General features: G+C 45.7%; 1 protein-coding gene across 4 annotated transcripts; it reads right to left on the reverse strand.

The window, feature by feature from the left end:
• Positions 1 to 20,319: 20,319 nt before the first annotated feature.
• On the reverse strand, positions 20,320 to 44,368 carry fxr2 (fragile X mental retardation, autosomal homolog 2). 4 transcript variants are annotated; one of them, XM_041884088.2, is made up of 17 exons: positions 43,725 to 44,368; positions 40,905 to 40,957; positions 39,203 to 39,296; positions 38,077 to 38,148; positions 35,921 to 36,069; positions 35,573 to 35,666; positions 35,204 to 35,320; positions 33,379 to 33,549; positions 33,184 to 33,262; positions 32,893 to 33,002; positions 32,103 to 32,189; positions 25,124 to 25,352; positions 24,056 to 24,235; positions 23,547 to 23,747; positions 23,316 to 23,420; positions 23,047 to 23,132; positions 20,320 to 22,947 (listed from the first exon to the last, which is right to left on the reverse strand). In XM_041884088.2, the coding sequence occupies exons 1-17, from the start codon at positions 43,773 to 43,775 to the stop codon at positions 22,840 to 22,842; spliced, it is 1,986 nt and encodes a 661-aa protein (XP_041740022.1). In that variant the 5' UTR covers positions 43,776 to 44,368; the 3' UTR covers positions 20,320 to 22,839. The 4 variants fall into 4 exon arrangements, with proteins under 4 accessions (XP_041740022.1, XP_041740021.1, XP_041740020.1 ...); XM_041884087.2 differs by having other exon boundaries at positions 38,062 to 38,148; XM_041884086.2 differs by having other exon boundaries at positions 32,845 to 33,002; positions 43,725 to 44,367.
• Positions 44,369 to 60,948: the final 16,580 nt, after the last annotated feature.

The raw sequence follows: 60,948 nt of genomic DNA on the forward strand, positions 1-60,948 counted from the left end.
ATCCCCACTACTAAGTGCTTGTTTAGCCTGTTCATCTACTGCCTCGTTCCCCTCCACCCCCACATGGGCTGGGACCCAAGTAAATCTTATCTGTATACCCATCTGTTTAATCCTGCCGGTTTGTAGCACCTCATAAAGCAGGTCGTCAGCTACGTGAGCTAAAGGACTGGAGACTCATTAACACTGCACATGAATCAGAGCAAATAACTACTCTGTCTGGCTTGACTTCCACCACCCACTGCAAGGCCAACAGTATGGCCATCAGCTCCGCCGTATATACAGCCAGATGATCTGTAATACATTTCCTGACTTCCACCCCACATTCCTGCACTACAAATGCTGACCCAGTACATCCTGTCCTTGGATCTTTTGAACCATCTGTGGAAATGGCCACAAAATCCATACACTGTATCCAGACATCTCTTAAACAAATCAGATGGATCAACACCCTCCCTATCTTTCTGTAGTCTGTCAAGTTGCGTCAATTCAAATCTGGTATAGGAACAAAAAGAGGTCAATACACGTCTTCTAAGATAGACTAGTATTTTAATTAATGCAAACACTTGAATGGTAAATATGATATTCGTATATACGGGCCCACTGAAACACCACGCAGGGCAGTCAGAGAACTAACTTTTTCAACCAAAGGTTCTTCTTTAATACTCTGACAGAGATAGTTCCTGCTCCAGGCTGGGCCTGTCAGAGTAGAGGCTGGGTGTGGTTTAAACTTACCCAACCTATCGTTGGCGCTCAGGCTGGTCCCAGCCCCTTGGCGCATCCCTGTTGCCGGGCATTAGTTGTTTCTGTAGCAGTACACATGTCCTTGAGCAGTTTAACAAAGAGGCAGTGTGTGTGTGTGTGAGTCACAAGTTTATCTCAGCCTACCCCCTGACGGTTCCTCACATTAATCACAGCTTGTTATGTTAAACAATCTATATCAGTACAGCACAAATCTATTATGTTTAATCATTAATGTATTCTTTCTAAGCTAGGCATCACATCTAGTTGTAAGAGAATAGATCCCCACAAGTCTCTCCAACACTTCTAGATCAACTACTGGAGGCGGGAGGAGTCTTGGTGGATTTACAGGAATAGCTACCGTTGGACTAAACTCCCTTCCATACAGTCCCATCTCCTTCGCCGGGGTATTAGCCACACATCCAATGCTTGTGTTCTGTCTTCGCTCATGTTCCCAGCATACAGTGGGGAAAAAAAGTATTTAGTCAGCCACCAATTGTGCAAGTTCTCCCACTTAAAAAGATGAGAGAGGCCTGTAATTTTCATCATAGGTACACGTCAACTATGACAGACAAATTGAAAAAAAAAATCCAGAAAATCACATTGTAGGATTTTTAATGAATTTATTTGCAAATTATGGTGGAAAATAAGTATTTGGTCACCTACAAACAAGCAAGATTTCTGGCTCTCACAGACCTGTAACTTCTTCTTTAAGAGGCTCCTCTGTCCTCCACTCGTTACCTGTATTAATGGCACCTGTTTGAACTTGTTATCAGTATAAAAGACACCTGTCCACAACCTCAAACAGTCACACTCCAAACTCCACTATGGCCAAGACCAAAGAGCTGTCAAAGGACACCAGAAACAAAATTGTAGACCTGCACCAGGCTGGGAAGACTGAATCTGCAATAGGTAAGCAGCTTGGTTTGAAGAAATCAACTGTGGGAGCAATTATTAGGAAATGGAAGACATACAAGACCACTGATAATCTCCCTCGATCTGGGGCTCCACGCAAGATCTCACCCTGTGGGGTCAAAATGATCACAAGAACGGTGAGCAAAAATCCCAGAACCACACGGGGGGACCTAGTGAATGACCTGCAGAGAGCTGGGACCAAAGTAACAAAGCCTACCATCAGTAACACATTACGCCACCAGGGACTCAAATCCTGCAGTGCCAGACGTGTCCCCCTGCTTAAGCCAGTACATGTCCAGGCCCGTCTGAAGTTTGCTAGAGTGCATTTGGATGATCCAGAAGAGGATTGGGAGAATGTCATATGGTCAGATGAAACCAAAATATAACTTTTTGGTAAAAACTCAACTCGTCGTGTTTGGATGACAAAGAATGCTGAGTTGCATCCAAAGAACACCATACCTACTGTGAAGCATGGGGGTGGAAACATCATGTTTTGGGGCTGTTTTTCTGCAAAGGGACCAGGACAACTGATCCGTGTAAAGGAAAGAATGAATGGGGCCATGTATCGTGAGATTTTGAGTGAAAACCTCCTTCCATCAGCAAGGGCATTGAAGATGAAACGTGGCTGGGTCTTTCAGCATGACAATGATCCCAAACACACCGCCCGGGCAACGAAGGAGTGGCTTCGTAAGAAGCATTTCAAGGTCCTGGAGTGGCCTAGCCAGTCTCCAGATCTCAACCCCATAGAAAATCTTTGGAGGGAGTTAAAAGTCTGTGTTGCCCAGCGACAGCCCCAAAACATCACTGCTCTAGAGGAGATCTGCATGGAGGAATGGGCCAAAATACCAGCAACAGTGTGTGAAAACCTTGTGAAGACTTACAGAAAAGTTTTGACCTGTGTCATTGCCAACAAAGGGTATATAACAAAGTATTGAGAAACTTTTGTTATTGACCAAATACTTATTTTCCACCATAATTTGCAAATAAATTCATAAAAAATCCTACAATGTGATTTTCTGGATTTTTTTCTCTCTCATTTTGTCTGTCATAGTTGACGTGTACCTATGATGAAAATTACAGGCCTCTCTCATCTTTTTAAGTGGGAGAACTTGCACAATTGGTGGCTGACTAAATACTTTTTTCCCCCACTGTACATCTAAAATCCCTTTCGCTGGATGAGACACCTCATGTCCCTGTAGGTTGACCCAATAATTAATTGCCAGTTGCTGTCTCCTAATCTGCAATGGCATATCCCCCATCTCTCCCTGTAGTGCAGCCACTGGGGACGTCCGAAACGCCCCACTACATATTCTGAGTCCTTGCCCCTGTATGACATCTAGCCTTTCCAGTGAGGTCCGGGCTGCCGAACCATATGCTATACTGCCATAGTCTATTACAGATCGGATCAATGCAACATACATGGTCCTCAATGAGGAACGACCCAGCCCACCAATCCTTCCCCGTCTGACAGCGCATCACATTTAGTACCATCTTACACTTTCCCACCACTCTCTCAATGTGTTCTGCCCAGGTCAGTCTAGTGTCAAAGTATACCCCAAGGAACCTGAAGGCCCCCACCCTCTCCAAGTTTCTCCCATATAACCTCAAGCATACCTCACCTCCCACCTGTTTAAGAACACTGTCTGAGTTCTCTACAGAGAACCTGAATCCCCACATTATTGCCCACCGCTCTACCTCATCAGTTGCTTCCTGTATCTTCCTGACTATGTATGGCACATTTCTTCCCCTCTTCCATAAGGAAGTAACGACCTCCCAAATAACGACCTCCCAATATCCAGCTGTACCTGAGAGTAAACATCAGTGATCATGATTGAGAATAACAGAGGACTAATCATGCTCCCCTGTGGTGTACCGTTATCCACCAGGTAGACTTCCCCACCCTCACCTGGATAGACCTTCCAAACAGGAATTCCGTTCTTCCTCCTACCCCCATAATATCATGCTTGATTAACAACCCCTCCTTCCACATAATATCATACGCCTTCTCCACATCAAAAAAGACAGCTACAACAGTTTCCTTGTTCACCTGAGCCTTCCTGACCTCTGCTTCTCAGCAGAGCACTGGATCCATAGTTCCCCTACCCTTCCTGAACCCACTGATGTGGCGATACTAGCCCTCTGCTCTCCAGGAAGTAAGTTAGCCTCTCCGTAATCATACGTTCCATAATCTTACATACATGTGATGTTAAAGCTATTGGCCGATAGCTTGTTGGCATCGTTAGGTCTTTCCCTGGCTTCCGGATTGGTACCACTACTGCCTCCTTCCAACTGCCTGGTAGTTTTCCCTCCTCCCACTCTCTGTTGTACAACACCAATACCTTATCCAGTGCCTCATCACTAAGATGGGCCAACATAACATAGCACACCTCATCTTTCCCAGGTGAAGTTAACCCAGCCTTACCTATTGCCCTTTTCACCTCTGCCATGGTAAATGGTGCATTCAAAGCATCATTTACATCCTCCCTCCTATCCAGCACTCCAGGATACGCCTCTCTCGTTCTCTCTCTCCCCCTCTGCCCCTCCTCTGACAAATTTACAGAGCTATGCACTTGGACAAACGCTTTGGCCATCATCTCTGCCTTCTCATCTGTTACTGACACATCCTTCCCACATGTCAACACTGGATAATCCGAACTCCCTTCTGACCCCACTCACCCCCCACACTTCTCCCACAGGTGTCGCCCTTCCAATGGTGTCACAGAACCGACGCCAACAGGACCTCTTTGCCTGATGGATAGTTCTCCTCACCAGGGCCTGGGCCTGCTTATACTGAATCAGATGTTGGAAGTTATGCATCCTTTTCAGTACTCTACATGCCCTGTTCCTACTCCTCACCATTGCCCCACACTCCTCCATGGGACTGCTTTCCTCCTCCTCCTCCCTGAACTCTTGGTATAGCCTCAGTAGCTGCCCCCACAAACGCTGTTCTCACCCAGTTATTCATACTATCCACATCCCCTCTCATATCCACCCGAGCCATCACCTGCTCACTCAGCTCCTGAAACTGATCCCACTTTGCCCTTCCAAACACCCACCTGCCTACCCCATCCACTGACACCTCCTCCTCCCTCCGGCCTACTGTGCATACTATGGGGTAATGATCACTCCCTACTGTCGACTCCTCCCATACCTTCCACTCACATATTCCTGCCATCGCACTATATACCAGAGTGAGGTCCAAGGCAGACTCTTTCCCTGTGGCTACATCAATCCTGGTCCGTCGGCCATCATTCAAGCACACCAGATCTTTCATTTCAATCAGATTTTCTATCACTTGGTCATTTCCATCCATCCGTTTCCCCCCCAGAGCATGTTATGGGCATTAAAATCCCCACACCACCTTACTTCTATCCTGGCCCGCCACCCTCTCCAGCACGTCTGACACGGATTATAGTAGTTCACTACCACTATCACCCCTCCTCTCAACCACACCTCCACACACCTTCTGTTCAATACCTTTGCCTAGCATCCTGTAGGGAAGTCCTTGGTTTAGGAAGGTGGCACCCCCCCCCCGCCCCTACATCTATGTCCCTACGAACCACTACATATCCCAGTGTGATAAACTCCACAGTCGGTTTGAGCCATGTTTACTGCACACAAATCACAGGCTTAGCTTGCATATCTACAATGAACTGCTTGAACTCCTGCCCATTAGCCAACAGGCTTCGAGCATTCCATTGAAGTACTACCACCATAACTAAGATCCAGTAATACATGACTCCACCCTCGGCTGATTGAGGTCATCTCGAACCTCTTTCCATGTCAACCCTGTCATACTTAGATGTCTCCCAGCAGCTTTCACTATTAGCTGAATCCTCTCTGTTTTAGACTCTACATTAGCAGTGCTATTGATAGCTCCTGCTATGAACATCACCAGCTTTCTCTTATCTATGTATACCATATCACCACCCACCTGCCCCGTAATCCCCAGTCTAGATGCTCCCACCCATCTCTCCCTTGAACCTGTATCTCCCTGGACCTGGATCACCCTCACTGCCTCAACATATGACACCCTTCTCTCCACTCTCACTTGTTGCACCTCCACTGCCTGCTTCATAGCCTCACACCCACTATATGCCACACTATGAGCACCCCCACAGCTGCAGCACTTTGGTTGTACACCATCCCCACACTAATGCTCCCCTCCACACCTTGCACACCTCTTTTTCTCTTTACATTTCCATATTAGTCATTTAGCAGACACTCTTATCCAGAGCGACTTACAGTTAGTGAGTGCATACATTTCCATACTTTACAGGCTGTTGCCACATGCCCAAACCTCTGGCAGTTATAACATCTTAAAGGCTTTGGTACATAAGCCCTCACATAATAACTCATATATCCTATGGTTACTTTATTTGGCAGTACCCGGTCCTTGAAGTGTAACAGAATAGACGTGTTATCTACCCTAACTCCACCCCTTGTTGCTAGCAATCTTTGAACATTCACTAGAACACCTCCTCAAATTGTGGCTTATCTCTTTAGTGCTAACACTCACAGGCACTCCTGTTATCACCCCTTTAATCCCACTGCTTCCCTGCTTGATCAGTCCAGCTGCTCGACACCACTTTACACTTCCCTATTTGCTTCACTCAGAGCTTTTTCCCTCTGCGCAATGTCCTTACAGAACACCAACAAGCTCCCATCTCTTAACACTTTAGCATTGACAACTTCCCCAATCAACTCTTATCACAGCCGTCAACCTTATCGGCCCCAACTCCCCCTTCCTCCCTAAACTTCAGAATCACTTTATGCTCCTCCTCACCTCCATGCTCCCCTCGCGTCTTATCTTGCCCTTCCTCGGCACTTTCTACCTCCGAACTGCCGCTAACGTTGGAAACTTTGTTGCTCTCCTCAAACTTCATTTTCTGCCTCCATAGACCTCTCGCTCCCCTTCAAACTCCTCCTCCCTTTCTCTCCCGCTTTCTTTTTCTCTTTTTTACTCCTTCCTTTATTTGTACCACTATGCTCCATACTTGCTTCACTTTCTTCTCCATCACTATCTCCTACCATCTCTGACAGTCACAGCACAGCCGTGCCGAACCGCCGCCACACCGAGTAAAGTTTGATTGTTTGTTTATCAACGATTGATCGCTAACCTTCGGTTTCTCCCTCACTTCTCTCCGAGCTCAGGGTCAGATCGCTCCTGCCCTTCTCACCTCAACCCTCGCAGCTGTGAACCGCGGCACATTGAAGCATATGGTTGGTCTAGTTATGTGAGGGATCAAGGGGATTGCATGTTTTAAAGAAACGCCCCTCAAGATTAGAGTGGAGCTGAATGGAGAGAAAGAACGTTCTCCGTTGATTTGATAAAACTTGTGATGTCACGAGAGGCTGTGTCCTGGAGGGACGTTACATCCCCCTGAGATGGCTGCAAACCCAGACAGCTATGGCTCCATCTGCTGGTATGGTCGGGAACTCCACCCCTCTATGGCCAATCTTCCCACGCAGCTGAAACAAATCAGGAGCTGATGAGCTGAAGGCTTTTTGAAGGGAAGAGACACACTGAGAGGGTGTGTGTGGGTGGTGAAGAAACACAGTCTCCAACCTGGGCTCTCTGGAGGACAAGAGTGCTGCACGTCCACTTCCATGAGGAATATAAGGATTTGGAGATACTTACCTTTGGGAAATACTCACCTTTGGATATATGCACCTGTGGAAATACGTGAGAGACATTTGGAAGGACTTTTTGCTGGGTTGGCCACTAGCTGCAACGTGGACTACAGTAAGGCTGGGGAAAAGTTATCTGAGCGAGTGAGAATTATGATTTTGGATGTGGAAGAGACATCCCTGAACTGTTAACCCTTAAAGAGCCACAAGAGAACAGAATTTTGTTATATTTTCGTTAATTTCCCAAGACCTATAATAAAATCCTTGTTTTGTTTGAACCTTGTCTCCTTGCACTACTTGAGCAATCCCGCTGAAAGCTGTGTAGCCTCTCGTGACGTCACAGATGGTGGAGAATACGGGCAAGCTCAAGCGTTAATAGTGCATGTCAGAGGAGGATACCGAAGGTTTGATCACCCAGTTTTCCAAGTTGGCCGTAGGCTCCCCGCCGACTGAAATGGAGGACATATTGAAAGCCCTTGTTGCTGGCCAGCAAGCCCAGATGCAAGCAAACGTGGCTCTCTTGGAGGAGCAAAAGAAAGCCAACCTTCTGAAGGCAGAGGAATTGCAGTTGCAGAGACAGAGGGTTGTCCAAAATACCCGCCCAATAAAGGCAAGTGACTTTATATCTAAGATGGGAGCTACCGATGACATTGAGGCATACCTGCATGCATTTGAGGCCACGGCCACTAGGGAAGCCTGGCCCAAGCAACAGTGGGTTGGTCTGTTAGCCCCCTTTCTAACCGGGGAATCGCTGAATGCTGTCCGGGACCTGGGCCCTGACCAGGTTACTGACTATGATGCCCTGAAGTCTGAGATCCTCAGCAGATATGGACTCACAAAGTTTGGTATGGCCCAGCGCTTTCACAGCTGGACCTTCCAACCAGACCAACCTCCTCGGGCGCAGATGCATGAACTTGTCCGAATCGCAAGGAAATGGCTGGATCCGCAGAGGAATACAGCAGCGGCGGTGGTGGAGGCCGTTGTGGTGGATCGTTACCTACGCGCCCTGCCTTATGAGGCAAAACGGTTCATCAGTCAACAGGCCTTGACCACGGCTGATCTGACCGTGGAAGCTGTGGAAAAGTACCAGGCCACAGCGGAGATGCTGAATGCTTCCGAAAAGACCCCAGGAGTGCGGCCCCACCACAAATGGGAAGAACCCGTCCAAAGGACCCCAAGGTCTCGAACCCAGCCACGTCAGGACTTATCCCGGCTCCAGGGGGAGCCAGAAACCAGGCGGGTCCAAGAAGAGTACACCAGGAGGGGGGAAACTCGACAGTGTTACCGGTGTGGGGAGATGGGACATATCTCCTGGCAGTGTGGGAAACCAGCCGATGAACCTATGCCCACTGCGGAGTCCTCCAGCTCAGCACCCACACACCGTTTTGCCTCGCTCTTGGGAGTCGTAGATGGCGGCCCAGATCGACCCCCCCACCTGCCCGGTAACTGTGAATCACCATGATGTGGAGGCCTTACTGGATTCTGGTAGCCGGGCCACCCTGGTGCGTAAGGATTTGGTGGGCCCAACGTGTCTGACCCCGGGGAAAGTCCTCCCAGTTTCCTGTGTCCATGGGGACACCAGAGAATACCCCATTACTGAACTTACAATGACCAGCACACGGGGAACCATACACACGACGGCGGGGGTGGTTGATTCCCTCCCCGTCCCTGTCCTAATTGGACGAGACTGCCCAGCCTTTTACCCACTCTGGAGAGAGTCTCAGGAGAGGATAACCCGAGTACCTCGGAAACGGAGAGGCAAGACTCATCCTGGGAAGGCTCCGGTGCAATCCTCCGAATTACTCACTCCCGCCCGGGCTCTGATAGGGATGGCAGGTGCCCAGACCGACACAGAGACTGGTCCGGATACGGAGAAGAGAACGCAGCCCAGGAAAGTGCTCCGTTCTCCAGTGAAGAAGACGTCCCAGGCACCCCAAGAGCTTCCCCCTCTCACAGGCCAGTATGGGAGGCCCAGCAGAGCAGTCACAGGAATCGTGCTAGCAGCTCCATGCTGGCGTCCTTCGCCGAGACAGAGGAGAGTGAGAGCCGAGAGACCCCGGAGACCGGCACTGTACAACACAGCACCAACTCACTGGATGGAGTGGAAACAGCCGAGGGCTGGCAAGCACCACGGCAATGCGGACGCCCTCTCCCGGCGTGATGCCTTCTTCGCTGCCTTTACCCCGACGAGGACGTCGGTCCCGAGGAGGGGGGATGTGTGATGTCACGAGAGGCTGTGTCCTGGAGGGACGTTACATCCCCCCTGAGATGGCTGCAAACCCAGACAGCTATGGCTCCATCTGCTGGTATGGTCGGGAACTCCACCCCTCTATGGCCAATCTTCCCACGCAGCTGAAACAAATCAGGAGCTGATGAGCTGAAGGCTTTTTGAAGGGAAGAGACACACTGAGAGGGTGTGTGTGGGTGGTGAAGAAACACAGTCTCCAACCTGGGCTCTCTGGAGGACAAGAGTGCTGCACGTCCACTTCCATGAGGAATATAAGGATTTGGAGATACTTACCTTTGGGAAATACTCACCTTTGGATATATGCACCTGTGGAAATACGTGAGAGACATTTGGAAGGACTTTTTGCTGGGTTGGCCACTAGCTGCAACGTGGACTACAGTAAGGCTGGGGAAAAGTTATCTGAGCGAGTGAGAATTATGATTTTGGATGTGGAAGAGACATCCCTGAACTGTTAACCCTTAAAGAGCCACAAGAGAACAGAATTTTGTTATATTTTCGTTAATTTCCCAAGACCTATAATAAAATCCTTGTTTTGTTTGAACCTTGTCTCCTTGCACTACTTGAGCAATCCCGCTGAAAGCTGTGTAGCCTCTCGTGACGTCACAAACTTTAAAAAGAGCACCATGGTAGCGCTGTTTTATGTAAAATGTCAACTAAATTTGGTAGCTGTTACTCCCTTCCATACATCTATTGCAGAATGTAGCCTTTTGACAGCATGTACTAAAGTCGATTTAATCCACACTTGCATTAGTCCCCTCGTTTGGTGATTGGCATTTAGGCTGCGACGACAAAAAGGCAGCAGACAGACCTACAGTACGTTTTAGCATGGAAGTTTGGTAGATGTAGGGTGACCTAATTTGTAACTATTAAAATAATTTTGTCAAACAGATTGTGAACCCAAAAGTTTACATTTGATTCTAGAGTGGGAAAACAAATAGGAACATAATTTGGTTAGGGTGTAGGGGCAGATCTATGTCATCTTGTCTTCAGGAGATTTCATTATCTATTTCCTTTACTTAGTCTGATCAGTGGAACAATTCTCATTCTTAATGGGCTAAAATATAGGGTAATTACTGTGCTTGTCAGCAAGAACACTACTGTTATTCCCCAAAGTATTGTATTATTCCACTTCTTCCCAGTGTTGCCAGTGTAATCACATATTATAAATCTGATATGCCTACTTGTGTATTTGAAAATGAATGATATGAGGCTATGTATTTTTGCAGCCATTTATGGACTGTTTTGAATAAATTAAATGCACCAGGAATGAAATATAATTTGACATTTTAGTATTATGCACATGCTTGGCAGAGATGGTGGACTCACAACTCATAAACATCATATTTTGTCTATATAGATTAAAATGACGGCAAGGATCTTCAACTAGTAGGCATAAACCACCTGAATATATTCATTCGATTTTTCTTGAAGGTTGGGTGATTTAGAGAAATGAATTGTTATAACAATAATATTTTCAAACACCCAGCACTTGATCAGGGGTGGCCAACCCTCCTGGAAAGCAAGCAGGATTTTCTTCCAGCCCTATTTCAAAGAGATAGTTCACACAAATTACAAAATGTTTGTGTCCTTGCCTTGAAAGCAGTCTATGGACAAAGAGATAGCAATCTATGATTTGGTTATCCTCTGCCATCAACCATTAATATAAAAACAATCCCGTGCAGAGCCTTGATATAGTGGTAACACTCCCCAGCACGTGTAGCATACACCTTTCTACCTGAGAACAGGGATCAATCCCTGCTTCCAAACTTCCGTCTGTTTCTGCCTGTCTCACTTCATTACTGTCTGAATGATGCATCAAACCACCCCCCACATTTTAAAAAAAAAAACATTTGCGGGCCTCCCTAACTACAGATCCGGGTTCGATCCCGGGCTGTCGCAACCGGCCGCGACCGGGAAGCGGCGCACAATTAGCCCAGTGTCGCCCGGGTTAGGGGAGGGTTTGGCCGGCTGGGATGTCCTTGTCCCATCGCGCTCTAGCGACTCCATGTGGCGGCCGGGCGCATGCACGCTGGCTTCTGTCGCCAGCTATACGGTGTTTCCTCCGTACGGGAGTTGCAGCGATGGGAGAAGAATGTAACTACCAATTGGATATCACGAAAAAGGGCTAAAAAATATTAGCTTACATTTCATCCCACAAAAGTAACAAAGTCGTCCATTTAATGTTCAAAGCATCCTGAATACACTTGATCTATGTATTTTTTTTTTCTTTGTTTTTTTTAACCCTGGTCAAATGCCGCGTTCAAAACAACTGGGAAACTGGAACTCGGAAATCTCCTACTTTCGACTTTAGTGCATTCATAACAACTGAGAACTGCGAAAAAAGCCAGCTCCGGCTGGAAAAATCGATTTCAACGGTCATCCAACTCGGGCCTCTTTCTAAAGCTCCGACTTTCCGACCTGAAGGTCACTGACGTCATGATTTGACCTCGTATGCCCTGTTCTGAACGCTGCATAAGCAGTGGCGACCCGTCATTCAGGGAAGGTGGGGGCAGAGCCCTGTTTAGCTATATATAATATATATATATATATATATATATATATGGTTGTTGTTGCCTTTTTTGCATGTTATTCTGGCATTAATAAGTGTTACATATCAGTTTGCAAAGAATGTAAAAAATAATAATAATTGAGTTCATAAGGCGCATACAAACTTGTTCTCTTTTTAGCTTTCTTGAGTAAGGCAGCTCCAAAATGCAGGTGTTTCAGCCTAGCTCAGTGCTTTCTGTGGTGGTGGGCCGCCAGCGGAAAATACGGAGCGTAGGGGTTGGTAATGTTCTCTAGTTGTGCCGTAATTGGCTCAGTGTTCTGTCACTCATGGGGACACTACGTCACCACAAAATCTACAAGTAGAGTGGGTGCTGCCCTAGAGTTACAATCGAAGTGCCCATCCAAGGAGGCTCAAACATTGGCCACAGATAAAATGACGTCAAATCACGTTATATCTACAGTAGCATTGTTTGGACTGATCATGTCAACATCATACTTTCAAAATCTTAGCTAGCAAGCTAGCAGTCATCATCATGAATCAAGTCAACAATCTACTGGCAAATCCTTTTCAATCCTTGTCATGGAGTGCCTTGCAAAAGTATCATCCCCCTTGGCGTTTTTCCTATTTTGTTGGTGAGTGCATATGTATTCACTCCCTTTGCTATGAAGCCCCTAAATAAGATCTGGTGCAACTAATTACCTTCAGAAGACACACAATTAGTTAAATAAAGTCCACCTGTGTGCAATCTTAAGTGTCACATGATCTCAGTATATATACACCTGTTCTGAAAGGCCCCAGAGTCTGCAACACCACTAAGCAAGCGGCACCACCAAGCAAGCGGCACCATATTATTATGAAGACCAAGGAGCTCTCCAAACAGGTCAGGGACAAAGTTGTGGAGAAATACAGATCAGGGTTGGGTTATAAAAAAATATCAGAAACTTGAACATCCCACAGAGCACCATTAAATCCATGATAAAAAAAATTGAAAGAATATGGCACCACAACAAACCTGCCAAGAGAGGGCCGCCCACCAAAACTCACGGACCAGGAAAGGAGGGCATTAATCAGAGGCAACAAAGAGACCAAAGATAACCCTGAAGGAGCTGCAAAGCTCCACAGCTGAGATTTGAGTATCTGTCCATAGGACCACTTTAAGCTGTACACTTCACAGAGCTGGGCTTTACGGAAGAGTGGCCAGAAAAAAGCCATTGCTTAAAGAAAAAAATAAGCAAACACGTTTTGTTTTCGCCAAAAGGCATGTGGGAGACTCCCCAAACATATGGAAGAAGGTACTCTAGTCAGATGAGACTAAAATTGAGCTTTTTGGCCATCAAGGAATTCACTATGTCTGGCGCAAACCCAACACCTCTCATCACCCCGAGAACACCATCCCCACAGTGAAGCATGGTGGTGGCAGCATCATGCTGTGGGGATGTTTTTCATCGGCAGGGACTGGGAAACTGGTCAGAATTGAAGGAATGATGGATGGCGCTAAATACAGGGAAATTCTTGAGGGAAACCTGTTTCAGTCTTCCAGAGATTTGAGACTGGGATGGAGGTTCACCTTCCAGCAGGACAATGACCCTAAGCATACTTCTAAAGCAACACTTGAGTGGTTTAAGGGGAAACATTTAAATGTCTTGGAATGGCCTAGTCAATGCCCAGACCTCAATCCAATTAAGAATCTGTGGTATGACTTAAAGATTGCTGTACACCAGCGGAACCCATCCAACTTGAAGGAGCTGGAGCAGTTTTGCCTTGAAGAATGGGCAAAAATCCCAGTGGCTAGATGTGCCAGGTTATTTTTTTTATTTCACATTTATTTAACCAGGTAAGCCAGTTGAGAACAAGTTCTCATTTACAACTGCGACCTGGCCAAGATAAAGCAAAGCAGTGTGATAAAAACAACAACACAGAGTTACATATGGGGTAAAACAAAACATAAAGTCAAAAAAATACAACAGAAAATATATATACAGTGTGTGCAAATGTAGCAAGTTATGGAGGTAAGGCAATAAATAGGCTATAGTGCAAAATAATTACAATTAGTATTAACACTGGAATGATAGATGTGCAAGAGATTACGTGCAAATAGAGATACTGGGGTGCAAATGAGCAAAATAAATAACAATATAGGGATGAGGTAGTTGGGGGGCTAATTTCAGATGGGCTGTGTACAGGTGCAGTGATCGGTAAGGTGCTCTGACAACTGATGCTTAAAGTTAGTGAGGGAGATAAGAGTCTCCAGCTTCAGAGATTTTTGCAATTCGTTCCAGTCATTGCAGGGAACTGGAAGGAATGGCGGCCAAAGGAGGTGTTGGCTTTGGGGATGACCAGAGAGATATACCTGCTGGAGCGCATACTACGGGTGGGTGATGCTATGGTGACCAATGAGCTAAGATGAGGCGGGGATTTGCCTAGCAGTGATTTATAGATGGCCTGGAGCCAGTGGGTTTGACGACGAACATGTAATGAGGACCAGCCAACAAGAGCGTACAGGTCACAGTGGTGGGTAGTGTATGGGGCTTTGGAGACAAAACGGATGGCACTGTGATAGACTACATCCAATTTGCTGAGTAGAGTGTTGGAGGCTATTTTGTAAATGACATCGCCGAAGTCAAGGATCGGTAGGATAGTCAGTTTTCCGAGGGCATGTTTGGCAGCATGAGTGAAAGAGGCTTTGTTGCGAAATAGGAAGCCGATTCTGGATTTAACTTTGGATTGGAGATTCTTAATGTGAGTCTGGAAGGAGAGTTTACAGTCTAACCAGACACCTAGGTATTTGTAGTTGTCCACATACTCTAGGTCAGACACGTCGAGAGTAGTGATTCTAGTCGGGTGGGCGGGTGCCAGCAGCGTTCGATTGAAGAGCATGCACTTAGTTTTACTAGTGTTTAAGAGCAGTTGGAGGCTACTGAAGGAGTGTTGTATGGCATTGAAGCTCGTTTGGAGGTTTGTTAACACAGAGTCCAATGAAGGGCCAGATGTATACAAAATGGTGTCGTCTGCGTAGAGGTGGATCTGAGAGTCACCAGCAGCAAGAGCGACATCATTGATATACACAGAGAAAAGAGTCGGCCCAAGAATTGAACCCTGTGGCACCCCCATAGAGACTGCCATAGGTCCAGACAACAGGCCCTCCGATTTGACACATTGAACTCTGAGAAATAGTTGGTGAACCAGGCGAGGCAGTCATTTGAGAAACCAAGGCTATTTAGTCTGCCAATAAGAATGCGGTGGTTGACAGAGTCGAAAGCCTTGGCCAGGTCGATGAAGACGGCTGCACAGTACTGTCTATTATCGATCGCGGTTATAATATCGTTTAGGACCTTGAGCGTGGCTGAAGTGCACCCATGACCAGCTCGGAAACTGGATTGCATAGCGGAGAAGGTACGGTGGGATTCGAAATGGTCGGTGATCTGTTTGTTAACTTGGCTTTCAAAAACCTTCGAAAGGCAGGGCAGGATGGATATAGGTCTGTAACAGTTTGGATCTAGAGTGTCACCCCCTTTGAAGAGGGGGATGACCGCGGCAGCTTTCCAATCTCTGGGGATCTCAGACGTTACGAAAGAGAGGTTGAACAGGCTAGTAATAGGGGTTGTGACAATTTCGGCGGCTAGTTTAGAAAGAAAGGGTCCAGATTGTCTAGCCCAGCTCATTTGTAGGGGTCCAGATTGTGCAGCTCTTTCAGAACATCAGCTGTCTGAATTTGTGTGAAGGAGAAGCGGGGGGCATGGGCAAGTTGCAGCGGAGGGTGCAGAGCTGGTGGCCGGGGTAGTGGTAGCCAGGTGGAACGCATGGCCAGCCGTAGCAAAATGCTTGTTGAAATTCTCGATTATTGTAGATTTATCGGTGGTGATAGTGTTTCCTAGCCTCAGTGCAGTGGGCAGCTGGGAGGAAGTGCTCTTATTCTCCATGGACTTTACAGTGTCCCAAAACTTTTTGGAGTTAGTGCTACAGGATGCAAATTTATGTTTGAAAAAATGAGCCTTTGCTTTCCTAACTGCTTGTGTATATTGGTTCCTAACTTCCCTGAAAAGTTGCATATCGCGGGGGCTATTTGATGCTAATGCAGTACGCCACAGGATGTTTTTGTGCTGGTCAAGGGTAGTCAAGTCTGAGGAGAACCAGGGGCTATATCTGTTCTTAGTTCTGTATTTTTTGAATGGGGCATGTTTATTTAAGATTGAGAGGAAATTACTTTTAAAGAACAACCAGGCATCCTCTACTGACGGAATGAGATCTATATCCATCCAGGATACCTGGGCCAGGTCAATTAGGAAGGCCTGCTCGCTAAAGTGTTTTAGGGAGACATACCCCAAGAGACTTGCAGCTATAATTGCTGCAAAAGGTGGCTGTACAAAGTATTGACTTTGGGGGGGGTTGAATAGTTATGCACGCTCAAGTTCAGGTTTTTTGTCTTATTTCTTGTTTGTTTCACAAAAAAAAAAAAATTGCATCTTCAAAGTGGTAGGCATGTTATGTAAATCAAATGATACAAACACCCCAAAAATCCATTTTAATTCCAGGTTGTAAGGCAACAAAATAGGAAACATGGGTGAATACTTTCGCAAGCCACTGTATGAACAGAAATAATGAAGAGGAATTATAAATAAAAGGTATCACTGCTCATCGGCCGTTGGACATAAACATTACACAACAAGTTGGAAATCGCAAATTCAACGATGAGTAATTTGGAAGGAATCAGTGGCTAACTGCAAGCATTGCTAAGAAATCACTAGCCTGCTATTCAGTGAAGTGGGTGTGTGGTCCAAGTCTGGGTTTAAAGGTCTCTTTTCCAAGCTTAAAAGGATAAACATTCAACATTGGCCATGCTGTCAATCCAGCATGACTTCTGCTGCTCTCAAAACAACTGAAATCTCAGACTTCAGTGAGTTCAAGACAACTGGGAACTCTGAAAAAAAAAGCTCCAACTGGGAAAATACATTTTGAACAGTCATCCAACTTGGAATTGCAAGTCGGGAACTCAGGCCTCTTTCTAGAGCCTGAAGATTACTGACGTCATCATGATTCAACCTTGTTTTTTTTTTTTCCAGAGTTCCAAGTTGTCTTGAAAGCACCATAAATCCAGAGAATGCCAGACTTTGATGACAAAATTTTCCCACGAAGGACCGCCGTGCCACCTTCCTGTTCAAGTGAGTCCAAAAATGTATTGTATGTTCCTGCATAAATGATGTAATATGCCAGGGAGATATGTATACTGTAACTAAGAAAGTAATACTAAGTGTATGTTGTGTAGTAAACTGTTAGTAGCCCATGTGCCTCACCCTAATCATTTGGTAAATTTTTCCCTAATAATTTAGCCTACTGTTCTGACTTGGTGGTGCACATGTAGCCTATAGCCTGTTTTAGAGAAATGTAATGATTGAATATTGTAAGAGCTTTCATTGTCTGCTTATATTTTCCCTTTATTTATCCTACGGTTCTTACTTGGTGTACAGGTAGAATACTGTAAGAACGGGCCATGTTCTGAATTCTGTCACTGTACATTTCAAAAGTGCTGAACAAATAGTTATAGTGACTACGTGCATCCTAGCTCGCTCATTAAATGTCTTAATCGAAATTACGGAATGCATCTCATCCGCTCGTCGTCCCCTTATGCCATAATTTGTACATCGCAATTGTCAGTAGAAACCACATTTGTTTAAGCAAGTCAGCCATATCAGCTATGGTTTTTAAAAAGGCAGTAAATAAGGCTGAATATACTGTTTCGCTGCCAGACAAGGCTCCTCTGAAATAAATTGAATTGAAATAAATTCATTAAGTCCTAATCTATGGATTTCACATGACTGGGAATACAGATATGCATCTGTTGGTCAGATACCTTTAAAAAAAGGTAGGGGCGTGGATCAGAAAACCAGTCGGTATCTGGTGTGACCACCATTTGCCTCATGCAGCGCAACATCTCCTTCGCATAGAGTTGATCAGGCTGTTGATTGTGGCCTGTGGAATGTTGTCCCAATTCTCAATGGCTGTGCAAAGTTGCTGGATATTTTGTCGGGAACTGGAACACACATCGATCCAGAGCATCCCTAACATGCTCAATGGGTGGCATGTCTAGTGAGTATGCAGGCCATGGAATAACTGGGACATTTTCAATTGACATTTCCTTAACTGTAACTCAGAAATCTTTGAAATTGTTGCACGCTGTGCTTATTTTTGTTCAGTGTGTGTGTGTGTGTGTGTGTATAAAGTTTAAGTCGGAAGTTTAGATACACTTAGGTTGGAGTTATTAAAACTCGTTTTTCAACCACTCCACAAATTTCTTGTTAACAAACTATAGTTTTGGCAAGTCGGTTAGGACATCTACTTTGTGCATGATACAAGTAATTTTTACAACAATTGTTTACAGATTATTTCACTAATAATTCACTGTATCACAATTCCAGTGGGTCAGAAGTTTACATACACTAAGTTGACTGTGCCTTAAAAACAGCTTGAAAAATTCCAGAAAAATGATGTCATGGCTTTAGAAGCTTCTATTAGCTTAATTGACATAATTTGAGTCAATTGGAGGTGTACCTGTGGATGTATTTCAAAGCCTACCTTCAAACGCAGTGCCTCTTTGCTTGACATCATGGGAAAATCAAAAGAAATCAGCCAAGACCTCATAAAAAAATTGTAGACCTCCACAAGTCTGGTTCATCCTTGGGAGCAATTTCCAAACGCCTGAAGGTACCACGTTCATCTGTACAAACAATAGTACGCAGGTATAAACATCATGGGACCAAGCAGCCGTCATACCGCTCAAGAAGGAGACGTGTTCTGTCTCCTAGAGATGAACGTACTTTGGTGAGAAAAGTGCAAATCAATCCCAGGACAACAGCAAAGGACCTTGTGAAGATGCTGGAGGAAACAGGTACAAAAGTATCTATATCCACAGTAAAACAAGTCCTATATCGACATAACCTGAAAGGCCGCTCAGCAAGGAAGAAGCCACTGCTCCAAAACCGCCATAAAAAAACCCAGACTGGGTGGGGACAAAGATCGTACTTTTTGGAGAAATGTCCACTGGTCTGATGAAACAAAAATATAACTGTTTGGCCATAATGACCATCGTTATGTTTGGATGAAAAAGGGGGATGCTTGCAAGCCGAAGAACACCATCCCAACCGTGAAGCATGGGGGTGGCAGCATCATGCTGTGCGGGTGCTTTGCTGCAGGAGGGACTGGTGCACTTCACAAAATAGATGGCATCATGAGGAAGGAAAATTATGTGGATATATTGAAGCAACATCTCAAGACATCAGTCAGGAAGTTAAAGCTTGGTCGCAAATGGGTCTTCCAAATGGACAATGACCCCAAGCATACTTCGAAAGTTGTGCCAAAATGGCCTACAAACCTAACTCAAACCAGCTCTGTCAGGTGGAATGGGCCAAAATTCACACAACTTATTGTGGGAAGCTTGTGGAAGGCTACCCAAAACATTTGACCCAAGTTAAACAATTTAAAGGCAATGCTACCAAATACTAATTGAGTGCATGTAAACTTCTGACCCACTGGGAATGTGATGAAATAAATAAAAGCTGAAATAAATCACTCTCTACTATGATTGACATTTCACATTCTAAAAATAAAGTGGTGATCCTAACTGACCTAATACAGGGAATTTTTACTAGGATTAAATGTCAGGAATTGTGAAAAACTGAGTTTAAATGTATTTGGCTAAGGTGTATGTAAACTTCCGACTTCAACTGTATATATATATATATATATATATATATATATATATAGTGCCATGAGACTAACAAGATCCAGGGTGCCGTGCTGCCTCAGCCATAATGGGTCAGATCTAAATGCTCAGCGACTGCTTTCTTTCTTATTAACAGAGCTCTTTTCTGTATGTAGACATCAATGTAAAGCTGCTGTAGAACAGGGTTTCCCAAACTCGGTCCTGAGGCCCCCCCTGGGTGCACGTTTTGGTTTTTGCCCTAGCACTACACAGCTGTCTCAAATAACCAACTCATCAAACTTTGATTATTTGAATCAGCTGTGTAGTGCTAGGGCAAAAACCAAAACGTGCACCGAGGGGGGGCCTCAGGACAGTTTAGGGAAATCCTGCCGTAGAAGACTATAATAATAATATAATATGCCATTTAGCAGACGCTTTTATCCAAAGCGACTTACAGTGTAAAGGTTGGCATTAGACTAAACTATTCAATGTTCCTGTCATCAGGTGAGTGATAAGTGATTTCAGTTATCAGTCCAAGGTTTGTGTGTCAAATGTTCTTGATTTAGCCAAATGTACAAATGCTTATCAAAAAATGAAGTTTCTTTATTGCCATCAGAACATGAGTGAGAAGACCAGCCTACCTGACACTGAGGAGTTGACAGTCCCGAAACAGTACTACTAGCATACACACACTGAAAGGTCAACATTCTCTCCACCCAGAAAGACATGGGGATAGTGAGCCACAAGCGGCAGATAGTATTAAACAAACACAACTGAGTGGTATACATTTCACAGTAAAACAAGACTAAGTGCTCCATCTTTCTCAAATCTTACATGCAGGCATGCACAAATGAACCAAAGGTAGAAATACTCAGTGCGCTGCTCATACTGACGCATTAAAACACCCACAGTTGAACCCAAAGGGGTCAATTAATCTGTGTGATTTTAATTCAGTAAACACCATCCCATCCCTAATTAGCCTCAATACTTGTGTGATCACCTATCATGCTCAATGTTTCCCTCGTTAAATACTTATCGTAATACTCAGTGTAGGAAACAATTACACTAAGGAGATGGCTTTTATTTTATTCTTAGTCATCCTTGTAAAAAGGCGGCCATATTGTGGGTGAATTTGAGTGGTGGAAAGGTATTCAGAAGCCACAACAGTACTTAAGTGTCTAAGGTGTGGATTCTAAAAGACATTCAAAGGTGGACATTAGCAGCAGTTCTAGTAGTGGATGAAATAATGGTGAAACAGAAACTTAAACCCTCTCCCTCGTGCAAAGCTAGTGCTGAATGATCATGCAGTTGGTTTGTTGATTGATTTAGAAAAATAGTGCGAACTCAGAAGAAATCAATCAGTTCATCTCAAAAGACAGTTGTTGATTTCATTTCCATTTTATTTCATATTTTCTATGTGGAAAGAACAAAACGTAGTTGAGAGCGGTAACCAAGACAGTAACATGAGCCACCGAGGGTTTCTGAGTCACTCCCCCCTCCCTCCCGCCCCTTGCCTGTCGACCACCACCTTTAGGAACAGGACAACCACCTCGCTTATAGTTTCTCAAAACACTCATTTCTCCTTCGACCGCAACGCGCAGGCATCCACACTGACTGAACCCCACCACCCGTGACTGAATTGCAACAGTGTCGTGGTGCGGTCCTGCACGGTTTGTGCATCTGTGTAAGCCTGCGTGTGTATGGCTCTACTCATCCCTTATGAAGCTGTGCGCATCACAGTCAGTCTGCCTGTCTCCTACCCCACCCGCGCTACACGGACCATTCTAGAAGGGTGAAACAACGTGGCTCGATTTCAACAGTCTACCTCCCTCCCCTCGTGGTCATCGTGGCGTGTACGTTCAGACCGCCATGCTGCAGTTCACCCAGGCATTAGTTAGTGTGGCTGGAAGCTAGAGCGCCGTGCTACCCTACCTCCCTATTCCACACTGCTTGTGGGCCAGGAGAAAGAGGCACTAAAGTTATCTTGTTTAAAATCTAAATCAATCCATAGATCATCAAGTCCTTAATCACTCATTGTCGGTCAGTCTGTCTGTAAGGCTGTGTAGGGACAGCCCTGGACACTAGTGTCAAACATTGGAGACGGGAAGTGACGCAACACTTCTTCCTACCCGCCCAGCAAATAGAGCGGCCTCGCCTGCCTTTTTGACCTCACCACTGACCCAGGGCTATGTTCCAAGAATTCTGCGTTCTCATCCCTCCCGATTTTAATCATGTGGTTGCCAGCTCTCTCAACTGTGCACACGTACGTACAAACACACAATCACACACACACAGCCCAAACGCTGTCCAGTCCACTCTCACTGAGGACAAGCGCCTTGAATTTTTTGTTTGGCACCAGACTCTCTGGCCAGTTACTCGTTCCCTTGTTTTCTGTCCTACCACAGTTAACACCTCTGCACTCGTTTAACTCCCATTCCTTCGCTACTGGTCTGTTCTCTCTGAGCAAAAAATAAAATAAAAACCCCTTTCCTGTGAAACAAAACTCAACAATGAACTTTTTTTCAAATTCAAGGCACAATGTCTATCAATAATCCCATCTGTCTGTCCATCATCACCAACCGACGTTTAGGCCAGGGTACGTAGCACTCCTGTCACTTGTTCTTCACCTCTTGGACTCATCCGCCTATCCCTCCCTTTCTCCAGTTGGCATCTATCCTCCTCTCCTCTGGACTTTTAGAGATGCATCTGTTTGAATGGGAGAGCGACCACAAGTCCAAACCAGTGATAACATCAAAATAAAACAAAAATAACAACAACAAAAAAAGTCTCGTCCTGTTTTCTGTGATTCAGTTCTCTTTTATAATCAAGTCACATCCACCAGCCCTTTTGGCAAGCTAGTTGTTTTTTAAAATAAGCACTAAGTACTGATAGATAGGATAACATACACCGTTACGTGTGTTTAAGATGCGTTTGTCGTTTTTTTGTACTTTTTCTCTCCCCCTCTCTCGCTCATAGTATGAATCAGGTATTTTGTTGTTTTTCACTCATCTGTTTTAAGGTTTAAGTAAATGCAAGCAGGGACAGAGTTTGCCATGAAGTCTTGCTCTAGACGTGGGTTTTTAGGGGGCGGGACCTAGTCCTCTACGAGACGCCGTTGACCAGGGTCTCGCTGGGCGTGGCCATGCCGTTGCTAGGGGACCGCATTGTGGGCGCCGTGAGCTCATCCCTCTTGGCGCAGCTCCCGTTCTCCTGGGGAAACAGCAGAGGAAGGGAAACTGTCAGTTTAACAAGTTGCTATAAGCTGATATCTTCTACTGTGTGTGTGTGTGTGTGTGTGTGTGTGTGTACCTTGGGCTCGGGAGCAGCGAGTGTCTCCTGGGGAAGGTTCTGTCGGCTCTGCGACTCGGCGCGGGAGATGTAGTCTGCCACGGTCACTACAGACAAGAACCCAGAGAACAGTGATTTCAACAGGATATACAGTTTAATGACAAAACCAGCGCAACACAGTGAGGAATGAGACTAAGGAAGGATACGGTAGAATAGATCAGAATACCATTTTCCTTTAAGGTCCAGACTGACAACCGGGAGAGAGGTTTGGGAAGTCTGACACTACTCACCCTCGGCTGGCTGTCTGTCACGGCTGGAGGATCCTCCCTCGGGGTGGTTTCCACGGTTACGGCGGCGGCGGCTCCTGTTGCGGCGCTGGGGTCGGCCCTCCTCGTCTGATTTTTAAAAAAGGAGAGGGAGGAAGTATGAGAAACTAAACTTTAACACTTCAACTTCAAACTAGTCACACAGCATAACCAACTGGCACTCTACAAAATGTCCGCCCTCTCCAGACTTCCTACCCAGTCCGTTCTCGTTGGGTCCGGCCTGGCTGTCTGACTCTGTGGCGGCGGCGTCCATCACGCTCGGCTCCTGGTCGTTACGGCGACGGCGGGAGCGTCTCCTGCGGTCTACTCCTCCCACTCCCTCACTGGTGTCCGTATCGCCCTGCTCACCCTCACCCTCCAGCAGGGAGAACGGGTTGCTGTCCGGGTCCCTCAGCACTGACCAGGAGAGAGGAGCGAAAGAAAAAGTGAGGCCTAGCATATTAAACTGCACCACCTTCCAGTCATAATGAAGGAAAACTTGACCATGAGGTTTGACCTGAAAGATCCCAGTATAACCAAGGACCGATTGATTAATTACAGCACACCGGAACAAAACATTGGTTACAGAATACGCAAAATGACGTTTCTCATTGAACAAGGTCAGGAAGTCCCTCCCCATTTCAGTTTGTTTTCTTCTATTTGGTGCCCAATGAATACGACCCAGTACCCCAGCTTGGACTATTAATTAGCCTGCTGTATTGCACCTGCGCTGATAGAGTTGGTAGTCCTTGAGGTGGGTCCTCCGCGGCCCCGTCCGGTGTTGGATCCACGGCCCCTGCCACCCCGACGGGAACCCCTCTCATCTCCGCCCACGCCTCGGGGCCGCTGGTCACGCTCGTTGAGGTCCTCGGACTCAGAAGCGTTGGACTGCTCAGAGTTGGTGCCTGGAAAACACACAGAGTAAGGGGCAGCTAGAGACTAAACTTCAACAGACAATAGTATAGATTAGTAAATTAGCAGCTCTAAAATGTTTTGTTCTGACAGAGATGGAGTGAAATAAACAGATGCCGAGAGGGGGATAAAGGTGTGAGTGAAGCAGGAATGGGATGTGGGGTGTTTTGTACAAAAGTGTAGTTTTTAGTCCCAAGTGTGTGTCGTGTACCAGTTGTCTCAGCAGAAAACCCATGAGAGAACACCAAATAGTGTCAGACTGGTTGATGTTCACTGCAGCAAAGCTCAACATTTAACCAGATATTCATGTCAACTACTGACAGTGTAGCCTGCAAACACCAAGTTCACACAGAACCAAACTATCCACTTGTACTCAAAATTATGATTTGCTGTTTTAGATGGAAGCATGCGCAGATTGTTGGGTTGATAGATTGTAAATTACTGTTTTATAGCTTTACATTCTATAGATTGTTTTTATATCCTTAGAGATTGAAACTAGTGTTCGGGACAAGCTCTGTGTATGAGAAGAGTAGTTATTTAGTGGACTGTAGGTATGTGTAATCCCAATAGCTCAAGGCCTCTCCTGACTGATGAGAAGTCCTTTGATATGTACGGAGGAGCATGGAGAAATCCTGGGTGATGGAAAAGTAAATCTTTGTGGAAGGGAGGGGGTGAGAGCTCAGGGTACAAGTGGACACTAGTCTGCTAAATGACTAAAATTTAAATGTATTCAGCTGTACACCTTCGCTGAGTAAACATTTGAAACGTCACTCAGTTTGGCCTCTTGTATGATAAATGTTTGTATATTGAGATATTGGTCTTATCAGATTATAGAATGCAGTTAGCAGTGAGGCATCATGGGAGTTGTAGTCTAGTCTCACCATATCCAGAGTACTGGCTGTTGGAGGGCCTGCGTCCTCGGCCACGGCCTCCATAGGTGCGGGAGGTGTGGAGGTTGGTGGAGTTGCTGCTCTCGTCTGTCAGGTAGCCCTTCTCCCTGTCCCCGGGGCCGGTGCCCCCGACCCGACTAGGGGGGGCACGGTACCCCACCCCGATCTGACGGAGCTGCTCGTCAATCTGCAGCCGCTCCAGACGCAGTTGCTCCACTTCCTGTTAGACAAAGACGGACGTTAGAACATATAACTAGGTAGATTCCTATAGGGCAGAGAGACAGAGGTACATGTTAGGACATACAGTGCCTATAGAAAGTCTACACCCCCTTAAACTTTTCATATTTTGTTGCGTTATAAACTGGGATTGAAATACATTTAATCCATTCAATTTACGACAGATTTTCATGCGGATATTCTCAAATCTGCCTAAAACAATGTGCATTTTCCCACCAGAGATGTTTCCATCAAACAGAGTTTTTGCGGATAAAAGGCTGTGCATGATGACGTAGTGCACACAAAAATAACTTCTGCCATTAAATTCCCATGTACCGAATCATAAGTACAAGTTAAATGGGTTTCCATCGCATTTAACGGACAGTTGCGTTGTATTGCCAATGTGTTCACTCTGGTCTTGGCACAAGCGCTCTAGCTAACAGCTTGCACATACAGTGCGGGTAGTTGACCTACATTGAGATTATTATGGAGAAGAGCGATATTATTTGCATTTGTCAAACAGACCCTCAATATTTATTGGAATGGAGTATCAACCTCATCACCTAGCACAGTCACCACACTGTGAAGTTCACGTAACTTACTTCATATGTAGCCCAATAAACTGTGGTTTCCCGAGACGTAGTGGGAGGACCACACAACATATGGCGTGACTCCAAGTTTACTTCGATATGATGGTTATTCTATCAATATTTGCGCGTAAAGGCATTTCCGCCATTTCTCGCATAATTAATTTTACAGACACAAAAAGAGCCCATGTCGAACAAAGAAATTGTCTGTCGGAATTTATAAAATTGTACTAGCATTTCATGTTACCATCAGCCTGGTCGTGACTTTTTTCACGCGTCAGGTAATTCATCTGCATGAAATGGTTGGAAACGTGGTTATTGATCTACACAAAATACAAAAATAATTATTGTAATAACTAAAATAGTCATAGCATAAGTATTCACCCCTTTGTTTAGGCAAGCCAGAATTAGTTCAGAAGTCAAATTTGGCTGTTATATAGACTCACTGTGCGAAATAGGGGTTGACATGACTTTTTATGTCCCCCATACATACATAATGTCCCGCAGTCAAGTATTGAATTTCAAGCACAAATTCAACTACAAAGACCAGGGAGCTTTTTGAAAGCCTCATAAAGAAGGGCAGTGATTGGTAGATGGGTAACAATAACAAATCTGACATTGAATAGATCTTTAAGCATGGTCAAGTTAATAATTATGATTTATTAAACCACCCAGACACATTAAAGATGCAGTCATCCAGCTGAACTGAGCTGCAGGACAGGAAGGAAACTGCTTAGGGATGTCACCATGAGGCCATTGGTGATTTTAAAGCAGCTACAGCGTTCAATGGCTGTGATTGGACAAAACAGAGGATGGATTAACATTGTAGTGAATCCACAATAATGAGCGTGAAAATAATAAAAATATACAGAATATTCCAAAACATCAAACCAAATGTTATTTGTCAAATGCGCCGAATAGAACAACCTTACCGTGAAATGCGTACTTACGAGCCCTTAACCAACAATGCCATATGTACGAAATTTGCTAAATAAACTAAAAGGAAAAATAGTAACAAAATAACGAGGCTATATACAGGGGGTACCGGTACAAAGACAATGTGCAGGGCACGGGTTAGTCGAGGTAAATGTAGGTTAAGTGACTATGCATAGATAAAAGAGCAGCAGTGTATGTGAAGAATGTGAAGGAATGTGAATGTACAGTATGTGTGTGGCGTCAATACGCGTGTGTGTGTGTGTGTTTAGAGTCCAGTGAATGTACGTCGAGCCAGAGCAAGAGAGTCAGTGCAAAAAATAAGAATAAATAAGAAAATAAGGTGGTCAATGCAAAGAGTCCGGGTAGCCATTTGATTAACTGTTCAGCAGTCTTAAGCTTTGGGGGTAGAGGCTGTAAAGGAGTCTTTTGGTCCCAGACTTGGCGCTCCGGTACCGCTTGCCTGTGCGGCAGCAGAGAGAACAGTCTATGACTAGGGTGGAGTCTGACAAGTTTTAGGGCCTTCCTCTGACACCGCCTGGTATAAAGGTCCTGAATGGCAGGAAGCTCGGCACAAGTGATGTACTGGGCCGTACATACTACTCTCTGTAGTGCCTTGCAGTCGGATGCAGAGCAGTTGCCATACCAAGCGGTGATGCAACCAGTCAGGATGCTCTCGATGGTGCAGCTGTAGAACTTTGAAAATATTTGGCATGGGACCTCAGATCCTCAGCCTCCTGAGTGGAAACAGGCATTGTTGTGCCCTCTTCACGACTGTGTTGGTGTGTTTGGACCATGATAGATCCTTAGTGATGTGGACGCCAAGGAACGTTAAGCTCTCGACCCACTCCACTACAGCCTCGATGTGAATGGGGGCGTTCTTGGCCCTCCGTTTCCTGTAGTCCACGATCAGCTCCTTTGTCTTGCTCACGTTGAGGGAAAGGTTGTCCTGGCACCACACTGCCAGGTCTTGGACCTTGTCCCTACAGGCTGTCTCAGTCGTCGGTGATCAGGCCTACCACCGTCATGTTGTCTGCAAACTTGGTGTTGGAGTCATGCGTGGCCACAGTCGTGGGAGTACAGGAGGGGACTAAGCATGCACCCGAGGAGGCCCCCGTGTTGAGGGTTAGCGGGGTGGCCTGTCAGGAAGTCCAGGATCAAGATGCAGAGGGAGGTGTTCAGTCCCAGGATCATTAGCTTAGTGATAAGCTTGGAGGGCACTATGGTGTTGAACGCCGAGCTGTAGTCAAGGTGTGAAAGGGCAGTGTGAAGTGCAATAGAGAATGCGTCATGTTTCAGAGCGATTTACAGTAGTGAGTGCATACATTTTTGTAATTTTACATACTGGTCCCCGTGGGAATCGAACCCACAACCCAGGCCGTTGCAAACACAATGCTCTTCCAACTAAGCCACATGGGAGACATGCATATGTATGCAACAAGGCACTATAGTAATACTGCAAAAACAACACGGCAAAGGCCTACACTTTTTGCAAAGCCTTATGTTTGGGGCAAATCCAACATAACACATCACTGAGTAGCTGGCTCCTTATTTTCAAGCATGCTGGTGGCTGCATCATGGTATGGGTATGCCTGACATTGGCAAAGACGGGGGAGTTTTTCAGGATGAAAATAAACGGGATGAGCTAAGAACAGGCAAAATCCTAGAGGAAAACCTGCTGCAGTCTGCTTTATACCATACACTGGGAGAGGAATTCACCTTTCAGCAGGACAATAACCTACAAAGCCAAATCTACACTGCAATTGCTTACCAAGACAGTGAATGTTCCTGAGTGGCCAATGGCAAGACTTGAAAATTGCTGTTCCCCAACAACTTGACAGAGCGTGAAGAATTTAAAAAAAAAAATGGGCAAATATTGCACAATATAGGTGTGCAAAGCGCTGATGAGACTTACGCAAGAAAACTCACATCTAATCGCTGCAAACAGTGTTTCTAACATGTCTTGACTCAGGGATGAATATTTATCTAATAAAAGGTATATTAGCGTTTTATTTCTCATGAATCTTTTTTTTGTAGAAAAATTGTATTCCACTTTGACATTACACAGTATTGTGTAGATCGTTGACAAAATTACAATGAAATGCATTTTAATCCCACTAAATCCGTATGGGTGTAGACTATGTGGACTGGCAAACATCTACAGTGAGGGAAAAAAGTATTTGATCCCCTGCTGATTTTGTACGTTTGCCCACTGACAAAGAAATGATCAGTCTATAATTTTAATGGTAGGTTCATTTGAACAGTGAGAGACAGAATAACAACAACAAAATCCAGAAAAAAGCATGTCAAAAATGTTATAAATTGATTTGCATTTTAATGAGGGAAATAAGTATTTGACCCCTCTGCAAAACATGACTTAGTACTTTGTGGCAAAACCTTTGTTGGCAATCACAGAGGTCAGACGTTTCTTGTAGTTGGCCACCAGGTTTGCACACATCTCAGGAGGGATTTTGTCCCACTCCTCTTTGCAGATCTTCTCCAAGTCATTAAGGTTTCGAGGCTGACGTTTGGCAACTCGAACCTTCAGCTCCCTCCACAGATTTTCTATGGGATTAAGGTCTGGAGACTGGCTAGGCCACTCCAGGACCTTAATGTGCTTCTTCTTGAGCCACTCCTTTGATGCCTTGGCCGTGTGTTTTGGGTCATTGTCATGCTGGAATACCCATCCACGACCCATTTTCAATGCCCTGGCTGAGGGAAGGAGGTTCTCACCCAAGATTTGACGGTACATGGCCCCGTCCATCGTCCCTTTGATGCGGTGAAGTTGTCCTGTCCCCTTAGCAGCAAAACATCCCCAAAGCATAATGTTTCCACCTCCTGTTGGAGATTTTGTAGTGGACTATGAGATAAAACTGAGTTAATCATGAACATATAGTTAACATTTTCTGTGGCTAGGCAAGAACTTAATCCTGTGGCCTTTTGTCTCTCTCCTCAAACAAAGTGATAAGAGTGGTGCCCGGGTTGAACAGTTTAAACTAAACATGAGTGTTTTTGCAAGATAAGGGATTGATTGAGTGTATTACTATTGATTCTGAACTGAATGAAAGTCAAATTTAGCCGCCACCATAAACAAAGGGAGTGGGCGGAGCAATAAAAGAGCAGGAAACTGAAGAGGGAGGGATTTTAAAGCTAGGGTGTCTGGAGGGTACTATATAAGATGGAGAGAGGGAGGGAGAGGCTACTCTGCAGACCAGCTTCCTTTTATTGAAATTCAATAAAGTAAATCTTGATTCAACAAAAACTCTGTAAGATATTTGATTGTTAATAAAGTATAGTGGTGAATTTCCACAGCACTCCATGTTTGACGGTGGGGATGGTGTTCTTGGGGTCATAGGCAGCATTCCTCCTCCTCCAAACACGGCGAGTTGAGTTGATGCCAAAGAGCTCCATTTTGGTCTCATCTGACCACAACACTTTCACCCAGTTCTCCTCTGAATCATTCTGATGTTCATTGGCAAACTTCAGACGGGCATGTATATGTGCTTTCTTGAGCAGGGGGACTTGCGGGCGCTGCAGGATTTCAGTCCTTCACGGCGTAGTGTGTTACCAATTGTTTTCTTGGTGATCATTGACAAGATCCTCCCGTGTAGTTCTGGGCTGATTCCTCACCATTCTCATGATCATTGCAACTCCACGAGGTGAGATCTTGCATGGAGCCCCAGGCCGAGGGAGATTGACAGTTATTTTGTGTTTCTTCCATTTGCGAATAATCGCACCAACTGTTGTCACCTTCTCACCAAGCTGCTTGGCGATGGTCTTGTAGCCCATTCCAGCATTGTGTAGGTCTACAATCTTGTCCCTGACATCCTTGGAGAGCTCTTTGGTTGGCCATGGTGGAGAGTTTGGAATCTGATTGATTGCTTCTGTGGACAGGTGTCTTTTATACAGGTAACAAACTGAGATTAGGAGCACTCCCTTTAAGAGTGTGCTCCTAATCTCAGCTCGTTACCTGTATAAAAGACACCTGGGAGCCAGAAATCTTTCTGATTGAGAGGGGGTCAAATACTTATTTCCCTCATTAAAATGCAAATCAATTTATAACATTTCTGACATGCGTTTTTCTGGATTTTTTTGTTGTTATTCTGTCTCTCACTGTTCAAATAAACCTACCATTAAAATTATAGACTGATCATTTCTTTGTCAGTGGGCAAACGTACAACATCAGCAGGGGATCAAATACTTTTTTCCCTCACTGTATATGATTTGATAATTCATTTATTTTGCCTACATACAGGGACCCACCCATACTTATGCGCCCTGCTCAAAAGTAGTGCACTACAAAAGGGAATAGGGCGCAATAGGGCGCCATTTGGGATGCAACCTTAGACGGCTTCTGCAGTGTGGACAAGGGGGTGGTCAGTTTAGGAGTCTTAGGGATGGGGCTAAAGTGCACTGACAGCAGTTTACTGGGGCCTTTTGGTTAGGTGGTTGAGGGTGGGGGTGGGGGGTTGGAGGGTGTCACTTCAGAATGCGACAGCTGCCACCGCTGAGCCTTGTGGGAGGTGGCTGACTATGGGTGAGCGGGTGCAAGGATGAGTAGAGGGGGTGTTATTTTTGGAGGCTAGGGTCCAGATATCCTGTAATCTACACTCCTACCCCCTCCTCTCCCCCTTGTCCCAACCCTGAGTAGGGGACTATTTTTAAAAGCACAGGGTAAGGGCAAAATGGAGTCGCTCTCAGCAGCTTTCACATGAGGTAGGTGGAGGAGGGTGGGTGGAGGGGGGACAGGTAACCAATCTGGAATGATCTGACACCTCCACCCACTCCAGACTGCCTCTACTCCCCTCTCCCCATACAGAGGTGATGGTGTGTAGAGTACACAGAAGAATACCAACCAGTGTAAGACACAGTCTTCCATGAGTGTCCACACAAAAGTAGGTAGACTAGAACTTGCCCCTGATTCAGGGTCAGATATTTTTTCATTCCTTTAATGGTTAAGGTTAGCATTGGGGGGTTGGGTAATCTGATCCTAGATCTGTGGGTAAGGGGAACTCCTACCATGCGTGTATATTTCAGGCCATTTGCCCACAGTCATTCAGTGCCTTAGGCTTACTCTTTATATATTCAAAGGCATATAGGGTCAATATATAGCAGAAAGTGTCGTAACAGAGACGGGTCCGATGTTTAATTGACATGAGCAGAGGTCAGGCCTGAGTGCTGCCCCCTATTGGTCTGGCGGTGATCGCTCCCCTCTCAGTGTGTGCGCGTCTCACCTGTAGGTAGGCCACATGGTACTCCAGTAGGGCCTGGGCGTTGCTGATGTTCTCTTTAGTTCCCACAAAGACGAAGGGGACCATGCCCTGGAGAGAAGGAGGAGAGGGTGTGAGAGAGTGGACTGGTAGACTGTTACGCTTCATTATACATTTGGAGGTGGGCGAGTCCTGATGTTTAGTCATGGACATTTGGACACATTTGTGCATTTTCGTAAAGGCCAAAGAAATGGTGTCTTTACGTTGATGTAGAAATACATAGAATGAAAGAGGGTTCTCTTTGAACTGACATTTTCTGAAAAGAAAGTGGACTTGCGTGTACGCTCACAATCACAGGGGAAGCACACTGAACAGTGACATACACCAACCGATGGAGCGACCACAGCCAACCCCCCCCTAGAACGGGTAACGTACAGTACAGACATGCTGTGGAAACTGAAATGGGACAACTGTGACAGCATCGACAGACAGAGCCTATGGATTGCAAAATTCTGGTTACTTCTCCAAAATTCCATAAATCCCGGTTGAAGCATTCCTGCATTTCCTGCTTATTCTCTTGTGATTCCGTGAATCTTCCTACAGGGATTTCTGGAAAACCTCTGCATTTTAGGAATGTTACCGGTATTGTGCAACCTTACAACAGAGTCTAACAGTCAAAAGGACAGCGTTGGTGGTGACGGTGGAAACAGAAGCTAGCACCCTGGTAAGGTTACAGTTGTTTGGGCAGCCCCAGCGCTCCATTCACCTCTTGTTTAGGGGCAGTGTCTTCTCTGCCAGCCCCCTGCCTGCCTACCTCCTCACGGGGAAGCTTTTTGTCATTGTCCCCCTCGATCCGGACCCGCACCACCCCCGACTTGTCCACAATCTCCTGGATGACTTTGCCGTTCTTGCCGATCACTTTGCCTGAAAGAGAAGAGCGAGGTAGAAGAGGGGACATTTGGAAACCAAGGATTAGTTGGAAGAGTCAAGTTTATATCAAATTATAAAAGATGGCACAATTCAGATAGTAATCATTGTTTTTCAATACATGTATATGCAGGACCTTTTCTGATTGACTAAATCATGGGTGTGGGTGTCGACTCACCTACGAGGTTCCTGGGCACCTGGAAGTAGTCTTCTTTGAACTCCAGGAAAACCCTGGCCAGCTTCACTGCTTCTGGGGTCTGCAACGCAAAAACAACATCAATGCAACCTGCTATTAAACACAGAGAGAGAGCGACTGACAGCCTGCCACACACACACATAAAGACCCCGCTCTCACCCAAACATACCCACCCACCTCTCCGTAGATCCTGAAGGTGCAGCTCTCCTCCTCCAGTTCGATGGCGGTGACGCCGGGAACCTTCCTAGCCTGCTGGATGTTGGCACCGTGGGAGCCAATGGCCAGACCCATCAGGTCTTCCCTTACCTTCACCTCCTCCTGGTACGCGGACGCCAGCTGCTTACTGGTCTGGGGGACAAGGACAATAGGGTGTCAGTGTGTGTGTCTACACTACCGGTCAAAAGTTTTAGAACACCTACTCATTCAAGGGTTTTTCTTTATTTTTACTATTTTCTACATTGTAACTAAATCAAAACTATGAAATAACACATATGGAATCATGTAGTACCCAAGAAAGTGTTAAAGAAATCAAAATATATTTTATATTTGAGATTCTTCAAATAGACACCCTTTGCCTTGATGACAGCTTTGCACACTCTTGGCAATCTCTCAACCAGCATCATGAGGTAATCACCTGGAATGCATTTGAATTAACAGGTGTGCCTTCTTAAAAGTTAATTTGTGGAATTTCTTTCCTTCTTAATGCGTTTGACCCAATCAGTTGTGACAAGGTAGGGGGGGGGGTATACAGAAGATTTGGTAAAATACCAAGTCCATATTATGGCAAGAACAGCTCAAATAAGCAAAGAGAAACGACAGTCCATCATTACTTTAAGACATGAAGGTCAGTCAATACAGACAATTTCAAGAACTTTGAAAGTTTCTTCAAGTGCAGTCGCAAAAACCATCAAGTGCTATGATGAAACTGGCTCTCACGAGGACCACCACAGGAATGGAAGACCCAGAGTTACCTCTGCTGCAGAGGATAAGTTCATTAGAGTTACCAGCCTCAGAAAATGCAGCCCAAATAAATGCTTAACAGAGTTCAAGTAACAGACATCAACATCAACTGTTCAGAGGAGACTGCGTGAATCAGCCCTTCATAGTCGAACTGCTGCAAAGAAACCACTACTAAAGGACACCAATAAGAAGAAAAGACTTGCTTGGCCAAGAAACACGAGCAATGGACATTCGACCGCTGGAAATGTGTCCTTTGGTCAGGAGTCCAAATTTGCGATTTTTGGTTCTAACAGCCGTGTCTTTGTGAGACGCGGTATGGGTGAACGGATGATCTCCGCATGTGTATTTCACATCGTAAAGCATGGAGGAGGTGGTGTGATGGTGTGGGGGAGCTTTGCTGGTGACACTGTCTGTGATTTATTTAGAATTCAAGGCACACTTAACCAGCATGGCTACCACAGCATTCTGCAGTAATACGCCATCCCATCTGGTTTGGGCTTAGTGGGACTATCATTTGTTTTTCAACAGGACAATGACCCAACACACCTCCAGGCTGTGTAAGGGCTATTTTACCAAGAAGGAGAGTGACGGAGTGCTGCATCAGATGACCTGGCCTCCACAATCCCCCGACCTCAACCAAATTGAGATGTTTGGGATGAGTCGGACCGGAGAGTGAAGGAAAAGCACCCAACAAGTGCTCAGCATATGTGGGAACTCCATTCCAAGTGAAGCTGGTTGAGAGAATGCCAAGAGTGTTTAAAGCTGTCATCAAGGCAAAGGGTGGCTATTTGAAGAATCTCATTTGTTTAACACTTTTTTGGTTACTACATGATTCCATGTGTTATTTAATAGTTTTGATGTCTTCACTATTATTCTACAAATGTAGAAAATAGTAGAAATAGAGAAAAACCCTTGAATAAGTAGGTGTTCTACATCTTTTGACCGGTAGTGTGCATGTTGATGGCCAGTCTCCAAGTTACATTCTCATGCGTGTTTGAATCTAATTGAATGAACATGAGGGGAGAAGTGTTTGTGTGTATACCTCAAGGTGTTTAGTGGCTTCTTCGTTGCGGGACATGAGCATGAGCTTGGTACGGATGCTGCGGAAGTGCATGTCGCTCAGGAGAGCAGCACGCTTTACTGTTGTCTCGTTCGTTGACTAGAGAAAGAGAAAGTGTTAGTCTGAGAAAGCTGTTTACAGAAAGAAAAGGGACAATACTAAAAAGACTAGCCTTGTAGCACATTCAAAATATGTCTCAGAGTAGGAGTGCTGATCTAGGATCAGGTCCCCCCTGTCCATGTAATCTTACTAATACTGATCTAAAAGGCAAACTGATCCTAGATCAGCACTCCTACTCTGAGAAGCTTAGTGAATACAGGCCCTGAAAGTAGTAGTGGTTGTGATGCTGACCAGCACGATGAGCTCGTGTGAGGCTGCACTGTAGAAAATGCAGTTGGCTCCGATGGCTTTCCTGAAGTCTTTGTGGATGTTGTCGTTCGCACAGCTGTTGGTTAAAAAAAGAACTCGGGTCAAACCACAGTTATTCACAACAACAGTGCACCATGTAGCTACTGTGAGCCTGCCCAAAAAGACAAAGCTCCAATGAAAACATTTCGATGTGTATAACTGTCTAACAAGAACCCCTTCACAGTGGAGTAACATGTTGCCTCTCGTCGTTCAATCTGAGTGCAGTGCTACAGCGCCGCCCCAGTGGTGAGGCTGGTGTAGTGCACTGCCGGGGTCAGAGGTCAAACTCACATGTTCCGTAGGTCTTCTGGGATGGCGATGGGGACCTTGTGGAAGGAGTTTCGGGAGGAAGGGCTGTTGGGGTTTACGGGCCGGATGCGTTCGTGCGTGACTATCTCGTTGTATGTGGCGTCGCAGGCTGCGTACTCGATGACGTAGAACTAAAGGGTTCAAATAGAGAGAGGGTTCTCAGAGATAGCGAAATTGCAAGAGAAAGAAAGCCTAAAAGTATGTACTAAAGAGTATTTAATAAATAGAAAGACCCAGATTCATATAAATATAGGTAAAATAACAAGGATCATAAAATTTATATTTATTTTATACAGAGCATGCATACACATAAGCTCCACCATATACCTTTATTAATAAACAAACAACGTCATTTCAAATAACAAGGGTTCAGAGATTGAGAAATGGCAAGAGAACTAAACGTATATGTGCCGAATAATAAGAAAGGGGGACTATATTGTGTTAGGCTAGACGAGGTACTACTACCCAACTACCTAGGGAGCAAACACGGCAAAAAAAATCAAAAACAGACCAAAAGACTGCAATTACTCATTCCACACACAAGACAACTTACTTCTCCATGACATTGAATATTCATAGGGTTTTGGGGCCAGGTTAATCAGAAATGGCACTTATCTTTAAAATGTAATTCAGCTAAGGTCTTATTCATGTGATAAATGAACCAATAGTCATTTTCCTAGACCCTTCAGAGCAAGAAAGAGAGAGAGATGGAAGTCCACATACCATGCTCTAAGGCCAGTATAAAAACCATCACTCAACAAAGCTGACATTCCAACAAGCCTTTATCGCTGATCAAAATGCAGTGGTAAAATCCAGCATCAAGCCTCACTAAAGGCTTCCCATCCGAAACAGTTCGGAACAGTTTGTGCATATATTATGACGACATTGTGACATTTCTGTTCGTTTTGGTCTTCGGCAAGGTTTTTTTCCGGCTGTTCGTGCACACAAAAATGTTTTGAGCCAAGCCGAAGTTTGGAGCCGAAGTCAACAGTAGGGATTCTTCAATTAAGTGTTTGTCATTCAACGATAGACCACTCGTTTTCATGCAGTGTTTCATTGAGAAATACTGCACCAAACATCTTAGTTAGACGGAAAATTGCGCGACTTAGATCTCCTCCGCGAAATCGTAAACATTTGACAGATTTCTTGAGTCATCTTAGATTAATTCGGACTATTTTGAGGAAATGTATACTGGCTACGGTGTCTCAAGACGAACAAACAGTTCTATTGCCGCTCTCGGTTTTCAAGCAAAGGTCTTTTTTTTTTTTTAAGTATGCGTGCAGACTTGTTCGGTTGGCCTGGCCGATTTAGGTACGGCGCCAGCCAAACCGAAGCATGAGGAAGCCTTAACACCTCCTCAGTCTCATTCTACTGACCCAGGGTCAGTCTGCCTGTCTGGAGGACAAAGTGGTTGCGTCCCAATAGTGCACTACTTTTGGCCAGGGCTCTGGTTAAAACATAGTGAACTGTGACTATATAGTAAGCATAAGCAGTGTGTCAGACAGGGAATAGTGTTTTATGTTAGTCGCTGAATTCCAAAATCAACCTTAGGCTCCTACTCAATAGCCACTCCAGAAGATCTGGGAGGATTGGAAAGGTTTAAACAATGGTAGTTGCTTCAGCTTTCCTTCTCATAGACTAGGTGGGATCTACAGAAGTGCTAGGGGTCAATATGGAATGTAGACTCTGTGTGTCGTCTAGGTGACCCTACAGTATGTGCATGCCTGCTTTAAACACCACGTGCTTCCTGCTGCGTTAGTTAACCCAATTAGCCTACATTAGACTGCTGTCTGTGGGTCTATCCAAAGGGATGACTGAGGGGTATCCCATAGTGGACGGGGCGGGTGTGTAAAACGCTGTTGCATCACACAACATGCACATGACATTGCACAAATGACCACTTCGATTGATCAGGAACATTAAAAGAGGACTATTTCGCAACAATACACCAAAGTCTTGGTTGAGATACAGGGATGTTCATCACCTCTGTTCACATAAGAGCGTAAGACCCGACCATGTTGCACACAAGCACACACACAGGAAAAATATAAAATCACACTCACACAGTGCCCCCCCCTACCGACCCCATGCCGACCCCAGCGTGCACCCGACCCCTAACTCACCAGTCCCTGACTCACCTCTCCCTTCATCATTCTCACCCGGGCCAGCCACCAGCCACATGGCTCCTGATCGTTGGCCCTCGAGTACACCTGTTGGAGGGGTAGACGACAGGAGAGATGATTATACCTAGACAGATGTTTATACCTGCTAGGGTTGCAAAATTCCAGTAACTCCCAGGTTTCCCAGAAATTCTGGATTTCCTGTTTATTTCATCCTGATTCCAGGAATCTTCCCAATGAGATTTCTAAAAAACCTGGAAAGTTACCGTAATTTTGCAACCCTAATACCTGCTTAGGGATGCAGACAGCAAGGATGACACCAGACCAAGGATACCTGGACAATTACAAAAAGAGGGAGGGAGAACTTTCTGAAATCTACCATTTAACATTAACCATCCACTTTACTTTCAGGTCAGGCAAAAGATTGTGTAAAGTGATAATTGTGGATGTATGATATATATGATATTTACAGTGAGATGGAGTTTGTCTCTATGGTGATGATGATGAGAGTGCTGCTGTGATGAAGAATGGAATCCTAGTTGGCTAATCATGTCTAAATTGGACTGTGGTTAATCCGTCTCTACATCGCTCTGCCGTAGTGAACAGGACTCTGGGTAATCTCTGGACTGGCTAGGACCCGGGCTCACGGGTAGTAATCTCCAGCTATGAATGGAATCACGACGGAGGAAGCAAACTAAACCACTGATAGTGATTCATGTGTGGTATGGTATGCTTTATGTGGGCATGGTCATTGCTATCCGGGATCCATGAGACGTCCCCTACCCTTACCTAAACTTAACCCTTTTAAAAATGTCAACTTCAATGGGGCAGGGACATCCCAAAGATCTTGAATAGCACGGACTGTGTGGTAGTAGACTAAACAGGAGGTAGAAACCAACACAGGTAGGAGTTTTCCCTGTCTTTCTGGTCAGGTCACATGGTGAGGAAAAACACCTGGCCCTCAGACAATAATGAAGGGAATTGGTTGCAAAATTCCAGAAACGTTCACAAAATTCCCAGGTTTCCCCAGAATTCCCAGTTGGAAGATTCCTGGAACGTTTCTGGAATCTGTTTTACAACCCTAGCGGGAGATAGCGGTGTCTGGAGAATATGGGGACATAATAACATGAGCAGGCAGACGTACCTCCACCTCCTCTCCCTCGCCAATGTCCTTGTGGTAGTCGGCTGGGGGCGGCAGCCGAACGTCACTGAAGGGCAGCTGTCTCTCTGGTTGCCAGCTTTTTGGGGGGACAGGGAGAGAGGGAGAGAGATAACGGCGAGGAGAGAGCGAGATAGAGATGGGGACAGGGGAAACAAACAAACACCTTTCAGTCACAACAGGAGGAGAAACATCAGCTGACCCCCTCTTCCTGTCATGTGATTTATGAAAGCTCACCTCCTGTCCAACACTTTATATTACACTGACAGACATCAATCACCACACCAGTTAGGTCCAGAATAAAGTGTGTGTGTGTATAGGTGTGTCAGAGCAGGCTGGTGGGAGGAGCTATAGGAGGATGGGCTCATTGTGATGGCTGGAATAAATGGAATGGTACGAAACATAAAACGCATGGAAACAATGTGTTTGACTCTGTTCCATTGATTCCATTCCAGCCATTACAATGAGCACATCCTCCTATAGCTCCTTCCACCAGTCTCCTCTGGGGGGTGTGTGTAGCAGAAACTTCCTGAACACAGACCCTAATGAAAGTACCACAAAGAAACACAGGAGACAGACCAAAAAGCGTGTCAACCCCTAACATAACTAAGGCTTAATAGTTATTCTGCCTGAAGCAGTGTTCTCTAGCTGACAGACAAATCACTTGGTGACAGTCAGTCAGTGGGGGCCAGGGAAAGAGAGTAATGCACATTTACAAGAAGGGGAAAGCCATTAACCTAATAGAGTTACTGGATTATATATGGTAATGATCCTAAGACAACACCTATAATCTACAGTAGATCATTTATCTACGGGAAGACTGTATATATATGATAATCATCAGTAGATTATACAACTAGGATATAAATAATAAATAAAAATAGGATATCCGGTAGGTTAGTAGCGTGTCCTTTTACATAAAACACTCAAAACGAGAGCTCGGTCTAAAAACAGCCCACTGGACTGCGGCTGAGTTCAACCTACTGGCTTCAAATTCACAGAAAGATATTTATGTACAATGTGAGGTGGTTCATCATTGCTGTATTATAGGCTAGCTAGCCGATATAGTGTACAGGTCAACCCTAATTTGAGGTCAAAGTGGTTCAAATATGAACTAGACATTCTTAAAATAGTGTCAAGGAGCAGAAGCAGGCATTCTCATAGAAAGCATGGTTTTCATTCACGTAGTATCTTACACAACCAGCTACTCCAACACTTCCACAAGGCAAGAGGACAGGAGGGAGGGAGGTTGTTGGAACGGCAGAGCCATCCCAAGAATGGCAGGGGCCACTGTCCAGCCCCCCTGCCTGCATACCACAGGGCACTATATTTAGCAGGGGACTATATTTACAGAGTCAACTAGAGAAAGAGGAACGGGGGTAGAAGGAGGGTGGCTAGTGAGATGGGATGGAACAGGACAGGGGGATATGAGTTCCAGAAAGAGGGGGGGGGACAACTATAAAGGGTTTTGTGGACAGCTGTGTCCAGACCACAGGTGGTGCTGAAACAGGGGGATTTCAGGAGGAGGGGGTAAAACTAGGCCAAAGGACTGGGGGAAGAGACTGATGACTTGAGCAGTGTGGCTAGACTGGTGGTAGTGTGTACTAGGATGGATCTTCTGTGAGTCAGTAACCACACAAGCAGAGGGTCTACTCTACACATTATGTCAGAGAGAATGAAAACTTACTTGTTTTCGAATACTATTGTGAGTGAGTCTTCGTGGACATCTTTGATGAACCCCTGAAAAAGAAGAGAAAAACTCAAATGGTATGTTAGCCAACAGTCTACACCCCTGACTGATGGGAGTGCAGAGGGCTTAACGGGGACACTCATAAACCAGGAATTAACTATGACTGTTACTGAAAAGACAGTGTAGCCATCTTGGGGACAGAGAGATATAACATCACTGAAATTTCTCTCTGGCTGTGAGAGCGCTCTGGGGAAGTGGCAAATAACTCAGAATTATCTTGACAGCAGTACAGACAGTCCTGCTGTGGTGGACAGACACATTTATTAAATTAAAATGAGAGCTTGGTGTGTGTTGTCAAGAGGGTAAAAACAGGTCTGACTACATGTGTATCAAAAGTGCACACGACTGTCCCCACTGGAGAAAGTTAGGCGATACTGTATCCTTGATAAACAGCCATTACGAGAGACCCATCCTCCAAATCTGTTCCTCATCCATCACAGTCAGCCCTCCACAAACCTATCACAGTGCCATAAACTCTCCATCAGGGTGGGAGTAGAGTGGAGCGACGTGGGGGGGTTGCCACGGTGCTCAGTGTTACACTGCCTTATATGGGGCCGACGTCGCTGGCAGTGGCACTAGGGCATGAGAGGGAGTGTCAAAGGTGAGGGAGTTTCACCTGCTGGAAATGAAAGGGCCGGCACTTCCCAGGAAAACCTGCTTAGCTTTCAGGAGGCAGTCTGCACGAGCATTAGGCTACGTATGAAATCCCTTAGCATCAGATTCCCTCATATCACACAATCTCACAGTAACTTCTCACAGCTCTGCTGCCGCTTTCTCAGGCCCCAGAGAGAGATGGCCAAAGAGCCAGATGGAAGCCAGATTGAACTGCACTGTCACAACACAAACAGCCACCGTTTGTGTCGCTGTCACTCAAACTGCAGGCATGGGCACAGAGACTGGATAGCTAGTAGCTACCACAGGGTGAAAAAACACTGTCCTGATAGCTGCCTTGGTTGAAGAAAGGAGATAGGCCTAATATCTATATTCCATTATAGGGCCTGCTGAAGTAGCCACATGTGCTGTGTGACGTAATGAAGAGTGTTCCATTCTACTACCAGGTCAAGGGTCAGGCAAACCATTTGGCATGACAGTGATGGTCACATGACCCAGGAGAGCACAGAGGTTAAAGTGGTCATTCATACAGTGATGTCACTCCTTCTCCAGCCATGTGCTGCTCCAGGAGGACTAGAACTCCCCACATGCCCAAAAATGGGTCCGCTCTGGTGTGGGGGTGCCAGGTCTACGCTACACACACCCCTGTCATTACTGGTATAGCAGGATTTTCCTTTTGGCATCTGTGTATGGGTTATTATGATCGTGCAGAAACAACAGCGCTGAAGAGGATTGTAGTTGTGTGTGTTAAGCATGTGCAAGGCATGAGGCATGTTGTCTTCACCTAAACTACCCAACCAATCTGGTTCCTCTGGAAATCATCATCACACCTTTAGAATACACATGGCGAAACAGAACTACTCTAAATATATAGAAAATACCAAAGGTTTTAGGGAACTTGAGGGGTATCAGACAATGGTGTGTTATATGAACAAGAGTGAGAGAGAGGGGAGATAAATAAGGGTGAATGGAACATGTACTTTCAGGACGGAGTGCTAAACTGGCAGCCAGTAAACAGAACAACAGGTGAGAAGAGAGTAAAAATAGTATAAACCATGAGTCAATGATAGGGGAGAGGAACTAGAGAAAAGACAGGAAAGAGTGAGGAAACAAGTGAGCTAGGGGGCTAAACGAAAGAGGTAGAGAATGACAGAATGGAAAGATGAGGGGAGAAGAGGGATAGGAAGAGAGCATGGAGAGGGGGAGGACTACAGTGTTGACTGACTGGCGGAGTGTTGAGATTAGGATCATCTGTTCCACCAACACCTGATTCAGTCCCTCAGTCACTGTCAGCCCTGGGCCATTCAACCCATAGCAAATCACTAGGGCCTATTCAACAGTCTGCCAAGTACACACACTTACACTACAGCAACCATTTGGCACAGACATTGAATGAATTCATTTGACTCAACTTGTCACTAAATAAAAGGACTGACATCCTCATACTGAAAATGAATGCATTGACTTCCCCGTGTTTAGTCACTTACAGTTAGTAGGCCATTGTGGTGTGATTATTTTTTGGTAACAGAGAGTGTCAGTCAGTCACATGGCTATCAAAGTAAGTAATTTGATTCACTGGAATAACAACGCAGGCTGACTCAGCCTACTCATTGGAAAGAGAATTAAAAGAAAAAAAAGATATTGGTCGGGAAAAACCGGGAGAGCAAACAAACAGATCGATATTTCATTTGGTATCAGCATTTCAGATGTGGCATCATTCTACCACCCTCATTCTCGCAAATTTGAGAGGTTAGCTAGCAACTCCAACCAAAGAAAGGAGTGCCCGAGATGTTTGGCGATGCCAGAATAGGTAGCTAACTGGCTAACGTTAGCTAACTGAACAGCCCAAACAGACAAAGCATAGCCAAGACATTTGGAATTTAGCTAGCAAAAACAGGCCACGACAAGCGTTCACCACAATGGCCAACCCTGACGAAGAAGAAATCTACGAATAGCGACCTTATCATTTGATGTTGGGCCTACTCAATGAATGATGCGACCCGAATCTGCCAGCTAGCTAACGACGATATTCTAACTAGCTAGTTACTGTAGTTAAAACAAAACACTGTCGACAGATTCATATGTGTAATTGTCTAACGTCAACTAGCGCATTACTAACTTAGTTACACTAGTTATTTCCTTTACCTTGTAGAAGGCCCCGTTCGAACCGCGAACCTCCACCGCCAGCCCGTCCATAGTAGTCGGTAACGTTAGGTCCCCACGACTGGTCTTTTCTGAAGCCGCTACGACTCCGTGCGGTTCCGGTACCACCCCCAGCTTCGCAGCCGCTGGCCCGTCGCCGCTCTCCAACCGCTTGTGGATTTCCAGTGTTTCGGGTGGTGGAGGGAGAGGGGTGAAGGGGGTTGGGGACTTGGGTGTTAATGGGATCAACAGATAGGTAGATACAGTCTCCAGCAAACTATCGATAGCTTTGTTAGCTGGCGTGCAACCGCACAAGCAAGGTGCTGTCCTGCGTTGAGACGGGGACCGCGGCGGTCAAGTTGCAATGTGCTTCAAAGCTAGTAAACTAATAATGCTAGCTTGCTACGTGAGGGAAATGTTAGCTATCACCAACGCCTTGATTCCGTCACTTGCGGGGATGTTAAAACAGGCGTATAAATGTGAAATTTTTGTAGAAAGACGTCGCAGGGATTCCTTTATTTTATTTTGAAGTACAATTTTGCTAGGAAGAATCCTCCCGAAAAAAGCGTTTGTGATGCACTATCGCCCGGCAACTCCTTCCACTCCAACCACCCGTCCCCTCAAACGCACGCCGAGGTACTGAATGACCTCGAAAATCCCACCCCTCACTCTTGAAAGATCCACCCAAAATGACATACTGAATTATCATTGGTCAAAATAATCGTCAATCAACTACATTTGTAAAAATTGGATCAACAGTTAGAGGCTAGTCAGTGTATTATCCAATAAATGAACCAAATATCAATTTTAGTAATCTCTATTGGAGATAATGCCTATCAATTATGTTGCCCAAATTAACGGGCTCTTATCCTGAGTTTATAACCAAATTATCCACATATGACTGAGAAAAATCCACTTGAACTGCCCTCCAACTCCTAATTACTAGTAGGAAACTCATCCATCATCCTGAGCTCCCACTTCTCCAACATGCTGTCCTCTGACGTCACCTACTAAGGAAATGACCACGATAACAGCATTTTCGGCAGTTAAATTCAACAAAACATTATTTATAAAAAGCAATCTATTAATATGGTTTTGGAACACTATAATTTGTTTGCAAGCATGATAGCTGTACTTTTAGTGTATGGTTGACGCAGCTTGTTTGCTATTAGCCAATCAGTGTTTCTCAACGAGTTCAAAGCACTTGACTGCATCTAACTCATATGTACTACTTCACAACAGGAAATTACCACCTACCCACTTCGTTATGAACATAGCATTATGGCTAGCCAATTTTGTGGATCACTACATGCCACAATTAGTCCATGGGCAGTCTGCAGTTTCTCAATGAAATGGTATTCAATGAAGTATGCAATAAATCAGTATGACACTTCTTACTGCTCTAAAATCTATATTTGGTGGAGAAACAACATTTTGACTGATTTCACTTTTCTATGCATTATTATAATATCAGGCATAATTCAGTTAGGAAATGCAGGTATTTATATACATTTTGCAAGAGATAAAAATGAAAGCTTGTAACCACAGATTCCCCCCTATTCGGTCGTCATGAAAGGACCAACCTTACAAAAACCCTGTCTGAGGGACCATGGATGGCCATGATAAGAACAAGAGTTTAAGCACAATGTTATGGTATGTCCGTGATAAAGTGCTGCTCTGCTTTCTTGACATCATAATAGACCAAACAAGTCCTACAGGCCATAGTTTTATCATACCTGGACTAGTGCCCAGTTATATGGTCAAGTGCTGCAAAGAGGGACCTAGGCAAATTACAGTTGGCCCAGAACAAAGCAGCAACATCTGGCCCTTAAATGTACTCGGAGTGCTAATATCAATAATATGCATATCAATCTCTCCTGGTTGAAAGTAGAGGAAAGATGAACTGCATCACTACTGGTCTTTGTGAGAGGTATTGACGTGTTAAAGGTACCGAACTGTCTGTTTAGCTCAGACACTCATACATACCACACAAGACATGCCACCTGTCACATGTGTAGAGAGGAGTAGGCAGTCGCAGGTTTAGAACTACTGAATTTATTAAAGCGCCATAGCTTAAAGCGTGACGAAACCCACAGTGCATAATATAAAGTACTCAGGAAATAGTAGGAGAGATTCCGCTCAGGAAAACAAGCTTCCACAAAGTTCACGGAGAGAAGGGACGAGGGTCATTTTGGTACCGGCAGCGGGTGGAGTTTGCCATAGGGGAGGTGTCTCGGTGTCTTGCTCTGTGCGCAGGTGGAGCAGGAAGAGACGTAAACCCGGACATCCCGGGCCAAGGTGGATCACCAGTACTTGGCAGAGAGAGTTGATAGTACGGGCTATACCCGGGTGCCCCGACACAGGTGCTGTGTGTGCCCAGGCGAAAAGAGACGGTCCCGCACATCAGAGGGCATGTAGATACGCCCCTCGGGAAAGTGGGCAGGTGAGGGCTCCTGTCGCAGGGCTCGACGGATGTCCATGTCCACGTTCCACACGACAGGAGCCACAATGCGGGACAGGGGAATAATGGGTGTCACTTTCTTCCTCCGATCCTCTGTGTCATGCACCCGGGACAACGCATCGGCCTTAACGTTCTTAGATCCCTGCCGGTAGGAGAGGGTAAAGTCAAACCTGGTGAAGAATAGGGCCCACGTGGCCTGACGCGGGTTCAGCCTCTTCGCTGCTCGAATGTACTCTAGGTTCCAGTGGTCCGTCCAGACAAGGAATGGGTGTTGAGCACCCTCCAGCCAGTGTGCCTTCAGTGCCTTCTTCACGGCCAACAACTCACAATCCCCCACATCGTAATTCCACTCCGCGGGAGACAGCTTCCATTTCTAGAAGGCGCATGGATGGAGTTTAGGCGGCGATCCAATACATTGGGAGAGAACAGCCCCTACCCCAACCTCGTAGGCTTCCACCTCCACGATGAAGTGCAGAGACTGGTCAGGGTGAGCCAGAACCAGTGCGTTCGTAAACCGTTCCTTGAGTGCACGAAAGGCTTCGTTGGCCTCCCCAGTCCAACGCAGCTGTCGAGGACCTCCCTTCAGGAGGGAGTTGAGAAGGGCCATCACTGTGCTGAAACCCCTAATGAAGCGCCTGAAATAGTTGGCAAAACCTAGGAAGCGCTGCACCGCCTTGATGTTGGAGGGAAAGGGCCACGACCGTACTGCACTGACCCTCTGCTCTTCCATCTCCACTCCCATGGTGGATATCCGATAGCCCAGGAAGGAGACCGCCTGCTGGAAGAAAAGGCACTTCTCCGCCTTGGCGTACAGGTGATGCCCTATCATTCTCTCCAAAACTGACCTGATATGAGAGACATGTTGCTCGCGTGTAGTGGAGTACACCAAGATGTCGTCTATGTACACCACTACAGAGCGACCCAACACATCTCTAAACACCTTGTTAATGAAGGATTGGAACACAGAGGGTGCATTTGTCAGGCCGTAGGGCATTACCCTGTATTCGTAGTGCCCGGTGCTGGTGCTGAAGGCGGTCTTCCATTCATCCCCCTCTCTGATGCGCACCAGGTTGTAGGCACTGCGTAAATCCAATTTGGTAAAGTACTTAGCACTGTGCATCTGTTCGATCACAGTGGGTATGAGAGGCAGGGGATAACTGCATTTAACCGTAGCCTTATTCAGTGTCCGGTAATCGATACAGGGGTGGAGACCTCCGTCCTTCTTCACAAAATAATCCTTGGGCCAGCGCCTCCTGGATGTAGACCTCCATGGCTTCGGTCTCTGCATGCGAGAGAGAGTAGATGTGCCCCAGCGGTAGCGTAGAACCAGGCAGTAGGTCAATAGTGCAGTCCCATGGGCGATGAGGGGGCAGGCACGTGTCTTCGAAAAAGCCACCTGTAGGTCCCGGTATTCCTCCAGAATAGGGATGTAGGTGGCCTGGTCCGGACTTTCCACGAAGGTGACAGCGAGAGACACCTCCCCTGACACTCCTGCGACCAACCCAACAACCTCCTCTGTCCACGATATACTGGGGTTACGCAACTGTAACCAGGGGTGACCGAAAACTACAGGGTGTGCAGGAGAGTCTAAGATGAGGAGCGTGATGCGTTCATGGTGGTTGTGATCAACTGTGAGGGAAATGGGAATCGTGGTCTGGCTCACCAGTCCTGTTCCTAGGGGACGGTTGTCTAGGGCATGGACTGGGATAGGGGGTTGTAAAGGGACTAGTGGAATGCATAATTATAAGGCCACTGACCGGTCTAGGAAATTACCTGCAACACCTGAGTCCACTAGGAGAGAAACTCAGTGGGGGACAAGGATAGTCCAGGAAGGTGACAGGGAGGAGGACGGGCTGGCTGGACAGAGAGGAGCAAGGCACGTCCACGCCTACCTGGGAAGGTGCAGGAGCGCTCCTCGGCCTGTCGCTTCCTCGCCTGGTTCTCCTTCTGGGACAGGTGTTCCAGGGGTGGTCCGACTCCCCACAGTAGGAGCAGAGACCGTGTTGACGGCGGTGTTGAAGTTTCGCAGGGGGAATGTGCATCGTGCCCACCTCCATGGGCTCAGTCTCGCTGGAGGTTCCTGGGAGAGACCCGAACCAGCTCAGGCCAGATCGGTCTGGAATCCAGAGCGTACTCCAACGCTGTCCTGGAGTAGACGGAGGAGACGCTCACCTCCCTCTCGGCCCACTGTTGGGTGGTCGAAGACGGCACGGAAGAGTTGGGTGAAGCACTCATAGGACTGCACTTCTGGACCATCCCTCTCCCAGACGATGTGCGCCCACTCTAGAGTCCGGCCTGTCAGCACCGAGATCACCAAGGCCACCTTGTCCCTCTCGGAGGCCGTCCCGGCATGACGGGCAAGGTGGAGGTCACACTGCAGGAGAAACCTCCTACAGTGAGCTGGGGTGCCGTCAAACCACTCCGGGAGGGGCAGGTGGACGTTGCTGATCGGACCGGGTGATGTAGATGGTGGTGGGGTGGCTGGAACGACCGTCGGGAGCTGGGAAGGTGGTGGTGTAGCCTGCAGTTGGCGTACGGCCCGGAGCACCTTGTCCAAGGCAGTCCCGAGGCGCTCCAGGCACAAGTCGTGGTGGCAGAGCTTCGCTCCTACAGCGGAGAGGTCAGGATGTCCTGCTGCTTCCTGTTTTCTTTGGTCGGTCATTCTGTCACGTGCAGAGAGGAGTAGGCAGGAGGCAATTGCAGGTTTAGAACTACTGAATTTATTAAAGCACCATAGCTTAAAGCGGGACGAAACCCACAGTGCAAAATATAAAGTACTCAGGATAATAGTAGGAGAGATTACTCTCAGGAAAACAAGCAACATATACAATGACCGACAAAGACAAATGACAGAGGGAGTATATATACTGTGATAGAGTGGGGATTGGAACCACGTGTGTGTAATGATGACGAGACAAGTCCGCAGCAGGTTCGGCAGCAGCTAGAAGGCCGGCGACGCCGAACGCCTGAGCTGGACAGGAGGGGGAGCCAAAGCGAAGGCTGGTGTGACACCACCAGAGGTCTCTTCACAGTCCCCAAGTCCAGAACAGAGGCTAGAGAACACACAATACTATACAGAGCCATGACTACATGGAACTCTCTTCCACCTCAGGTAACTCAAGCTAGCATTAAAATCAGATTTTAAAAAACAGATAAAACAACACCTCATGGCGGGACACGGACTTTGAAGAGATACACACTCTAAAACACACACTCTACACACACCCACGCACTATTCTTAGTAATGTAATGTAGTATTGTAATATTGTAATGTAATAATGGAGCAATGTAAATTTGTATAATGTACAATGTTTTGTATGATGTAATGTATCTCTGTTTGGACCCCAGGAAGAGTACCTGCTGCCTTGGCAACAGCCAATGGGGATCCTAAAAAAATACTAAATACTAATTATGGACCAGGGCCTGTATTCAAAAAGCATCTCAGAGTAGTAGTGCTGATCTAGGATCAGGTCCACCTCCGTCCATATTATACTATTCATTATAATCTCAAAGATCAACACTCCTACTCTGAGTTACTTAAGATGATATGAAGGGATATGAAGTACCAGGGGGAAGGTTCGTCCGGCCCGAGGGGTCAGCTGTGGTAACCAGACATGAGGGGTCACAGGTCAAGAAGAGTGACAGCTATAACAACTTTGTCACATGGGTCTGACAGACCTATGATGACATAAATAATTCTGTTGAAAAAGAGCAAGTATGGAGATGTCATTGGTTAGCCACATGGGGCTTTTTCTCAGCTCCATGCAGGAGGAAGAAAGGTCCCACTGGGCACACCACGTCATTTCACCGTGTAAATGTGGTTAATATTTGGTTGAGACAAGCGATTTCAACCTTTATTACTCAAAAAGACAGCCAGAAGTTTATTGAATTCCCAATGTGTTATCACTATGGAAAAACAATGTGTGATTTTTGGTTAAGTTGCCATCTAAATTTGTTATCACTGCGCTTTCAACCATTTAAAAGCTTAAAAGCACAACAAAGTTCAAATGGGAATACAATATCAGATATTATGTATTTATACAACAACTTAATGTGTTATCACTGTGCTTCATCTAATAGCAGAACCAAATGACCTGGATTGTAGTTGAGATTACATTAAAAGTATATAGTGCAAGTGATCAATGCTGTTCAAGATTCTACCAGATTATTATAGCAATTGTGAAGATCTCCACAGACCTGTGACGTTTGCATTCTATCTTGAACATGCACGCTTTCTATGATTATTTTAAGAAGACATTTATAGTTACAGTGAGCTAACCTCAAAATGTGGCCATGGATGGGTTACTAATTTTAAGGTTGAATAAATACTGTTACATTAGTTTATAAGGTAGCCTTAACTTTAGGCTATTTACTGTTTTACAAAAGTATTATTGAATTGTGCTTGGTTGACAAGGCAGACAAACATCAACATTTAAAGGATATCTAATGCTTGGATAGTTTCATCTGAGCCACTGGTCTAATTCTATTCTTTAACTTTTATTTTTGGTTTAGTTGGAGACATGAAGCCAACATATCATTTGTTAACTTGTAGACAAGTTAATAGGCTATTTACTGTATTGCAAAAGTGTAACTGAATTGTGTTTGGTTTTCAACGCAAACAGTTATAATAATAATAATAATATGCCATTTAGCAGACGCTTTTATCCAAAGCGACTTACAGTCATGTGCGCATACATTTTTACGTATGGGTGGTCCCGGGGATCGAACCCACTACCCTGGCGTTACAACATTTGAAGGAGATGTATCTTTTGTGCCACTGACTTAGTCTTGCTTTAATTCCAGTTTGTCTACAAATTAATAATTGATATGTTGGATTCACGTCTCCATCTCAACCAAGAATCAAAGTTAAAGAATAGGACTAAATCTAATAAAACATTAATTGCACTTTAAATAACGTTTTATTTTATTTAGTGCTATTCTTTAATTTAGATTTTTGATTGAGATGGAGAAGTGAATCCAACATACAGTTGAAGTCGGAAGTTTACATACACCTTAGCCAAATACATTTAAACTCAGTTTTTCACAATTCCTGACATTTAATCCTAGTGTCACGGATTCTGCCGAGGCTGCTCCTCCTCCTTGCTCGGGCAGGCTTCGGCGTTCGTCGTCCCCGGAGTACTAGCTGCTGCCGATCGATGTTATCGGTGTCTGTCTAGTTTTGTCTGTATTGTTTACACCTGTTCCACATTATGTTTGATTGTTGCCCTATAATTACCCCTGTCTCTCATCGGGATCTTGTGTGTGATTGTTTCCCTTCACGTATGTCGTTTGTGAGCGGGTTATTTCCTCCCTGTGTGGAGTTATTCTGTGTTCATCTTTCCAGTATTGGATTAAAGTACGTTTCCGAGAGTTCCGTGTCCTGCGCCTGACTTCTTCAACCGCATCTCACTGACAGTCGTGACAGAATCACACACCACAACATGGAGTCAGCAGGAGCGACGGCACCGACCGGATCACTCGAGGAGCGCGTCCTACAACAGGCAGCTATGCTTCAAGATCTTGGTGCCGCCATGGAAAGGGTGATGAACACCTTGGGACGATGGGAGAGAGGAGGTTTGCCCACACCTCCTCCAACGATACCACCACCATCGGCCACTCCTATCGTCTCACATCAGGAGTCCAGTGGGATTCGGCTCTCGCTCCCGAGGGCTTATGATGGCACCGCAGCCGGGTGTCAGGGTTTCCTGCTCCAGGTGGAACTTTACCTGGCAACCATTCACCCGGCACCCTCGGGATACGAGAGCGTGTCCGCCCTCATCTCCTGTCTGTCCGGCAAGGCACTGGAGTGGGCCAACGCCGAGTGGGGAGGAATAGACGCCGCTACTGTGAACTATGCGGAGTTCACCCGCCGCTTCAGGGCGGTGTTCGATCATCCCCCGGAGGGGAAGGCGGCGGGTGAGCGTCTGTTCCACCTCAGACAGTGGAGGAGGAGCGCGCAGGAATTCGCACTGGACTTCCGGACTCTGGCTGCCAGTCGATGTGCCCTTCCCAATCCATGCCCTAGATAGCCGGCCTTTGGGGTCGGGATTGATTAGGGAGGTCACAGCGCCACTGAAGATGAAAACGCAGAAGGGTCATGAGGAGACTATACAGTTGTATTTAATTGACACTCCTGCATTTCCTGTGGTGTTGGGGCTTCCCTGGTTAACATCTCATGACCCCAACATTTCATGGCAACAGAGGGCTCTCAAGGGATGGTCTGATCAGTGTGTGGGGCGGTGTGTAGGTGTTTCCGTAGGGGCAACGACGGTGGAAAGTCCGAACCAAATGCCCACAATGCACATTCCTCCTGAGTATGCCGATTTGGCACGCGCCTTCTGTAAGAAGAAGGCGACTCAATTACCACCTCATCGACAGGGGGATTGTGCGATAGACCTCCAGGTTGGCGCTGCGCTCCCTCGTAGCCATGTGTATCCTCTGTCTCAGGAGGAGACGGCTGCTATGGAGACCGGGGTTTTGGACAGGTAGCAGCTCCCATTACCTCCCTGCTAAAGGGGGGCCCGGTGCGTTTGCAGTGGTCGGCTGAGGCGGACAGGGCGTTTAGTCATTTGAAGGACCTGTTCACCTCGGCTCCGGTGCTGGCACATCCGGATCCCTCTTTGGCGTTCCAAGTTGAGGTGGATGCGTCCGAGGCGGGGATCGGTGCTATACTGTCTCAGCGCTCGGGCACGCCTCCAAAACTCTGCCCCTGTGCTTTCTATTCCAAGAAGCTCAGTCCGGCGGAACGCAATTATGACGTGGGGGACAGGGAGCTGCTAGCGGTGGTCCACGCCCTGAAGGTGTGGAGACATTGGCTTGAGGGGGCTAACCACCCTTTTCTCATTCTGACTGACCATCGTAACCTGGAGTACATCCGGGAAGCGAAGAGACTGAACCCTCGTCAGGCTAGGTGGGCCATGTTTCTTGCCCGGTTTGTATTTAAGATCACTTATATCCCAGGGTCACAGAACGTTAAGGCAGACGCCCTGTCCCGACGATATGACACAGAGGAGAGGTCCATTGAGCCCACTCCCATACTACCGGAGTCTTGTCTAGTGGCACCGGTGGTGTGGGAGGTCGACACGGAAATCGAGCGGGCGTTACGTACCGACCCTACTCCCCAGAGTGTCCAGAGGGACGGAGGTACGTGCCGCTCGAGGTCCGTGACCGACTGATTTATTGGGCTCACACGTCACCCTCCTCTGGTCATCCTGGTATTGGTCGGACGGTGCACTGTCTTAGCGGGAAGTACTGGTGGCCCACCTTAGCCAGGGACGTGAGGGTTTACGTTTCTTCCTGCTCGGTGTGCGCCCAGTGTAAGGCGCCTAGACACCTGCCCAGAGGGAAGTTACAACCTCTACCCGTTCCACAACGGCCGTGGTCTCACCTGTCGGTGGATTTTGTCACGGACCTTCCCCCCTCCCAGGGGAATACCACGATCTTGGTTGTTGTGGATCGGTTTTCTAAGGCCTGCCGTCTCATCCCTATGCCAGGTCTTCCTACAGCCCTACAAACGGCCAAAGCCCTGTTTACTCACGTTTTCCGGCACTACGGGGTGCCTGAGGATATAGTGTCTGATCGGGGTCCCCAGTTCACCTCTAGAGTGTGGAGGGCGTTTATGGAACGTTTGGGGGTCTCGATCAGCCTTACCTCGGGTTTTCACCCTGAGAGTAATGGGCAGGTGGAAAGAGTAAACCAAGATGTGGGTAGGTTTCTGAGGTCCTATTGCCAGGACTGGCAGGAGGAGTGGTCGGGGTATATTCCCTGGGCAGAGATAGCCCCAAACTCACTCCGCCACTCCTCCACTAATCTTACGCCTTTCCAGTGTGTGTTGGGCTATCAGCCGGTTCTGGCACCCTGGCATCAGAGCCAGATCGAGGCTCCTGCGGTGGATGAATGGTTTCGGCGCTCAGAGGAGACATGGAACGCTGCGCATGTCCATCTGCAGCGGGCCATCAGACGGCAAAAGGCGAGCGCCGATCGCCACCGCAGTGAGGGTCCGGTTTATGCACCTGGAGAACCTGCCCCTTCACCTGCCCTGCCGGAAGCTGGGTCGGCGGTTTGTGGGGCCATTTAAAGTCCTGAGGAGATTGAACGAGGTATGTTATAGGTTAAAACTGCCTATTAATTATCGCATTAACCCCTCGTTCCATGTGTCTCTCCTCAGGCCGGTGGTAGCTGGTCCACTCCAGGAGAATGAGGTACGAGAGGCCCCTCCGCCCCCACTAGACATCGAAGGGGCTCCGGCGTACTCAGTCCGTTCCATCGTGGATTCGAGGCGTCGGATGGGGGGTCTGCAGTATCTGGTGGAGTGGGAGGGGTACGGTCCGGAGGAACGGTGCTGGGTCCCTAGGAGGGACATCCTAGATCCCTCCCTGTTGACAGAGTTCCACCGGAGTCATCCGACTCGCCCTGCTCCGCGTCCTCCTGGCCGTCTCCGAGGCCGGGGTCGGCGCACGGCTGGAGCCGCGCGTCAAGGGGGGGGGGTACTGTCACGGATTCTGCCGAGGCTGCTCCTCCTCCTTGCTCGGGCAGGCTTCGGCGTTCGTCGTCCCCGGAGTACTAGCTGCTGCCGATCGATGTTATCGGTGTCTGTCTAGTTTTGTCTGTATTGTTTACACCTGTTCCACATTATGTTTGATTGTTGCCCTATAATTACCCCTGTCTTTCATCGGGATCTTGTGTGTGATTGTTTCCCTTCACGTATGTCGTTTGTGAGCGGGTTATTTCCTCCCTGTGTGGAGTTATTCTCTGTTCATCTTTTCAGTATCGGATTAAAGTACATTTCCGAGAGTTCCGTGTCCTGCGCCTGACTTCTTCAACCGCATCTCACTGAGAGTCGTGACACCTAGTAAAAATTCACTGTCTTAGGTCAGTTAGGATCACCACTTTATTTTAAGAATGTGAAATGTCAGAATAATAGTAGAGAGAATGATTTATTTCAGCTTTTATTTCTTTCATCACATTCCCTGTGGGTCAGAAGTTTACATACACTCAATTAGTATTTGGTAGCATTGCCTTTAAATTGTTTAGCTTGGGTCAAACGTTTTGGGTAGCCTTCCACAAGCTTCCCACAATAAGTTGGGTGAATTTTGGCCCATTCCTCCTGACAGAGCTGGTGTAACTGAGTCAGGTTTGTAGGCCTCCTTGCTCGCACACGCTTTTTCAGTTCTGCCCACAAATTCTCTATAGGATTGAGGTCAGGGCTTTGTGATGGCCACTCCAATACCTTGACTTTGTTGTCCTTAAGCCATTTTGCCATAACCTTGGAAGTATGCTTGGGGTCATTGTCCATTTGGAAGACCCATTTGCGACCAAGCTTTAACTTCCTGACTGATGTCTTGAGATGTTGTTCAATATATCCACATAATCTTCCTTCCTCATGATGCCATCTATTTTGTGAAGTTCACCAGTCCCACCTGCAGCAAAGCACCCCCACAGCATGATGCTGCCACCCCTGTGCTTCGCGGTTGGGATGGTGTTCTTCGGCTTGCAAGCTACCCACTTTTTCCTCCAAACATAACGATGGTCATTATGGCCAAACAGTTATATTTTTGTTTCATCAGACCAGAGGACATTTCTCCAAAAAGTACGATCTTTGTCCCCATGTGCAGTTGCAAACCGTAGCCTGGCTTTTTTATGGCGGTTTTGGAGCAGTGGCTTCTTCCTTGCTGAGCGGCCTTTCAGGTTATGTCGATATAGGACTCGTTTTACTGTGGATATAGATACATTTGTATCTGTTTCCTCCAGCATCTTCACAAGGTCCTTTGCTGTTGTTCTGGGATTGATTTGCACTTTTCTCACCAAAGCATGTTCATCTCTAGGAGACAGAATGCGTCTCCTTCCTGAGCAGTATGATGGCTGCGTGGTCCCATGGTGTTTATACTTGCGTACTATTGTTTGTACAGATGAACGTGGTACCTTCAGGCGTTTGGAAATTACTCCCAATGATGAACCAGACTTGTGGAGTTTACAATTTTTTTTTCTGAGGTCTTGGCTGACTTCTTTTGATTTTCCCATGATGTCAAGCAAAGAGGCACTGAGTTTGAAGGTAGGCCTTGAAATACATCCACAGGTACACCTCCAATTGACTCAAATTATGTCAATTAGCCTATCAGAAGCTTCTAAAGCCATGACATCATTTTCTGGAATTTTCCAAGCTGTTTAAAGGCACAGTCAACTTAGTGTATGTAAACTTCTGACCCACTGGAATTGTGATACAGTGAATTATAAGTGAAATAATCTGTCTGTAAACAATTGTTGGAAAAATTACTTGTGTCATGCACAACGTAGATGTCCTAACCGACTTGGCAAAACTATAGTTTGTTAACAAGACATTTGTGGAGTGGTTGAAAAACGAGTTTTAATGACTCCAACCTAAGTGTATGTAAACTTCCGACTTCAACTGTATTAATGATTAACTTGAAGATTACATTTGAAATCAACCAAAGCTTGAAATACTAGGCCAAATGTATTGTCTATTTTTTTGTTGAAACCTGGGTTGAATTTAAACAATAGCTGTTAATAGTAAATAGTATCATTGATGATATATGACTTATAAAGTATGGTTGCATTTCATTTGCTCTGTTAAACCTACCCTTTGGAATTACTTCAATAACAACAGTGAATATATTTAGTTATTAAGAGCTCTCTCAAGAATTATTCTCACGATAGCACGTTGGTAGTAGTCAGTGACAAATATAAAAGCTGGGCTTGGTTAAAACCCTGGATGGGAGACCAAATTAATAGTTGTAGATCAACTCTCCAGTAGGAAGTGCTGCCCAGCCTATTTTTTTTTCAGATAATGGGTATAACGTTGAAGATCTGACGTTGTTTCAAAGGTACAAATTCAACATATTTTATACAAGGGTTGTCTATGTTTGTTACAATGATGACATAATCCTGTGGTTGAAATGTCACCTTCAAAACAACAGTTGATGACTTTTTTCAAATCCAATGTATTTTCTACATAGATTCCTCATCACAATACCTTGAAAAATTGATTCAACCATTTTGTGCCCAGTGGGGGACTGCATGGCCAGTTCAGCCATTTCAGCCATCAGCCTAGTCAACTAAAGAGACCTGCTCTCAGATTTCCTCAATGCTTCCCTATGGTTGGTTGAGCAAGCTCAACAAGCATCCATTGCATCCAAATATAGATTTGGGCCCATTTTACTCCTACGGTATGTAGTAGTATATTCCCATAGTATGATTGATAATTTAGTCATTCACATATAGGCTTAGAGAGAGCTTTTCTTAAACCCAAACACTTTATATAGCATGAGGCTAACTCCCCCCTTCCCCCACCAATAGTTTCCACCCACAACCACATAACATGGCATAATAGCATATTGCTGATATTTGCTCAATCTCAGGGCGTAGGCTTGTGGCTAGTCAGTAAATATTAGCAAATACATTAGTAAAGGGTGACATACACAGACAATAGTAAATGAGCTGCCCCTAACAGTAACGTAATATGTAACATGGCACTTTTGATCCCTTGTAATCACCTCCATATTAACACCTGGCAGTCCCCAAGTCAAGACCAGCGCTGACCTCTCAATAGGTGGGTCATTTTTCCTTGTTAACTCTCTGATGTTGTTACATGGACTGTTTTTGCCACATACATATGACAATAAAAACATTACTGTGTTACACAAAATGGGCACCTATCCGTGTGCTAGAAATCAAGATTGATTAACGATTCTGTGTTTGATTTATACAAAGGTGTCATTTCAGTTCATATAAATCTGCTGATGTAAAAAGGGCTTTATAAATACATTTGATTGAATTTGATTGATGTACAATCGTAGTGTTTTGGCTGGTACAAGTTAATGTACAGTGTACAACAATGTGATGTTTATGGTATTGGATGACAACCAGTGGAGGCTGCTGAGGGGAGGATGGCTCATAATAATGTCTGGGGCGGAGCAAATGGAATGGCATCAAACACATGGAAACCATGTGTTTGATGTACAGTATTTGATACCATTCCACTGATTCCGCTCCAGCCTTTACCACGAGCCCATCCACCAACCTCCTGTGATCACGACATCAAATCTAATATATATATACATATATACATACATATACATATATACATACACATATATACACACATACATACATACATACACAGATACACACACATATACATATACATACATACATACATACATACATACATACATACATACATACATACATACATACATACATACATACATACATACATACATACACATACATACATACATACACATACATATCCTTTAAAAAATATATATTCCCCTTTATTACTTTCCAACCCCACCACCCTTTCCCTAATTGGAGTAATAATAATAATAATAATAATAATATGCCATTTCGCAGACGCTTTTATCCAAAGCGACTTACAGTCATGCGTGCATACATTTTTGTGTATGGGTGGTCCCGGGGATCGAACCCACTACCTTGGCGTTACAAGCGCCGTGCTCTACCAGCTGAGCTACAGATAACCACCCTACTAGTAAACTAGTGAACAACAATGCTTAGGCCTCTACTTCCAGCTTATACTTACTATATACCTTTTATGGACACAGTCAATTTTACAATAATTATATTTTGTTTGTTTTTCTCCTGAACTTCTTCTACTCTCAACCTCTCCGATCATTTTCATGATGTCCATCCAGTTTGCTTCTATATGCCATATCTTTCTAACTGTGCTCTTTCACAAAAGCTCCCAACCTACAACCTATATACTTATTATGGACACAGTATGCTTACATTATTAGTTATCTTGTTATTAGTTGTTGTTAGTTGTTATTAGTCCCATCCTTCAACTCCATTCAACACCACCCATCTATCTCTTAACACCATCCATATAGGATTTTTATTTGCCATATATTTTTCAACTGTACTGTGATGTTTTACAAAAGTTCTGAACCTTTCTATTCTCATTGTTTCTACAGATTGTAAATTGAAAAGAAACTTTTTTTCTAAAAGTATTATTATATTATTGATCGATTGACTATGACTTTTCAGATCAACCAGTAATGCGATCTGCAAGGTTAGCTCCAGGTAAAAATTGCAATCCTTTAGCCATTCCTGGACCTGTGTCCAAAAACGAGCTACAAAGGGACAGTACCAAAACAAATGATCTAATGATTCTGTCTCTTCGCAAAATGTTCCTTCTTGTCATTTTGTGGTCTTAGCAGAGATGCAGATGTGTCAGTAACTGTGCAGCTGCTGCCGGCTCCTGATTATCAAACTTTCAATCACAAGACAGAGAGTTGGAGCAATGGTCTCTTTGCCTGCTACAAAGACATCGGCATCTGTAAGAGCACAAACCTGTCTGTTTGCCTGCCTGCCTGCCTGCCTGCCTGCCTGCCTGCCTGCCTGTCTGTCTGTCTACCATCTGTCTCTCTGAGGGACAGTCCTACCTCAATTCCATATTGAAATTAACTCAAATTATGATAATGTAAGAAGCCTTCATCAGCGCTCTTTACTCTATTGAACTATCACCTCATAAACACCCAATCCCTCCCACAGGTTGCTGTGGCTCCTGGTGCTCCTGTTGTCTGTGGTGTCACACGGCCAGTGAGCTTGGCCAGTGTGTGTGTCTCCCCCTGCTGGACGTGTTCTACAGTGCCCCAGTCCCACCTGTTGCTCTGTCTATGAGAAGCTCTATGAGGGAGAGTTACCACATAATAATAATAATAATCCAGGTAAATACAACAGGTGTCATGACAACTACGGCCAGGAATTTTTCCTGACCACGTAACCTGACCGGGAAAAACTCTAGTCTCTCTCTCTCTTTCCCCTATAGGGGTCAATGTGTGATGACTGCCTAGTGGTCACATTCTGCAGGCTTTGTGCCTGGTGTCAGATGGCTCGGGAGCTGAAGACACGTCGGATTTTCACAAAGTCTAATTAATTTCTTGTGTTATAGGGTTCATGGTGCTTGTATTTAAAGAAAAGTAGATTGTTTTGTACATTAGTTGGGTTCTCTACAGTGAGGGAAAAAAGTATTTGATCCCCTGCTGATTTTGTACGTTTGCCCACTGACAAAGACATGATCAGTCTATAATTTTAATGGTAGGTATATTTGAACAGTGAGAGACAGAATAACAACAAAAAAATCCTGAAAAACACATGTCAAAAATGTTATAAATTGATTTGCATTTTAATGAGAGAAATAAGTATTTGACCCCTCTGCAAAACATTACTTAGTACTTGGTGGCAAAACCCTTGTTGGCAATCACAGAGGTCAGACATTTCATGTAGTTGGCCATCAGGTTTGCACACATCTCAGGAGGGATTTTGTCCCACTCCTCTTTGCAGATCTTCTCCAAGTCATTAAGGTTTTGAAGATGACGTTTGGCAACTCGAACCTTCAGCTCCCTCCACAGATTTTCTATAGGATTAAGGTCTGGAGACTGGCTAGTCTTAATGTGGTTCTACTTGAGCCACTCCTTTGTTGCCTTGGCCGTGTGTTTTGGGTCATTGTCATGCTGGAATACCCACCCACGACCCATTTTCAATGCCCTGGCTGAGGGAAGGAGGTTCTCACTCAAGATTTGATGGTACATGGCCCCGTCCATCGTCCCTTTGATGCGGTGAAGTTGTCCTGTCCCCTTAGCAGAAAAACATCCCCAAAGCATAATGTTTCCACCTCCATATTTGACGGTGGGGATGGTGTTCTTGGGGTCATAGGCAGCATTTCTCCTCCTCCAAACACGGCGAGTTGAGTTGATGCCAAAGAGCTCGATTTTGGTCTCATCTGAC

This window comes from Coregonus clupeaformis, chromosome 16 (genome assembly GCF_020615455.1).
Source record: "Coregonus clupeaformis isolate EN_2021a chromosome 16, ASM2061545v1, whole genome shotgun sequence".
Taxonomy (NCBI): Eukaryota; Metazoa; Chordata; class Actinopteri; order Salmoniformes; family Salmonidae; genus Coregonus; species Coregonus clupeaformis.

Coding starts and splice junctions, on each gene's coding strand:
- fxr2 (XM_041884085.2), bottom strand. CDS start 43,775: ATGGACGGGCTGGCGGTGGAGGTTCGCGGTTCGAACGGGGCCTTCTAC. Junction 35,321..35,572: donor CACACGAGCTCATCGTGCTG/GTCAGCATCACA, acceptor CTCTTTCTCTAG/TCAACGAACGAGACAACAGT. Junction 23,133..23,315: donor TGACAGACAGCCAGCCGAGG/GTGAGTAGTGTC, acceptor TCTTGTCTGTAG/TGACCGTGGCAGACTACATC.